The sequence below is a fragment of the Eleutherodactylus coqui genome, chromosome 1, assembly GCF_035609145.1.
Source record: "Eleutherodactylus coqui strain aEleCoq1 chromosome 1, aEleCoq1.hap1, whole genome shotgun sequence".
NCBI lineage: Eukaryota > Metazoa > Chordata > Amphibia > Anura > Eleutherodactylidae > Eleutherodactylus > Eleutherodactylus coqui.
The window spans coordinates 178794793-178866881 of record NC_089837.1 but is presented as its reverse complement, the minus strand read 5'-3'; positions in this window follow the sequence as shown (position 1 = coordinate 178866881).

The following is a 72089-nucleotide window of genomic DNA, read 5'->3' as shown; positions in this document are numbered from 1 at the left end:
CAGGTATGCTTTAAAATAAATAAAACAACATGCATGACTAAAGGCCCATTTACACCAGCGGCGATCATCGGCGATCGTTTTAGCGATCATCAGTGCATGTAAATGTGTGCCCATCGTCCCCTTTTTTCGGGCACTGTTAGCTGATCGCTAATTTCAGTCTAACCTAAAAATCGTCCTTCACTTTTATCAGTAGTTCAGAAGTTCTCCAGGAGGAGTGCTGATAGCATTGTTTGCCTGTGGAGAACAAAGGATCTGAGCTCAGATAATAGCCTCGGGTTTTTAACTGCCTTTCATTTGCATACCTAATTGGTATTTAAGTAGCTGAGTAGCTACTTAAATACCAATTAATTTTTATGCAAAATGATCGCTCAAAGCTGTCACTCAAACTACTGTTTGAGCGATCTTTGAGCGGTCATCTGCCCGTGTAAACCAGCCTTAAGATCATTTGTTTTACAATTCCATTTAAGAGTCCCTGCTTATAAACTTTTACTGATGCATTTTGATGCATTTTCTTTTTATGTTCAAAAGTCCCTAAAATGAAAACAGTATATTAACTCCTCAGTTACTAGACTCTTTTGCATTTTAATAGTGTTTTTTTGTCATCATGTTCCAAGAATCATAATACATTTTTTGCCAATATTTTTTGTGAAACAAGTTGTATTTTTCAAATGGCACTACTTCAGAGTACATTTAATGTACTGTGGCAGATCTGTAGGCCATTGTTAGGTCTCTGGCTTCCAGAGAAACTCATTTGCACCCCACAATCATATCACAGAGCGATAGTCCCCTCCTTCTGGAAACCCCTTATCTAAGTGGTTTACAGAAATAGGGGTCCAAGTTAAACAGAATTGGCAGTTTCTCTGAACTTGGCTGTTAGAATAGGAGCCTGTCTGTCATTAGACAGGCAAGTTTCCTCTATATCCATCACAGGACACCTTTAGTTGCTGCTATAGAAAGGTATATTGGCAGTCAGGGGTTAATAAATGTGCTTCTCTGTCCTTTCTTAGGTTAAGTTATACTGCAAGCTAAATAATTAGTTCCATATACATACTTTGGATGGATTTGGTTTGCTTTAGTATTCATATAAACTGAGTTATATTCATTGCAGTTGCCATTAATTTTTATTTCATTTGGATGTTTTGTAAGACATTTTCTCATCCAGGCCTACTCCATTTAGTCTCTAATTCTCTTTCTCCTATTCTCAGTTTTCTTAAAAGCTTATTCATATGGACATTTTTTTCTGTGCGCTGTCCATGTTTGAAAGTGACTGCAAAGGGACAGCACATTGACCAATTACAGACAGATGGTCCATATAAAATATATCACAACATCTTTTATCTTGGTCCAATTTTTTGAAAAACTGTCACAACATCAAGTCGGGTGCATGGAAAAAAGAAAATGCACATAAGTAATATCCATGTGCATTCTGTTTTTCACAGATCATTGCTAAGTACAAAAATTGGGGCGCCTGTTATTTTCTATTGTATATGAGAAAAAAAATGGGTGACACATGAAAGGAAAAAACAGACACACACAACGCATATAGATACAAAATTGACATACACATGGATCAAAAATCAGACAAAATAAAAAAGTTTATTTTTCATAGACCAAAAGCAGACATGCTCATCTGAATAAGCTCTTAGGGTATGTCCACATGAGGCAGATTTTCTGCAAATTTTTTGTACAAAATTTCTGTATGGAAAATTGTGCAGCACTTACACTTGTAATGAAGTGTATGAGATTTTCAAAATCTAGGCCACATGCTGTGGAAAAAATCTAGAACTGAGCCCTGAATCATTGGGATAAGCCGCATTGACTTCTCCCCTCATGCTGCATGCAGATTGACAACCCTCTCAACTGTTTTGTACAGGGAGATAGCTCTGAATCAATCTTCAAAGTTAAATTAAACTGAAACGCTGCAGCAATTCAGAATAAAACATATACAGGGGCAATAAGTTTCCCTGTCCTGGGTTCATGCTACATATGGTTTACTCAGCAGGAATCTGGTGACAGAATCCCTTTAATATCTTATATTATTTGAAAATCAAATAATGCAAGATTAAGGGCTTGGTCAGACGAGCATGGTTTACATGCTGCTGAGCAACATGTAACAGGCGTAGCTCCGCGGAGCAGCCCGTTAACACATCCGTGGTGTAGGCAGTGTGCTTCTACGGCTCCCATAGGAGCCAATCGAAAGCACCCTGGACAGCAAGCACTACGGAGCTGATAGGTGGGTCTGCATCTACTGTCCATTCTTTTTTAGAAGCGCAGACTCTGCACTTCTAAAAAGGATCCATGTGAGCGCTCCCGTAGCAACCTATTGGTTGTTATAGAAGCGTGGTTTACAAACTGCTGTAGCAGTGTATAAAACACACTCCCCTGACCGAGCCCTAAGAATGTAAATATCAAAATATTTATTTATTTAGAAATGCTGAAAAACTATTAGTAACTAGAGATGAGCGAACGTACTTGGATAAGCACTACTCGTCCGAGTAATGTGCCTTATCCGAGTACCGCTGTACTCGTGCTGAAAGATTCGGGACGCGCTGCGGAGCGGGGAGCTGCAGGGGAGAGCGGGGAGGAATGGAGGGGAGATCTTTCTCTCCTTCTCTCCCGCCCGCTCTGCCCCGCTCCCCGCTGCGACTCACCTGTCAGCAGCGGAGCGCCCCGAATCTTTCAGCACGAGTACAGCGGTACTCGGATAAGGCACATTACTCGGACGAGTAGTGCTTATCCGAGTACGTTCGCTCATCTCTATTAGTAACTGAGACCTTGAAATTGCAGTACACCTTAATGACTAAAAAAATTAACAATGACTCACCGTCAAGTTAAAAACATCTGCTGAAGACATTCAAATTTGACCTGTACCTTCCAATCTCCAAAGTTTACTTAACCCTAACTTAAAACATACTGTCATTTCTGGTGACTTTTTAGAATTAGCTGTCATGTGTGCACATGAGAAGTAGCATTAAAGGGCATTATATAACTTGCATATGGAATTTTTCACCAGTTCTCCTCTTTGCAAGTTCTATCTCTAATTGTCAGTTTTCTTTGAGTTAAGGTCTATTTACACAGGACAAACTGCTGGGCAAATGATGTCTGACAGCACACCCCAGTGATGCTTACTCCTGTGCTGTAATACAGGAGTGAGTATCTCTGGCATCGCTCACAGCGCTGCCAGAATGGAGGTGGAGCATTTTTTCCCCACCCCTCTCAATTTACAGTAAACAGACAGTTGTTCAGAAGTGAACTACTGTTTACATTGAACGGCACATCGTTCAGTCTTCCATATGCAGAAATTTGCTAAACAATTATCTGCATGCATTCACATGGAACAATAACACTGTGCAACACAATTTTTGTGACAGATAAGCAGATAGGTGGATTATAGAAACTTTAGTGTGCTGAATTAAAATTTGGTATCCGTTTTTTCTACCATTTAAGGTTTTCCAGTTAAGGGGAATAATGTAATTCAATTGCCATGGTACTTTACTTTCGGAAATATGCCTCTACAATTAATCTAGTAGGCTCGCCATTAACCTTGCTTAATAAAAAGAATAACAGAAAAGATTGGTATTTCTCAATCACACCGCGCTCTGACTGAACACTATAAGGGCATAGTCACATGGGCGCATCTGGGTGCCAATGCGCCCGACTTCCTGCATGAAGAAGACGGCCGCACTGCAGGTACGGACGACTCTGCGCAGCGCCGGAAGAAACAACACATGACCGGCAATGGAGCCGGTCATGTGTTCTTCCTCCACATCTACAGTGCGTCCGTCTTATCCTGCAGGAAGACGGGTGCATCAGCGTTTATGTAACATATAGGGTATGTTTCCACATGGCAGAAACGCTGCGGATCATCCAACAGTAAGTTATAATTAATGAACTGCGTTTTTACAGGTTATTGGTTAGACTGGGACTAGTTTTCATAATTTAATAACAATATAACTGAGCAGCATGGACAACCCAGACAATTTCTGCTATGGCTGCTGACAGTTCACAACGACACAGTGGAGGAAAATAACATGCTTGGTAAAGTGTGTCTGTCACAAATGTTTTAGAATAAAGCTTGGTGACCAAGATAAGAAGTGGCACGGCACATCATCTGTGTGTCATGTAACACTCATCTCACACAGTGGCTGAAAGGAAAGAGTAGAATTTCATTTGCCATTCTGATGGTATGGTGAGAACAAAGAGACGACCATACTGACCGCTATTTCTGCATGACAAATACCAAGGGTTTTCCCAGTAAACAGAAAAATAAAACTCTGTATCCAGATATACCTTCTGCAATAAAGCCGGTGACACCAGATTATCTATTCCTGATCCAATGGGAGGGTTGCTATTGGCCTCTGGCTGGGCAGCATCGCTGGGACTACTATGGGGGTCACCATTACTACTTGTGCCAATATAAGGGACACTGTTACTACTGAGGTCACTGTGGGGGTCACTATTACTAATGGGGCTACTATAGGGCTCAGTATTGGGGCTAATTTCCATGAATGTAAGTGCATTTCAGTCGTGCAAATGCGATATGTGTTTGCACAACCAAAAATCACTTCTGCCTGCGTTTTTCACCTGCTCTGGCATGTTTTTAAGTGTACAAACACACTGCATATTTGCGCATGCAAAAAAGAACCTAGACTGGCTCATTGAAATGGTGTGGAAATAAGTAGGTTTCCTGCGTACATACTGCATATTTGTGCCTGCCCATTCACTTCAATGGCGTACTGCAGTGTGTAATACGCCCTAACAAGGTCATGCTGCGTATTTTTTCATGTGATGGTACATCATGCGAAAAAATACGCTCATGTGAACGAACTCATTGAATAATGGGTTTTATTTAGAGATGAGCGAGCGCACTCGGATAAGTCAGTTACTCGAGCGAGTCTCGCTCTTCTCGAGTAACTGGATTCTTGTCTGAGCGTGCTCAGGGGGGTCGACGTGGGTCGGCGGGGGATAGCGGGGGGTAGCCACCACTACCAGCCTGACCACCACCAACATGCGCAGGCATATGATGGCCAAGCACCCCACAAGGTGGGTCGAAGGACATTCACCACCTCCGGGTCACACCACTCCCTCTTCCCCTGTGCCACAACCTGCCACACAGATCCAATCCCTCTCCCAGGACGCAGGCACGAGCACCTCCCAGCTGCACCCACACCTTCACCTCCACGGTCCTCCACTCCATCCAGCAATGTCTCTCAGTGCAGCGTTCAGCTGTTGCTAGCACAAGCGTTGGATCGAAAGCGGAAATACAATGCCACCCATCTGCATGCACAAGCTTTAAATGTGCACATTGCCAAATTAATCAACCTGGAGATGCTGCCGTACAGATTGGTGGAAACGGAGGCTTTCAAAAACATGATGGCGGCGGTGGTCCCGCGCTACACGGTCCCCTGTCGCCACTATTTTTCCCGCTGTGCCGTCCCAGCCCTACACCAGCATGTTTCAACATAAATTGTGCCTTCACCAATGCGGTTACTGGGAAAGTCCACTTAACCACGGACACGTGGACAAGTACTGGCAGACAGGACCACTATATCTCCCTGACAGCACATTGGGTGAACTTGGTGGAGGCTGGGACCGAGTCAGAGCCTGGGACCGCTCACGTCCTACGCACACCCAGAATAGCGGGTCCTGCTTCAGTGCTGGTATCTGCAGCGTTTTATGCCACCTCCTCCAAACCCTCCACCTCCTCCGCCACCTCTACCTCTGAAATAAGAAGTGTGAGCACGTCGCCAGCAGTCTGTAGCGCGCTGCACGGCAGCACAACAGTGGACAAGCGTCAGCAAGCCGTGCTGAAACTAATCAGCTTAGGTGACAAGAGGCACTCGGCCCCCGAGCTGTTGCAGGGTCTGACAGAGCAGACCGACCTCTGGCTTTTGCCGCTGAGCCTCCAACCGGGTATGGTCGTGTGTGACAACGGCCGTAACCTGGTGGCGGCTCTGCAGCTAGGCAGCCTCACACACGGGCTATGCCTGGCCCACGTCTTCAATCTGGTGGTTCAGCGGTTTCTGAAAAACTACCCCCACTTGTCTGATCTGCTCGGCAAGGTGCGCCACGTCTGTGCACATTTCCACAAGTCCACCATGGACGCTGCCACCCTGAGGACCCTGCAATGTTGGTTTCAGCTGCCAGTGCACTGACTGCTGTGCGACATGCCCACACGCTGGAATTCTACACTGCACATGTTGGCCAGGCTGTACGAGCAGAGTAGCGCAATAGTGGAATACCAGTTGCAATATGGGCGGCGGAGTGGTAGTCAGCCTCTGCAATTCTTTATTGAGGAGTGGGCATGAATGGCAGATATCTGCCAGGTCCTCGGAAGGTTTGAGGAGTCCACCCAGATGGTGAGCGGTGATGTGGCAATCATTAGCGTTACCATCCCGCTGCTTTGCCTGCTGAGAAGTTTGCTGCTAAGCATAAAGGCCGATGCTTTGCGGTTGGAACAGGAGACAGGGGATGACTGTATGTTGCTTAATAGACAGACCACCCTCATGTCTATATATCAGCGCGTTTTGGAGGAGGAGGAGAGGGAGGGGGAGGAAGAGATAGCTGGCCACACCGCAGAGGGTACCCATGCTGCTTGCCTCTCATCCGTTCAGAGTGTATGGGCTGTAAAGGAGGAGAAGGATCCTGAAAGTCATCCTCCTAGTGAGGAGAGCAATGTGTTGCATACTGGGAGCCTGGCACACATGGCTGACTTCATGTTAGGCTGCCTTTCCTGTGACCCTCGCGTTAGACGCATTCTGGCCAACACTGATTACTGGGTGTACACTCTTCTAGACCCACGGTATAAGGAGAACCTTTCCACTCTCATTCCCGAAGAGGTAAGGGGTACGAGAGTAATGCAATACCACAGGGCCCTGGTGGAAAAAGTGATACTAAAGTTCCCATCTGACAGAGCTAGTGGCATAAGACACAGTTCCGAGGGCCAAGTAGCAAGGGAGGCGCGGGGATCAGGCAGCATGTGCAGCGCAGGCAGGGGAACACTCTCCGAGGCCTTTGCCAGCTTTATGGCTCCCCAGCAAAACTGTGTCACCACTCCCCATTCAAGGCTAAGTGGGAGGGAGCACTGTAAAACGATAGTGAGGGAGTACGTAGCCGATTGTACCACCATCCTTCATGATGCCTCTGCTCCATACAACTATTGGGTGTCAAAGCTGGACACGTGGCACAAACTTGCGCTGTATGCCCTGCAGGTGCTGGCCTGCCCTGCCGCTAGCGTCTTGTCAGAGAAGGTGTTTAGTGCAGCTGGGGGTATCATCACGGATTAGCGTACCCGTCTGTCAACTGCCAGTGCCGACATGCTTGCACTCATAAAGATGAATAAAGGTTGGATTTCCCCAGACTTCTTTTCTCCACCGGTGGAAAGCAGCGGTACCTAATGATTTTTTTCGCTGCAACAGGAGAAACATTCATCCTCTATCACCACAAAAAAGGGGTGAATTAGCTTTGTCAATCACTCTCGGATATTATTACTCCTCCTCCTCCTACTCCTCCTCCTAAAACAGCATGTCATCACTCTGAACTGCCAATTTTTCTGTGGCCCAAAAGACTCTGTTTAAAAGTTTTTTAGAATTTTTTTAAGTTTTTTTCACAGGGCTGCCTCCAGGCTTTGTTACAAATTTATCAACAGCGAGCTGTATGTTTAAAAAATATTTATGGGTTTCACCTGCCCTCGCAGTTGAGCAATTTTTCAAGGGTGCACTTGTACTCTTGGTACACCAATTTTTCAGGCCCTTCCCTATACTGTTATCTAACAAATTTTTCCAGCCTTTGCCTACACTCTTGGTAACCACATTTTTTCAGGCGTTCGCCTATACTCTTGGTACACCAATGTTTCAGGGTTTCGCCTACACCCTTGCTACAGAAATGTTACAGGGGTCCACCTATACTCTTGCTACATAAATATTACTGGGGTCAACCTATACTCTTGCTACATAAATGTTATAGGGGTCCGCCTATACTCTTACTACATAAATGTTACTGGGATCCGCCTATACTCTTGCTACGGAAATGTTACTGGGGTCCGCCTATACTCTTGCAGCAGCAATGTTACAGGGGTCCGCCTATACTCATGCTACAGAAATGTTACAGGGGTTAACCTATACTCTTGCTACTGAAATGTTACTAGGGTCCGCCTATACACTTGCTAGTGAAAGGTTTGAGGGATTTGCCTATACTTTTACTACAGAAATGTTACTGGGGTCCGCCTATACTCTTGCTTTAGAAATGTTACTGGGGTCCGCCTTTACTCTTGCTACAGAAATGTTATTGGGGTCTGCCTATACAGTTGCTACTGAAAGGTTTGGGGGGTTCGCTTGTTAAGGACCGCTGCGCGGCCACATAACCTTTCAAGTCTTGAGGTCCAAATTAGTTCGTACCTGGATGCATCAAGGAGGCCAAAAACTATATAATTTATAGTTATCAGTTCCCACAGATACGTAGAGATGAGCCGCGGCAGATATACAGCCCACTCTGCTTAAGGCGCGTACACTGAAAGTTTATTCACTTTGGTATAGTTCTAATACAGGAAAGGAATACGTCATTAGTCACGGGGTTAATCTCATTGGGTTAGAAAAACATTAAGAATCATGCATTGTTCAGCAATCAGTGTAGTGAGAATATATTTGTTATGTTCTCAAGTGTCTGTTTCTCCCAGCGTTATCTTGGTCCTCCCTGGTCCTCCCTTGTATTCACTTTGTTATTCAGGTGGCTGTAGCACAGTCAGTTCCTTTGTCCAAGTCTCCGAATGAAGGTGTGGGAGGGCTTCTTCTGATAACAACTGTGTCCAGACTTGGTTCTCATGAAAAAGAACAGAGACACATCATTAGACATTGCACCGAATCTCATGCTCTAAAGCTATTTCTGCTTGAATTATTGTTTCACTACACACAAGCTTATTTACATCTTATAATGCTCCATTTTGTATCTAGCGGCCATTTTGAGACAGATTCTTCCATTTTATGAGCCTGTACTTTCTCAATTCGCCTATACTCTTGCTACTGAAATGTTACAGGGGTTCGCCTATACTCTTGCTACAGAAATGTAACTGGGGTTCACCTATACTTTTGCTACAGAAATGTTACTGGGGTCCGCCTATACTCTTGCTACAGAATTGTTACTGGGGTCAACCTATACTCTTGCTACATAAATGTTATAGGGGTCCGCCTATACTCTTACTACATAAATGTTACTGGGATCCGCCTATACTCTTGCTACGGAAATGTTACTGGGGTCCGCCTATACTCTTGCAGCAGCAATGTTACAGGGGTCCGCCTATACTCATGCTACAGAAATGTTACAGGGGTTAACCTATACTCTTGCTACTGAAATGTTACTAGGGTCCGCCTATACACTTGCTAGTGAAAGGTTTGAGGGATTTGCCTATACTTTTACTACAGAAATGTTACTGGGGTCCGCCTATACTCTTGCTTTAGAAATGTTACTGGGGTCCGCCTTTACTCTTGCTACAGAAATGTTATTGGGGTCTGCCTATACAGTTGCTACTGAAAGGTTTGGGGGGTTCGCTTGTTAAGGACCGCTGCGCGGCCACATAACCTTTCAAGTCTTGAGGTCCAAATTAGTTCGTACCTGGATGCATCAAGGAGGCCAAAAACTATATAATTTATAGTTATCAGTTCCCACAGATACGTAGAGATGAGCCGCGGCAGATATACAGCCCACTCTGCTTAAGGCGCGTACACTGAAAGTTTATTCACTTTGGTATAGTTCTAATACAGGAAAGGAATACGTCATTAGTCACGGGGTTAATCTCATTGGGTTAGAAAAACATTAAGAATCATGCATTGTTCAGCAATCAGTGTAGTGAGAATATATCTGTTATGTTCTCAAGTGTCTGTTTCTCCCAGCGTTATCTTGGTCCTCCCTGGTCCTCCCTTGTATTCACTTTGTTATTCAGGTGGCTGTAGCACAGTCAGTTCCTTTGTCCAAGTCTCCGAATGGAGGTGTGGGAGGGCTTCTTCTGATAACAACTGTGTCCAGACTTGGTTCTCATGAAAAAGAACAGAGACACATCATTAGACATTGCACCGAATCTAATGCTCTAAAGCTATTTCTGCTTGAATTATTGTTTCACTACACACAAGCTTATTTACATCTTATAATGCTCCATTTTGTATCTAGCGGCCATTTTGAGACAGATTCTTCCATTTTATGAGCCTGTACTTTCTCAATTCGCCTATACTCTTGCTAAAGAAATGTAACTGGGGTTCACCTATACTTTTGCTACAGAAATGTTACTGGGGTCCGCCTATACTCTTGCTACAGAATTGTTACTGGGGTCAACCTATACTCTTGCTACATAAATGTTATAGGGGTCCGCCTATACTCTTACTACATAAATGTTACTGGGATCCGCCTATACTCTTGCTACGGAAATGTTACTGGGGTCCGCCTATACTCTTGCAGCAGCAATGTTACAGGGGTCCGCCTATACTCATGCTACAGAAATGTTACAGGGGTTAACCTATACTCTTGCTACTGAAATGTTACTAGGGTCCGCCTATACACTTGCTAGTGAAAGGTTTGAGGGATTTGCCTATACTTTTACTACAGAAATGTTACTGGGGTCCGCCTATACTCTTGCTTTAGAAATGTTACTGGGGTCCGCCTTTACTCTTGCTACAGAAATGTTATTGGGGTCTGCCTATACAGTTGCTACTGAAAGGTTTGGGGGGTTCGCTTGTTAAGGACCGCTGCGCGGCCACATAACCTTTCAAGTCTTGAGGTCCAAATTAGTTCGTACCTGGATGCATCAAGGAGGCCAAAAACTATATAATTTATAGTTATCAGTTCCCACAGATACGTAGAGATGAGCCGCGGCAGATATACAGCCCACTCTGCTTAAGGCGCGTACACTGAAAGTTTATTCACTTTGGTATAGTTCTAATACAGGAAAGGAATACGTCATTAGTCACGGGGTTAATCTCATTGGGTTAGAAAAACATTAAGAATCATGCATTGTTCAGCAATCAGTGTAGTGAGAATATATCTGTTATGTTCTCAAGTGTCTGTTTCTCCCAGCGTTATCTTGGTCCTCCCTGGTCCTCCCTTGTATTCACTTTGTTATTCAGGTGGCTGTAGCACAGTCAGTTCCTTTGTCCAAGTCTCCGAATGGAGGTGTGGGAGGGCTTCTTCTGATAACAACTGTGTCCAGACTTGGTTCTCATGAAAAAGAACAGAGACACATCATTAGACATTGCACCGAATCTCATGCTCTAAAGCTATTTCTGCTTGAATTATTGTTTCACTACACACAAGCTTATTTACATCTTATAATGCTCCATTTTGTATCTAGCGGCCATTTTGAGACAGATTCTTCCATTTTATGAGCCTGTACTTTCTCAATTCGCCTATACTCTTGCTACTGAAATGTTACAGGGGTTCGCCTATACTCTTGCTACAGAAATGTAACTGGGGTTCACCTATACTTTTGCTACAGAAATGTTACTGGGGTCCGCCTATACTCTTGCTACAGAATTGTTACTGGGGTCCACCTATACTCTTGCTACAGAAAGGTTACAGGGGTTCGCCTATACTCTTGCTACTGAAATGTTACAGGGGTTTGCCTATACTTTTGCTACAGAAATATTACTGGGGTCCACCTATACTTTTGCTACAGAAATGTTACTGGGGTCCGCCTATACTTTTGCTACAGAAATGTTACTGGGGTCCACCTATACTCTTGCTACATAAATGTTACTGGAGTCCACCTATACTGTGGGTGCACAAAGGTTTCCCATTGCGGTGTTCAGCTGCCTGACACATACACAGAATGAAGTGGGTGGGGACACATGGATTTCCCATAGCTTTTTAACTTACGGCACCTTGGGTCACACAAGGGGGAGGCTGGGACCGAGCCTGACCCAGGTTCCACTCGTACTTCCCACACAGCGTGTCCTACCTCTGTCATGGTTTCTCGGCCTTATTATGCCACCTCCTCCTCCTGCTTGGGGTCTGGGGATCAGCGCTGGGCAACATGTATTTTCTTTCGTGTCACCATAGTTATCTGAGACAGTGGTTTGGGCCAAAAAAAGGAGCGCTACTGCATTAATGAGACATTCGCAGCTGCACTAGCATCCGAGTCTGCTTGAGGCCCATGATTACTGAGGGTGTGGGCACAGTCCAAGGTCCTGGGGGGGAAGAATCAACTGCACCAGATATGGGCTGTGGAACTTCTTTGTGGTTCATCCAGTCTTTGGAGCGATGAAAGCAACCGTTACTGATTTAAAGAGACATTCACAGCTGTACTAGCATCCGAGTCTGCTTTATGCCCATGATTACTGAGGGTGTGAGCCAAGGCCGAGTTCCTTGGTGGGGTGAAACTGTCTTGTTTAGGCACTCTGATTTCTTTATGTGTAATACCGTCATTGAGTTTCATGGGCTCGCCTATGCTGTGGGTGCACAAAGACTTCCAATTGCGATGTTTTACCTGTCTGTCAGAAATACACTGACTGATGTGGCTAGGGTGCAGACCGCTTTTCCATTGTGGTGTTTTACCTATGTGGCACAAATACACTGAATGACTAGGGCAGAAGTGTGGGCTGAGGTCCTGGACGGAGTGAAACTCTGCCATGTTTGGTCACTCTCTTTTCTTCATGTTTAATACTGTCTTTAGGTTTCATGGGCTCGCCTATGCTGTGGGTGCACAAAGGCTTTCCCATTGCATTGTTCAGCTATCTGACGCATACAAAGAATGAATTGGGCAGAAATGTGTGCCACGGCTGAGGTCCTGGGCGGGGTGAAACTCTGCCATGTTTGGGTGCTCTCTTTTCTTCCTGTTTAATTTTGTCCCAGGGTTCCAGGGGCTCGCCTATACTGTGAGTGCACAAAGGCATCCCCATTGCATTGTTAAACTATATGACCCATACAAAGAACGAATTGGGCAGAAATGTGGGCTGGAGTGAAACTCTGCCATGTTTGGGCACTCTTTTTCTTCATGTGTAATACTTTCCTTGGGTTCCAGGGGCTCGCCTATGCTGTGCGTGCACAAAGACTTCCCATTGTATTGTTTTACCTGTCTGTCAGAAATACACTGACTGATGTGGCTAGGGTGCAGACCGCTTTTCCATTGTGGTGTTTTACCTATGTGGCACAAATACACTGAATGACTAGGGCAGAAGTGTGGGCTGAGGTCCTGGGCGGAGTGAAACTCTGCCATGTTTGGTCACTCTCTTTTCTTCATGTTTAATACTGTCTTTAGGTTTCATGGGCTCGCCTATGCTATGGGTGCACAAAGGCTTTCCCATTGCATTGTTCAGCTATCTGACGCATACAAAGAATGAATTGGGCAGAAATGTGTGCCACGGCTGAGGTCCTGGGCGGGGTGAAACTCTGCCATGTTTGGGCGCTCTCTTTTCTTCCTGTTTAATTTTGTCCCAGGGTTCCAGGGGCTCGCCTATACTGTGAGTGCACAAAGGCATCCCCATTGCATTGTTAAACTATATGACCCATACAAAGAACGAATTGGGCAGAAATGTGGGCTGGAGTGAAACTCTGCCATGTTTGGACACTCTTTTTCTTCATGTGTAATACTTTCCTTGGGTTCCAGGGGCTCGCCTATGCTGTGCGTGCACAAAGACTTCCCATTGTATTGTTTTACCTGTCTGTCAGAAATACACTGACTGATGTGGCTAGGGTGCAGACCGCTTTTCCATTGTGGTGTTTTACCTATGTGGCACAAATACACTGAATGACTAGGGCAGAAGTGTGGGCTGAGGTCCTGGGCGGAGTGAAACTCTGCCATGTTTGGTCACTCTCTTTTCTTCATGTTTAATACTGTCTTTAGGTTTCATGGGCTCGCCTATGCTGTGGGTGCACAAAGGCTTTCCCATTGCATTGTTCAGCTATCTGACGCATACAAAGAATGAATTAGGCAGAAATGTGTGCCACGGCTGAGGTCCTGGGCGGGGTGAAACTCTGCCATGTTTGGGCGCTCTCTTTTCTTCCTGTTTAATTTTGTCCCAGGGTTCCAGGGGCTCGCCTATACTGTGAGTGCACAAAGGCATCCCCATTGCATTGTTAAACTATATGACCCATACAAAGAACGAATTGGGCAGAAATGTGGGCTGGAGTGAAACTCTGCCATGTTTGGGCACTCTTTTTCTTCATGTGTAATACTTTCCTTGGGTTCCAGGGGCTCGCCTATGCTGTGCGTGCACAAAGACTTCCCATTGTATTGTTTTACCTGTCTGTCAGAAATACACTGACTGATGTGGCTAGGGTGCAGACCGCTTTTCCATTGTGGTGTTTTACCTATGTGGCACAAATACACTGAATGACTAGGGCAGAAGTGTGGGCTGAGGTCCTGGGCGGAGTGAAACTCTGCCATGTTTGGTCACTCTCTTTTCTTCATGTTTAATACTGTCTTTAGGTTTCATGGGCTCGCCTATGCTGTGGGTGCACAAAGGCTTTCCCATTGCATTGTTCAGCTATCTGACGCATACAAAGAATGAATTGGGCAGAAATGTGTGCCACGGCTGAGGTCCTGGGCGGGGTGAAACTCTGCCATGTTTGGGCGCTCTCTTTTCTTCCTGTTTAATTTTGTCCCAGGGCTCCAGGGGCTCGCCTATACTGTGAGTGCACAAAGGCATCCCCATTGCATTGTTAAACTATATGACCCATACAAAAAACGAATTGGGCAGAAATGTGGGCTGGAGTGAAACTCTGCCATGTTTGGGCACTCTTTTTCTTCATGTGTAATACTTTCCTTGGGTTCCAGGGGTTCGCCTATGCTGTGCGTGCACAAAGACTTCCCATTGTATTGTTTTACCTGTCTGGCACAAATACACTGACTGACTAGAGTAGAAATGTGGGCCGAGGCCCTTGGCGGGGTGAATCTCTGCATTGTTTGGACACTCTGATTTCCTCATGTGTAATACCATGTTTGAGTTCCTTGGGCTCGCCTTTGCTGTGCGTGCATAAAGACTTCCCATTGCAGTGTTTTATCTGTCTGGCACAAATACACTAACTGACTAGGGCAGAAATGTGGGCCGAGGCCTTTGGCGGGGCGAAACTCTGCCATGTTTGGGCACTCTGTTTTCATCATGCGTAATACCATCTTTCAGTTCCTTGGCCTCGCCTATGCTGTGGGTGCACAAAGACTCCCCATCGCGGTGTTTTACCTGTCTGGCACGAATACACTGACTGACTACGGCAGAAATGTGGGCCGAGGCCGAGGTCCTTGGCAGAGTGAAACTCTGCCATGTTTGGGCACTCTGATTTCTTCCTGTGTAATACCATCTTTGTGCACCCACAGCATAGGCGAGCTCAAGGAACTCAAAGACTTCCCATTGTGGTGTTGAGCTATCTGACACCTACACAGAATGAATTGTGTGGGGACACATGGATTTCCCATTGCTATGTAACTCGCAACATGAGGGTGGTGTGGCTAAGAAGCGAGCGTGTGGCATGAGGGCAGCTGAACGCTGCGCAGGGAAACATTTGTGTGCTGTGGACGCAGGGTAGTGCAGAGAGTTGGACAGCAATGCCAGCATGTAACCCAGGAAAAGAGGAAGTTGTGTCACCCGTAGGCAGTGATTGTCCTTGGTTGCAGGTAGTGTGGTGCTTAGCTAAGATGTGCCAGTGCGTGTGCCTTGCTAATGAGGGTTTGTCCCAAGTAAATTGTAAGGGGGGGGGGGACCGCCAGGCTCTTGCCCCCATTTTGGCTTAATAGTGGGACCTGGGAGCCTCAGATGCAGCCATGCATGCTGCCCCTGCCTGTCTCTATCCGTTTCTGTGGTGTTTCCATGACTTTCTCATGTTTTCTGTTTTTTTAACCAGCCACAACCTATGCGGAGCCATAACCTATACAAAAATGCTGAAGTCCCCCATTGACTTCAATGGGGTTCGTTACTCAAAATGAGCTCTCGAGCATTACGAAAAGTTCGACTCGAGTACCAAGCGCCCGAGCATATTGATGCTCGCTCATCTCTATTAAAAACGCATTGCAAGTTGGTGCCTTGTCATTTTTGTGCGATGCGTTTTTAACATTAGAATGTCCCATTGACAATCACGTGAAAAAACACAGCGATATCGTGTGAAAAAAACGCGCAAGAAAAATGCAAGTGTGCAGGAAGCCTAAGTGTAGTTTCACAAACAGGTTTTTGTGGAATTTTGTTGCAGTTTTGAATGCCTTTTTTGAAGTGAATTCAAAAGATATGAAAAATATAAAAGGAAGGTTCCACTACAGCAAAATCCATATCAAAATCTGCTGGCTTGGGGATTTTGACATAGATTTGCATTGGGATTGTTGATTTGGTTTTTACAAAATTCACAACAATTTAAAACATATAAAACAAGTAATTCAGTGCGTATTTTGTCATGGTAGAATATTAAATTAATGAATGCACACTACGGCTAGTCTTACACACAGATTCTTGCAGGAGTTCTTAAGTAAGTATTTTGGCCTAAAGCCAGAAATGGATTCAGAAGATATAGGAAATCTAGAAAAAATGACTTCTACTTCTCTGCCTCCAATACTGGCTGTTTGTGGTGGATGTCAGCTGTTACAAACATCCATCACCCACTCAGGAGTCAAGCCTGCTACATACCCAATCCGTACCTCTGTGATATTCATGCACATCAAAGAGGGGGAAAGGAATAAAATATATTTTATTTTTTTTAAATCACACAAAAAATATATACAGCTTTGGTATCATTGTAACCTTACTGATGCACAAAATAAGGTTATCATGTGATTTTTGTCTCAGTGTGTGTTGTAAAAACAAAATACCCCCACCCAGAAAAAAAGAGTATTTGCAATTTTTTTATTTCACTCTACTTAGAAATTCTTAAAAGATTTTAAGTACATTATATGGCACTTTGAACAGTTCTATTAAATACACAATCAGCCTGGGACAGCTACATAGTCTAAAAATATTAAAAGTTATGATTTTTTGAATTTATATAATAGAAAACAAACATAAAATTAAAAAAAGCCATATTGCAAAGATGGGATACTTTCTTTTTTCACGTTGTCTAAAGAAAAGAATCTAAAACTTTTTATTTAAATAATATACTAAAACATTAATGGCATGTAAAAAATGTAGTATTACATATATGCGACATCTGAAAAATTCTAGGTTAATTTATTACATGCTGAGCAGTTCATCTCAAAGGATTTTCTGAAAGGCGTTTAATTTTGGTTACATTATATTTCTAGCAGAAAATAAAACAATACTGAAATTCAAGATGTGACAAGGCCAGGAAAAACTAAAATAACATGTTACATATGTCCTGTGATATAATGCAAAACCAGCAGGGTTTCACTGTCCAGTCAAAGCATGAAGGACATTTATTTCATGTATCCTGCATTAGTGTGATGTATGATTCTGTATATTACTGAAATAAATCATGTTCGTTTAAGATAAATGTAAATATAGTGACATACTGCAACATTACTTGATAATTTAATTCCCCTTCATGTCCTTGAAACTTCCCACAATGCTCTGTAATCTGTTAGAGTGACCTAGTGCATTAAACACATAAAGCGCTTAGGGATGCGGTAGAATAGTTTCTCAAAATTAGACAGATTATTTATGCTACAGTACATATTTTCATTAATATAGTATTATTCTAAAATATATATGTACACACACACACACACATTATATATATATATATATATATATATATATATATATATATATATATATATATATATATATATATATATATATACATATATATACACAGTACTGTGCAAAAGTTTTAGGCAGGTTTGGAAAAGATGCTGTAAAGTAAGGATGCTTTCAAAAATAGGAGAGTTGATAGTTTTTTGGTTAGACGACAAAATGCAAAGTAAATTATGAAAAGTAAACTAAAACATTTTAATTATCAATATTTGGTGGGACTTTGTAACATTTTCTGTGGCTGGCATTCAATCCCTCCATATTTTAGCATGATAAGAGTCAGCTGGATGACTTCCTAATTGCAATATCATTGTAGTATGATCAATGATTCATGAATACTGCAAGGAACTCCAAGAGTCTTGTAATTTTTACATTTTCATAGGTGTTTTATTTCACTTATATAATAAAGGCTATGCTTTACTTCGGTGGGTGTCATAGCAATCTGACTTTTGTTTGCCCTATGGCCGCTTTGTTTGTCTATTCGTTTAATAGCTTGGTGTGACTCTGGGCAATTCTTGAATTATTTTTTTCATAAACATAATATGATCTATAATTGAAAGAAAAAGTACACTAAGTGAACCCTTTAACCCCTTAAGGACATAGGGTTTTTTTGGTCATAAGGATGTAATGATTTTTTGGTGATTTTCATCTCCACTTTTCAAAAGCCATAACTTTTTATTTTTTCATCTACATGGTCATATGAGGGCTTGTTGTTGTGTGGCAAACTGTAGTTTTTATTGGTACCATTTTGGGTTCATATCTGCTGTTGTTTCATGGAGGAATAAAGGTTTTTCACTATATCTTTCTGGCACCCGTGTATGCTGCTGCAGGACTATCTTTGATTTTGGGTACATATAATGCATTGTAAAACTTGTATTAATTTTTTTGCATGGCAGGGAGTGAAAATACATCAGTTCTGCCATTTTTTTACAGCACGAGGGTGCATTCAGACAAGCATGGTTTACATACTGTTTCAGCAACGTGTAGACCCCGCTCCTATAGCAACCAATACGTTGCTATGGAAGCGCGCATACAAAGTTTTTTTACCAGCACAGAATCTGCGCTGGTAAAATGATAGGACAGAGAGTGCCGACCCACCTGTCAGCTCCATGCTTAGGCGCTGTCCATGGTGCTGAGCACAGGCACATATGGGAGCCGCGGCAGCATTCTGCTCGCAGCATGGACATGTGAGGGGCTGCCCTGTGGAGCACGGAGCAGCTCATTCACTGCAGAATTCCTGCATGTCAGTAGCGTTGTTTACACATCGCTGTAGCAGAGTGTAAACCACGCTGGTCTGAATGCACCTTTGGGCCTCGTTCAAGCAAAAAAATTAATAAAATCGCCACTCGCACATGTCTAAATCATGTGAATGGGCAACGTTTCATGCACAGAAGTTCCTAGCTTCATGCACAGGAAAATCACAGATTCACTGAAGCAGCTGCGTTTTCGTGCGATGCGATGCAACAGAGAGGAAGGCTCTATAGGAAAGCATGGGCTACATGGGCGAGTCGCGGGCATATCGAATTAAACACTCAAGGAAGCCTAGAGTGTTTAAATTTAATGGTTCACTTATTTTTTCTACCTGCACAGTGAACACTCAATGTACCCGAAAACCTTGAACGGTACAACTGTTTATATATTATCTTGTGAATATATGTGCCTTAGAAAACAATCAGACCACATTTTATTAATAGTTAATACAGAAATCCAGGTACTTCTGAAGGGTTCATTTTTTTTTTCTTTTAGCTATTTTTTTTACATAATGATTACAGATATTGCATTATAATGTACAAAATAACACAGCTGTAAATACTCAAATTGTCTGCAATATGTTGAGAGCTCAGTTGCTGTTAGAAAAGTGAATGCACAGAAAAATATACATTAAATGTTTCCATTTATTCCCATAAGGCCTCAGACAGACGAGCGTGCTTTTTGCGCACGCAAAATGAATGCTTCTAAAAGAACCAATGGGTTCCTATAGAAGCGTTCATATGCGTAGAATTAGGGGCTCAAAACACTGCGCAACTAAGAAAGATAGAACATGCACTATCTTTGGTGCACGACCTCAGGAATTTCCATGAACTCCTATGGAAGTAGAAGTTGATGTAAACTCCTGCGCACGGAATAGCTTCCCTGCTGCTTATTCACTGGCCAGAGGCCCCTTTTTAATATCCTGCTTTAAGCAGGATGACATAATAGTGCATAAGGGGCCTCAGGTAACTGAGGCACCTTGACATATTTTTTTTTAAATCAAGATGATTATCTGGACACTGCCACTGCACCCATGCAATTAATAGCGGGAAGACAACTGTAATACACAGCAGAACTCCTACCATAGCTGTCAGGATCTGAAAAAACACTACCCTGGACTAGCATCACTATGGAGACAGTCTGGAACCAGATAAAGAGCTGTACATTAACTATGATATATCACAATAGGTGTCTAAGTATATTTCTTTCCACAGGTATATTCTGTATAATCTGGTATACACATAAATATGTACACCTATTTTAGGTTAGTAGTTTTCTTGCCCCCCAAAATTAAATGAGAAAAGGTAAAAAAATAACAGATACCTACCCAAAATGGTATTTGCAGAAACTACAACTTGCCCTTGAAAATACAGGACCTTATTTTGTTCCATCCCTGCAAAAATCAAAATTTCTAATTTTGTAATGCATATAAGCAAAACCTTGGCATAAATGTGTTGTGACATTTACAATCAGTTCTGATCTGGGTCTTGTAGGAACAGCAGGTTTAAACCTCATAAAATCTCTGGACAGCATAGCGGAATTATTACTTCCCTATATTTGTATATACAGTATTGTAGTTGGGAATATTATAAGTCTGCAGTCTTCAGCAAAAAACAAAAAACAAAAAAAAAAAAACAGTTTTGTGTAATACTTTTGTCAGAATAAGTAGATGAAATAGAGTCCAGTGTTCATGAAGCCATGTTGCTAATTTTTTCGGTTGTTATGTGGCAATGCTATTTGGAAATATAATGATAATGACAAGCATTAATACATCTTTTTTTTTTTTTTTTAATTGTGCCTCACCCACTCCCTCCTCTCTCTTTCTCTACTTACTTTTTGTGTATTTATTCACATCTGTTAAGCGTGCCACTCCTATATAGGGTAACAAGAAAAAAGTTTAGTATCGTATTAAGGCTGCATAAACGATGAAAGATGAGCTGAACAATGATTCTTCAGTGTAAACAGTAGCCTTTCAATACTGAACGGCCGCTGTGTTAAGTGAATGGCGAGGGGTGGGGGGAGAGTGAGTAGTGATATCTCCTCCAGCTGCCCCGCCCCCCTGCTGGGCACTCTGTCAGAGAGCCAGCGATACTCGCTCCTGTGCAGCAGCATGGGAGCAAGTATGTGCAGGGATGAGTGTTGGGCATCGTTTGCACGACATCCATCCCGTGTAAATGGGGCTTTAGCCAGTAGAGCAAAATGTGATTGTTCTCAGCAAGAGAAACCAAGTAATACTCGTGATATGATATCTTTTAATGGCTAACAAAAAGAGATGATGTTATAACGAGCTTCCAAACCTTTTTAGGGTTAATGGACTAGATCCACAGAAGCCTATTTATACACATGCATATGAAAAGGAAATGCACAGAGTGATTAATTTGCACGTAAAACAATACCAGAACAGGATTAAAGGACTAAATACTTAATTAGTCCACTGATAAGGGATGTGAAAGTTTTATATTCTCTAAATTGGTGTTAGAGGTCCATCAGGGCTGTGTGTTATCTCTGCTATAGATTTCTTATAATCTCCAGTGATGCATGAATCCACTTCCAATGTTGATTCTGGTCTTGAGAGTGACAAAGATGGTTATAAACTTGTACTTCTAATTTTTTTCTATGACATTGAAATTTGAAGTTGCCTTTTAATATAGTAACTTTTATATGTTCTATTTTGTGTCCGTGACTAGAAAAATGCTCAGCCACTGGTAATTCTGTCTTTTGTTCTTTAATCGTGTGGCAATGAGACCTCATCCTTGCTTTCAGTTTTTTCTTCTATTTCCCCAACATAAAGATCCCCAACAGGACATTTACTGCATAGGATCAGGTACACAACATTGGACGTGGAACATGCGAATATTCCAGGTGTCTTATAGTCCTGCTGTGTGTTGTGGATTTGTATCTTCTCCATTGTCAGTACATGTGATGAGGTTTTGCAGCTCCTTACCTTATAGAGATAAGTTCCTTTTTGTGTGTCAGGGGCCAATACACTACTGATTATAAAATTTCTCAAATTTGGAGGTTGCCTGTAACTTCCTTCTTTATGGATTGGAGTAGTTGATTTCTGGTTATCCTAGTGGCTCTGGTGATTTGGTCATTAATTGAGGTGGCATGGTAGTCCTGATTCAAAACTATCCTTTTAAGATCTATGTTGGATTGGAGCAGATCTGATTGTATATGATGGCCTTGCTGTAGACGATAGATGTTTGATCAGAAATTGCACAGTGCCCCTAAAGACGTGAATGAAGTGAAAACTGTCAATGTTTTGAGAAATGTGTGTTTGCCAAACTTATTTAATGTCCTAATAAGGAAATAAGTAATGAGGAGTTTTCTGACAATATTTAATAGGCACTGCACTTAAAAAAAAAAAACATATGCTTATGCAATAGCCAATGTGATAACTAGCAAAAGTTCAAATCCCTATTTACCCAAGGTGATGCTCTTATTCTACACATGCTAGCCACTAGGGGTCTTCGTTCCTAATTTACTGTCCACTGCCTGTTCTCAAGTGAAGCCTGTCTTTAGTAATAGAAGCACTAAAAGTGGATTACAAGAAGTGGTAGGGAAGCTTCGCTTGGTGCTGTTTTATATTCCCCTTAGAAGTCTATGGACAAAGGAAAGGGAGGAATAAAGAGCTGCTAGAATGAGACAGAAGCAGAGAGACACAGATACAGGCTGCTGATGCTCTTTACTTTCTCAAAGCAACTGAAATCTACACTTCTCAGTACAGCTGTGTGCTACCAAGAGATAGAGAAGATATCCTGTTCTTCTATGTCTGCCAAGTATAGGAGCCATGCAGCTTGGGAAAAATCTTGAAGGCGGGAGTGAGAGGTTTGGATTAAAGAGGTTTTTTGTCTATAGTCATTAGCAGAGTGGAGAGCATAGGTAGAGTGGTAGACAGAGATGAGGTTAGAGATATAGGATGGTGCAGCACTGTGGAGAACCTTATGCAAGAGAGTGATTAGTTTAAATTGTATTCTATATTTGATGGGCAACCAGTGCAGTGACTGGCAAAGGGTGGAGGCATCAGTGTTGTGGCTTGACAAAAAAACCAAGCCTGGATGCTGTATTAGGATAGATTGTAGAGATTAGAGTTTAGTAAAGGGAAAACTGATCAGTAGTAAGTTGCAGCAATCAAGCAGAGAGTGGATAAAGGTAACAATAAAAGTTTTGGATGTTTCCACAGTGAGAAAAGGGTGGATTTGGATGTTGCTGAGATGTAGGTGTCATGAGCAAGCAAGTGACTGAATATGGGGAGTGAAGTAAAGGGTGAAACTAAATATAACCCCAAAATAGTAGGTGTGCATCTGAGAAGTTATGGTGATACCTCAGACTGAGATGGAGATATGCGTTTTAGGTTGGTTAGTGAATGGTGGAAACACAAGAAGAAGTTCAGTTTCTGAGAGATTCAGTTTTAGGTAGAGACAATATTGTGCTAGAAACAGTGGACAGATCAGTGGACCATCACTGGTGTTTTGTAGTAGTGAAGGTGTGATGTCACCGAAAGAAGTATTTAATTGGATGTCATCAGCATAAAGATGGTATTAAAACCCAAACCTACTGAGAGTTTGTCCAATAGAAGAAGATTTAGAGCTAGGAAATTATACCATGAATGAGTGGTCAGATATATAGGAGGAAAACCTGTAGAACGCAGTATCTTATAGGCCAATAGAGCAGAGAGAAAAAACAGACCATAGCAGGTCAAGAAGAGAGTTATTTGAGAGATCGCTTATTAAGCGAGAGGAGACCACACAATTCAGGAGTTTGGAGATAAAGAGAGATTTGCAATGGGTCGGTTATTTGCAGCACAAGATAAGTCAAAAGGGTGATGTCTTTAGTAATGATTGTTAGAATTTTTTAATGATTCTATTCCTTTAGACTATGATAGCAATCCCATACTGCATCACCACATCATCATATGATCATTTAAAGACAGTGCCATCTCTTCTGGGAGGACACTATAAATATAATTATAATCTTTATATTCACCTAAATAAGCTATAGACCATAAATATACAGTCAGGGGGGGATGAACTGTGATCTTTATTATAACAGTGTGATGGGAGCTGTATATTCATCAGCAGTAACTATGATAGTGAGAAGGTACAGGTCCATAAAATGGAAGAATCTGTCTCAAAATGGCCGCTAGATACAAAATGGAGCATTATAAGATGTAAATAAGCTTGTGTGTAGTGAAACAATAATTAAAGCAGAAATAACTTTAGAGCATGACATTCGGTGCAATGTCTAATGATTTTTTTTCTATTCATCCGAGAACATTTGCCTGGTACAGTCGCTATCAGAAGAGACTCCCCCACGTCCTGAGCTTTGGGAAAAGAGCAAATCGTGCTGATAAGACGCTGCGATCATCCAAACTCACAAGGGAGGAATAATCATTTGAAGGACATTTCACATAGATATTCTCACTACGCTGATTGTTGAACAATACACGATTCTTGATGTTTTTCTAACCCAATAAGATTAACCCCATGACTAATGACGTATTCCTTTCCTGTATTAGAACTATACTCAGTCAATAAACGCTCAGAGTACGTACGCCTTAAGCAGAGTGAGCTATATACTTGCCGGGGCTCTCTCTACGTATCTGAGGAGAACTAGAAACCGACTCTTTGTGTGGTTCTTGGCCTCCGTGGTGCACCGGATACGAATTGATTTGGAACCCAAGGCTTGAAAGGTTAATGTGACCTAGCGGTCCTTAACAATAGGATCTCCTGTCTTCCCAAGTGGAGATCCTGTATGGTACAGTCCATGCAGTTTTGTTATATATTCCCCAATATTTATATATATTCGGAAATAGTTACATAATAAATGAAAAAAATAAATAAATAAAGAGACCTTTAAGGGAGGCATCTGTCTGGTTTCAGAAACACTGGAAGGGTAGTGAAAGGACTAATGGTCATATCCTTGGTGGTCTTGGGCAGTGAAGGGCACATCCATGATGGTCTAATGCATGAAAAAGGTTAATAGGCAGATCTGTTTGTCTAGAGCAGAGAAATTGTAAGCATCTTACCGGCGCTGGATTGGAGCCCAGGTATAGTAGCCGAGACGGTCACTGAAGAGTAGTCAGAATAGCCAGGAGTCGTTATCAGGAAGTCACGGAATGCGGTGCAAATGGATGAGACAGAAGCATAGTCAATAGAAGACAAAGGTCAACAGCAGGAGGTATCAATATGCAGTACAAATGGGATGAGACGGAAGTGTAATCAATGGAAGCCAAAGGTCAACAGTAAGAGGTATCAATATGCAGTACAGGAGCAGGAGGAACAGGAGCTTGATCACAGTGGTGGAACACAATAATCACCCATTGAGGGAGTGACAAAGCCAGGTTTTTAAAGGAAGTGCAATCATGAACAGGTGCGGGGTTAGGACCAGGAGGAAGGAAGTAGGAAATTTGAGCAAAGTGCTGGCTTAGCCTAGCAGAGAGAGCTGCCGACTGGGACACAAGAAGTTGTGCATTCGAACTCTGACAGTAGCCCCCCTCTTTGAGGATAGCCTCCGGACATGTCAGGTGCTGGTGTCCCTGGGTATCTCCTGTAAAACTCCTTTGTTAGCCTCAGAGCATGCACATTTTTCTCTGGCTTCCAGGAGTTCTCCTCTGGCCTATCGCTTGCCATTTCACAAGATAGTGTATTTTATCTCTATGCAGTCTGGAGTCTAGAATCTTCTCCACCACAAATTCAGCCTGGCCCTGAACTTTCCCAGGAGGTGGAGGTGGTTGATGTCTTCCCACAAAAGTATTCTCATAAAATGTTTTTAGTAGTGAAACGTGAAAGACAGGGTTAATCATCAGGCTGCATGGGAGCTTCAGTTGGAATGCCACCTGGCTGACCCTTGCTGCAATTGGGAAAGGTCCTAAGAATCTTTGCCCAAGTTTGGGAGAGGGTACGTGTGCCTTCAGGTTCTTTGAGGCTAACCACACCTTTTATCCAACCTGGAAGGTAGAAGCTGCTTGGTGATGACAGTCAGACGTCTTCTTATAGGTATTCTGGGCTTCCTGCAAGGTTTCTTTTAGTTGCTTCTGCGTTTCTGCTAATGCAGTCAGTCTATGGTTAACCATTGAGACCGGAGTGTTGGTAGGGAGGCCAGGAATAAAGACAGAATGTGTACTGTAGTTGGAATAGAATAGGCTCTGAGCAGTTGAACTGTGTTGAGCATTGTTGTAGGTGAACTCTGCTGTTGACAAATAATCCACCCAGTCATCCTGTAGATGGGAGATAAAGCAAAGATATTGCTCCAGAGTCTGATTTGTTCTTTCTGTCTGGCCGTTAGACTGTGGGTGAAAGGCAAAGGTGTGATTGACTGTAATGCCCAGGGGTGTGCAGAAATGTCTCCAGAACTTTGAGGTGAATTGGACCTCTCTATCAGAGATCACATCATCTGGAAATCCATGTAATCAGAAAACTTCCTGGATCATCAACACAGTGGTGGCGAATCTTCTCTATGGGGATGAAGTGGGCCATCTTAGTAAGTTGATCCACGACCACAAGGACAGTAGTCATCCCTTTTGAGTCATGCAGATCCACTATAAAGTCCATGGATATAGATCCCCAGGATCTGCATGGAACTGGAAGGGACTGTAGTAACCCCAGAGGGCAAGCTAGTGGCATCTTGTTCCGAGCACATACCTCGCAAGAGGGGACATACTTCTTCACATCCCTCCTGCAGTCAGGCCACCAGAAGGAACGAAGTAGAAGTTCTGAAGTCTTTGTGACCCCTAGGTGACCAGCCAGCTTGGAATCATGGACTAATTTAAGGACTTTGAGTTGACCAGCCTTGGGAACATACAGTTGGTGTATTTGCCTCCAAAGCCCTTCTGTTAAGGAAAGCATCACATCCTTAGAAGAATGACTCAAGAATGGGTCTTTTTTGTATCCTCCCTTAGCTTTGTTAGGAGGTCTTCATAGTGTAAGATGCCCCAAAAAACTCATTGGGGACAGAATTGTTTTGTCTGTATTTGCCCTCTCTTCAGACTCTTCACATATCCTGGACAATGCAACTGCCTTGTCAATTCGAAACCGGGGTGGTAGGACACAATGAAATTAAACCTGGAGAAGAACAAAGCCCATCGTGCTTGTCTCACAGATAACCTCTTGGCAGTGTGAAGAAACTCTAAATTTTTATGGTCAGTAAGAATAGGCACTGGGTGATGGGCTCCTTCCAAGCAGTGTCTCCACTCGGTGAAAGCCACTTTGATGGCCAGAAGCTCCTTGTTCACAACATTGTAATTTTTCCCTGCGGGTGACATGTAGGATAGAAATATCTCCCATTCACTGTGACAGAATGGCTCCCTCCACGGAGTCGGAGGCGTCCACCTCCACAACAAAAGGCAACTCTGGGTTTGGGTGGATCAGTATTGGTTTCACAAAAGCAGTTTGTGCCTCTGGGGACCAGGAAAACGTGTGTGCCTTCTTTGTGAGGGAGGTGATGGGAGAGATGACTTTTGAGAAGTCCTTGATAAATTTTCTGTAGAAATTTGTGAAACTCACCAGGAGTTGTACTTCCTTCAAATTTTTTGGACTTGGCCAATCCAGGACAGCATTTGCTGGGATCCATACTTAAGCCCTCTGGGGAGATAATGTATCCCAGAAATTGTATTTGAGTTGTTCAAACTCACATTTGTATGTAGAGATTATTCCTTTGGAGTTACTCCAGGACCACCCAAACATGCTTGCAATGTTCCTCTAAGTTATCGGAAAAAATGAGAATGTCATCGAGATAGGCCACTACAAATTGATCCAACAGGTCTCAAAATACATCATCGATGAAGTGCTAGAAGGTAGCGGGAGCATTGCAGAGACCGAGTGGCATCACTAGAGATTCAAAGTGTCCATATTTAGTTCTAAAAGTCGTCTTCCATTCATCTCCGGGGCAGATCCATACCAGGTTATATGCTCCTCTGAGGGCTAGTTTGGTAAAGACCTTGGCTGTCCAAAGCCTCTCCAGCAATTCTGGAATTAACAGGACAGGATAGAGATTCTTAACAGTAATCTTGTTAAGCTCCCAGTAGTCAATGTACGGCTGAAGAGTAGAGTCCTTTTTAACAAAGAAAATGGGTGCTCCTGCTGTGGAGGAAGAGGGTCGAATGAAGCCTTTCTTTAGATTCTTATCCAAATGTTCTCGAAGGGACCCTAATTGTGGCCAACATTGAATCAATATGTAGTGGAAAGTAATATATCTACTATAGTATATTTATGAAGAGTAAGGAATAGATGAGCATTCTACACTTCTGTACACCAATAGCTATTTCAATTAGCAATATATTGTTAGGGCTCAGTTAGATGAGCAGAGATCCGTGCAGAAAAACGTCCGCACCATGTGCGGGCGAGAATCCGCATGACCACGTCCATTTTCACCCATATGTTCTTTCTTTGGTAGGTACGGATTTTCGCCTGCACATGCGGTGCGTTTTTTTTTCTGCACGGAAATACGCATGTATATCTGCTCCTCTGACTGAGCCCTTATCAATATACAATATATAGATTAATATCTGAATTGCAATAGGTTTTTAGTCATGAATTATGTAATTATAAATACTAGCGTTATATTTCACCATGATGTAGTTTTTATAGCAGCATCAATCAAAATGATCATAAAAAAAACATCTACTCTCATTTGTCATTATCAGTAAAACATATTTTTGCACCCTTTGCTCTGCTCACTGGGGCTAGCTGGTCTGCCGGGACCAGGTGAGTATATATTTTTTTTTTGTTTTTACACATTTCTGGATGAATTTCAGGGAAGGGCTTATATTTTTAAGCCCTTTCCGAAAATATATCGTGCGATCGCCGGCAGCCCATTGCTTTCAATGGAGCCAGCTGTATTGCCGGCTCCATTGAATTCAATGGGCAAACATCATTCTTCTCTGCCACAGCTGTTACAGCTGTGGCAGAGGAGAATGATTTGTCTACTATATGTTCTCAACGGGGTCGGCGCTGCTGCCGCCGGCCCCATTGAGCGCATATAGAGAAGAGAATAGGAATCGCAGATCGCAGATAGGTGCGATCTGCGATTTCTGTTCTATAATTTATCGGACGAGCGCATAAAAAGCGCTCATGTGTCCGATACCATTGCAAAGCAATGGTTTTATAAAATCGCCGGACGCATGCGCAAATCGCGCGAAAAAATGCCCGTCTGACCGAGGCCTCAATATGTCGAATAAAGGATATAGCAGTGACCTAATAAATTACCCCACTGTATAGAGCTGAAAACTGGGGCTAATTCACCTCACACAAAGACTTGTGGATACCAGAGGCTCTATGCTGTGACCGAAAAAATTAAACCGCTGATACCTAGAGGTAATTTACTGCTCACAGAGACTTGTAGATAAGAGAGGCTGTATGGAGTGGCAGAAAAAATTAATCCACTGTATAGGGCTAAGAACTGGGGCTAATTCACCGCACACAGCGATTGACAGATGTGAGATACTCTGCAGTGCCCCAGGCAAAATGAACATGCTGTTTAGCGTGGACAATTTAGGCTAGTTTACCACACACAGCGATTGGCGGATGTGAGAAACTCTGCAGTGCCCCAGGAAAAATTAACGGACTGTTTAGCATGGAGAATTTAACCTAGTTCACCACACACAGCAATTGGTGGATGTGAGATACTCTGCAAAAAGTATACAAAATACAAGTCCTTGTAAACTCATAAAGATGAAGTACTGCTGGAACTCATTTCAGGATATAAATTTTAGGTGACCAGCGGGTTGTCTTACAGACAGGTAGGAACTATTAGAGGTTGATCCAGGGATTAGTCTGACTGCCATTAGGGAGGCGGGAAGGAATTTTTTCCCTGAAGGGGCTAATTGGCTTCTGCCTCTTGGAGTTTTTTGCCTTCCTCTGGATCAACAAGGAGGTTGAAACAGGCTGAACTAGATGGACATTGTCTTCATTCAGCCTAACATATTATGTTACTATTAGAGATGGATAAACTCTAACATACTATGTTACTATTAGAGATGGATAAACTCTATAACATATACAACAATTAAAAAAAACAAAACAGCTGAACACAATTAAAACCGATCGCACAGATTAAAATCTGAGCATTTAATTGAATTAAGGGACTTTTACTATTGATGAGCTATCCTTAGGATAGGTCATAAGTAGTTGATTGGTTGGCGTTTGCCCCTCAGAATATACACTGATCAGTTGATTGCTGGGTCTGCTGTCAGTGCATAGAGCACTGGAAACAGATAGCAGATAGTAGTGGCTCGATTTAATACCACAAGCAAAGCTCCTATTGAATTCAATGGGTACTGTGCCTGTAGTACCAACTCAGACCAATGAAATATGGACAGCGCTACGCACATCCACCACTGCCCACGCTGACAGCAGGTCCAGCAATCACTCCAAGCCTTTTATTATACTTAAAAAGGAGATAAAATTACATGTGTATTGGCATGTGCATCAGAGCATCCAACTAGTGTGCCACCCAACTCAAGTTTTTCTCATCACAAGCTTCTTCCATAAGAATACAAACAGCTCCCTTTGGAGCTGATTGAAATCCCGCTATAAGTCAAGTGACTTATAGCGACAACCTTATTTTTAACCCTTTCTTGTCTTCTATTTTCCCTTCTTTTAAATAGAAGCAGCGGAGATTTTTTATAATTTTACTTTTTACAATGTTTACCATGCAGGATTATTATTTAATTTTATTGTATAGACTGTTACAGATGTGGTCATATCAATATAGTCTTGATAGAATTTTGGAAAGTGAATTAGGAAAATTATGGGGTTTTTACTTTGAGTTTTTTCTGCTTTTTTTGTAAGTATCAGTGGTGGCCTTGAACATGCAATCCTTTGAGCGCTCAAATACTTCTGTATTGCAGTATATTATTATAGTTACTATATAGTAGAGAAGCATGTCAGGCCTAGATGTCAGGTTTAGGCCTCTTTTTTTTCCTGAAAGCACATCTCATCTTTGTGATGCCGATAAGGTGACAGAAAGAGCCCTCCCTGTTATGTGCTTTGATGCTAGAGCAGCATTTACTGCAGCATCTAAGGTGTTAAATGGCTGGGATAGGAGTTATCTCCAATACTGCTCATTAGTGCAGGGTGTCAGATGCATAACACAGCTGTCACACACAAACAATGGAATAGGCAAAGCTTTTGTGACAATGCCATTACTCTGCCATAATAGTAACACAAGTTCACGTCTCAAGCAGCACAGCTCTTGCAAATCAAATCTATGGGTACACATTCTTCTAGGGCTGATCAATGCCTACACAACATAGTCCACAGAAGATACAAAGCAGAACAGTATACTCTACCAATAGAATGATGGGATCTTGGCAAGTTGGTTTTCAAGTTTCATTCTCTATATCTGTACCTTGACCAGGTCTTGTCTTTTCAGTAATTGAATCTTTATAAGCCTGGCAAAAGATGTATTTATCTGAAACACTGCATACAAAGAAAAACTTGTACACCAATAGTACTATTAATTTTTAGATATAACAAACATTTTCAAGCTTTCTATTGATGTGCTATTTTACTTTGTACACTACTTTCACAAAAGTATTGGGACACTCACCAATCCTGTGCTGTCTTGCCAAAGGGATTTGCAATCAGATGTGTGAGCATTAAGTATAAAGGAGAGTATCACATAGGCATATACAAGTACAGAAACCATCAGAATATCGTGAGGTGTTGCATTCGCAGACCTCCAAAGGGTATGATGGTGGAATGCCACCTGAGCAACCAATCAGTATGGAACATCGCAGCACTTTTGGGCCTTCTAAATTTATGTGTCACAGCCATAGCAGGGGATAGCGGGCAGCAGTCTTTTTGAGCAGATTTTCCGCCGTCATGCCTGCTTTGGTCATGCGAATTTTGGAACGCATAACTGATGCGTTCAAAAATTTGTGCGTCAAAACGCAGATGTGACTGAGCCCTTAAAAAATATAATGCACCTTAACTTAATCTCCCTAATAGACAAAATACAAGAAAATCGGAATAGCTTCAATAAAGTGCGGTTCTCCTGGCTAGGGAAAATTGTTATATACAAAATGATGATCCTCCCAAAAATGTGATATAGATTTTGCACACTTGCAATTAAATGCCCCATTAAATTAATCCAAGCTCTTCAGAAACAATTGATGTCATTTATCTGGGGGGGAAAAAGACCCAGAGTAGTTGCGTCTATAATGTACAGTCCTAGAAAACAGGGGGGAATGGGAGTCCCCAATTTAGAAGCGTACTTTAAAGCAAATATAATAAAACAGCTTAGGGTTTGGTGTGTGCCACATCAGGGGATTAGTTGGCCTACTATAGAACAGTGTGCTCTGGGGAAAAGGGCTCTTCGTAATCTTTTACTAGCTACTATTCTAGACCTCAACATAACTTTACCAAATCCCCCACGATTGAAATAGCAATAAAAACCTGGCAATACTTTTTCCAGGTGTCCATGGATCATTCCTCTAGAAGATGGATCTTCCTCCCAGTAGAAATACTTGAATTTTGGTCTGACTACTTATCTACACAATATTGGAAAAGTCGAGGAATTAATTTAATCTCAGATATGGCTGATGGTATAAAAATGAAATCCTTTGAATCCCTGCTGAGAAAACACAGCCTTCCGGATGAACAATTCTTCTTGTATTCTCAAATTAATAGTATCTGGGCCAACGTTTCTAGCCAAATACTTTATTTCCTTACCCTTATTTATATATAGATAGATAGATAGATAAATAGATAGATATAGATATCTATACAACCCTCCACCTTATAACCTGAAACTTAAAAGTTTATATGAAATATTCTGCGGTGCAGGAAATTCCAACCAAAATTTCTATAAGAAAGCCAACCAATTGAACTGGGAAAGAGAATTAGACCGATCTTTCACGCCTGCTCAGTGGAACAATGCACATTTGTGGGCCAATAAGGCCTCTTACTGTGCTACCCTAACTGAGGTCCACAGCAAAGTTATCACCAGGTGGTATAGATCCCCCGTGAGATTATTTAACTTCTTTCCTGATTCCTCTGACAGATGTTAGAGAGGCTGTGGAGGATGTGGCTCTTTACTCCATATTTTTGGGAGTGCCCACTAATCCAAAAAGTATGGTGAAAGTCTTTTCTCTTTTCAGAAAAATTGATAATAAAAGAAAAATAAAGAAGGAGATAAAAATCCCCTTCTTACCAGAACTAGCTGTTCTCCTTGTTGGGATTGATGGTATTAACCTCAAATTTAAAAAAATTGGTCACACACTGCCTCATATCCATTAAACTGCTCATAACAAGAAATTGAAAATCAAATAAGGTTCCCTCATTAATGGGCATAATCCAGATTCTCTCAGATCCCTGTGTGTGTGAAAAGTTAATTGCATATAAGAATGACAAAGTTAAGCAGTTTATGGAAACTTAGGGGCCATGGCAAGAGCATTTCCAATTAGAATTCCCTTGGTGTCTCTAAAGATCATTTCATTCTACAGGTTATTTAAAAATTATTCTGCATGCAAACATGTACAGGATCCTATAAATGTATTATTTTACTCTATCCCTGTTTCCCTTCCTCCCTCTCCCCTTCCTTACTTCCCCCCTCTTAATTGTTATAACTATTTTGCCATAAAAATATTCAACTAAAATTAAAAATAGAAATAAAAATGGCTAAATATGGATGAATATATGTATACTGTGAATATCAGAACACAGAAATGTACAATGTCTGACAAACTGAATATTCAATGTATGCTTGGCTTTTATTATAAGATGTCAATGGATCAGACTTTAATAAAAATGATTGAACATTAAAAATAGAAATTAAAATTTTATATATCTGCTGTGAACAAATGCAGATTTGCACTATACTTTGCATAATAGATTGTCTCTACTAGCAGTAAATATTTTGGGAACTTCCTGGTTTAACTCTCTCCTGGTTTGCCCAATTCTCCTTTTTCGTCATATTGCAAAGTGGCACAGGGCAAGGAAAGTCACAATATGTAGCACAAAATGGGCATGTACCAAACGTTGACTTTTTTCCATCACAACACTAGAGTATATCGAATTATACATTCACCTCTATGAACATAAGCATAATTGTTTTACAAATAAATAGATAGATTAGTACAAACTATTGCAATATGTTTCATGTAGACATTACCCAAACAAGTATTTATAGAAAAGTTTAACTCCATGCTAGTAAAACTAGGTAGAAAGCTCTAAATTTGGAGCTTTATTCTCTCCTTAAGTTTCAATTGGCACATCAGTGATACATCTATCAGTTCATTTTTTAATGGTTCCTTTGTTGAGATTATTTAAAATCTAAAGATATGGATTATAAACTCTATTCTGCTGGGCACTACACAAGAGCTTTCTTACAGCAGGGATAATGTGTCCAAAACACAGCAGTCTATAAATTGACACCAACTTTGCAAACTATTATGTGGCTTGGGAAACATGAATCCATGCTGCATGAACAAGTTATCTTCTTTTTTATGTTCTTTAGTACCAAGTGAGAAAGAAAGAAATATAGATATAATATAGATTGGTTAAGGATGACTTAATCAAAACGGAATGGCTACATATCCTAAATATTGCAAAATGAATAAAACTGTCATTTAACAAACGTTATAGGCTAATAACCATTTTACTTTCCAAGGATTTCTTTCATTATGGGTTTCAAAAATCATTCAATAAAAGACAATAAAAATGTTAAACTTCTTAAAAAAATTATTGTAATTAACATTCTCATATTTGTGTAATATGGTTTGTCTTATATTTCATTCATACAATGAGCTAGATATCACATAAGCTGATGAGAATGAAGAAATGGGTAATTGTTTTTTTCTTACTTCAGTAGTGATTGGAACATCATTATACTGTGCATAGATTCACAATTCAATAAATTTAGCATTATGCAGCTAAAATTTGCATAAACAGATTAATATGTTCACACTTCTATCATAGGAACTATTTGATGCGTCAGCAACCAATTCCATCAGATCTGACAGGAGAACTAGCCATACATCTGGTGCTATGCTTGCCATAAAACAATAGACACCATGGCCAATCTCTAACTGCATTGTGGCTTCTGTTATGAACAGAAGCCATGACACAGATGTACAATAAACAGAACTTAAATACCTTGCTTTAATCATGCTGATGTTTTATTATGTTATTAAAAGTAGTTCACAAACAGTGCTGAATTCACATTTCTGCTCAATTAAAGTTACCAAAGAGCAAATGTTATTGTGTTAGCTCAGATGGCAATTAAACTGAAGTCACACATGCAGTTTTTGTGGCAGGTTTTTGATGCAGTCTCTTGAGCCAAAATTGGACCAAACACAAGACTGGATACATAAGAGAGAAGTGTCAGTCTTTCCTTTATATGTTTCCTTCTTTTTGGATTTAGTCCTGGTTTTGGCGGAAAAAAAAAACCCAAAAACTTTGCATGTGCGATTCCAGCCTTACGCAGTTATAACTCAGCTTTTAGGTTACATAACTATCTGTGGATTGTAGATAAAAATTGTATAAATATTCCACCAGGATCAACAGACTTTTTGCGACGTATAAATCAAAAATAGTACAAGCTAAGGTGGAAAGTATTTAAAATATACCCACATTGTTATGTAGTTTTAAATAGAAAACAAACAGGCAAAATAGAGAAATTTTATTTTAATACTAGATTTGCCTTTACTAATAATTTAAACTGATCCCATTATCATCTCTTCATTGGCATGGATTCTCCTTAAAGATAGACAAACACATTATCATATCATAGATTAACTTAAAAACGTTGTCAAATAAAGATGATCCCTGCACATATGCCTTACATCACACAGTATTAATTTGAATGGTTGCCATCCAATCCTCCTTTTTTCCTACAATGCTCATATAGGACAAATGTTTCTGGGTAGGAGCAGCTTTCTCCTGGAGAAAATAACTGAATACTGGGAGTTAGAGAAGCCAGAGCTATGGCTTCCAGTAAAAGAGGGGTGAAGTCATCCCTTCAGGACACTGCATTATATTAAATCATATACAGAAAGTCCCCTATTTACAAACAGATCCCATTCTAGGAAGCTGCTTGTAAGTGCATTTGTTCGTAAGTCCGTTTGTATGAAGGGGGATCGCGGAATCCCGCTCTATGCAACATGGGTGCAGGCTGATTCTTACAGCCGACACCCACCCACAACAGCTCCGATAAGCCACGCCGCTCATCAGAGCTGTTTACCCTTTAAATGCTGCTGTAAGAATTTAAGGTGGCATTTAAAGAGTATGCAGCTTTGGTGAGCAGTGCGACTTATCAGAGCTGTTGTGGGTGGGTATTGGCTGTAAGAAAAAGCCTGCACCTGACATTCGGATAAGATTATGGGTTGTCATGCAGTTGCCACAGCAGCCAGGAGCCTTCTGAAAGGCCTCAGGGCTGCCTATGCAGAATGCCTATGACGCCATGCCATAGACACGGCTTGATAAAATGCCTATCCGAACGCTGTACATTATCATATAGTACTATGGCATTGCATCATACTTACAGACAGGTTTGTTCGTATGTAGCGAAGTTCGTAACTCGAGTAAGTGGGGGACTTACTGTAATGTTAAAAAATAGTAGATGCTAAAATTGAAAGAGAGGCCCTTAAGCTTTCGAAAATGAATTTCAGTATTATGTTTTTTTTACCATTCTGTTTTCTAGCCTCTGTATATTTAAATGTATTCATTGTGGTCAAATTTTAAATATACAAAAAATATGTAACTCCTAACTGAACGTACACTCTAACATTTTGAAGATAGTTCAAAAATGCTAGCCTTAAATCTCATAACAGCATTTTCTAACCTGACCCTAACCCTTTAATACTACCTTCTTACAAACAAAGCAGGACTCCAAACTACCAAGCTAAGAAGGTTACTAGAGATGAGCGAACGCGTTCGTCCGAGCTTGATATTCGTGCGAATATTAGGGTGTTCGGGATGTTCGTTATTCGTAACGAACACCATGCGGTGTTCTGGTTACTTTCACTTCCTTCCCTGAGACGTTAGCGCGCTTTTCTGGCCAATTGAAAGACAGGGAAGGCATTACAACTTCCCCCTGCAACGTTTAAGCCCTATACCACCCCCCTGCTGTGAGTGGCTGGCGAGATCAGGTGTTCGCCTAATATAAAAGTCGGCCCCTCCCGCGGCTCGCCTCAGATGCGGTGTGAGTTAGATGAGGGACAGTGCTGTTTATACCGGAGCTGCTGTAGGGAAAGAATTGGTAGTTAGTGTAGGCTTCAAGACCCCCCAAAGGTCCTTATTAGGGCCACTGATAGCTGTGTGTTGGCTGCTGTTAGCAGTGGCATTTTTTTTCTTCTCAAAATCGGCTCTGCAGAGCGTTGCACCTGGCATTAGGGACAGAAGTGCTGCATAGGCAGGGAGAGTGTTAGGAGTGAGTGTAGCCTTCAAGAACCTCAACGGTCCTTTCTAGGGCCATATTTATCCGTGTGCAGTACTGTCCAGGCTGCTTTTAGCTGTGCTGCATTTTTTTTGGGCTTCTCAAAATCGCCTCTGCAGAGCATTCCACCCTCCATTGATACTGCAGGGAAAGAATTGTATAGGCAGGGCCACAACACAGTTATTATTCATAGAATATACGCAGTGCTGCCTTTTGGTGGAAAAACAAGTGGAAACAAATCTATTTGTCCAGCCTCTGTCCGTCCTAACGCCTGTGGACACGTGTGAGCTGCGTGAAAAACATTGCTAAATCATACGCACCCAGCTACGCTTTACTGCTGGCTTCGCCATTTGCTTTCCTTAATTGGGAAAAAAAATACCTGCTCTGCCAGAGTTATAATAACTCTGCTACCCTCACGTTCTGTGACACATAAGCAGGGACACAGCACAGTTATTAAACTTCTCATGTTCATTGAATATACGCAGTGCTGCCTTTTGGTGGGAAAAAACTGAAAACAAATCTATTTGTCCAGCCTCTGTCCGTCCTAACGCCTGTGGACACGTGTGAGCTGCGTGAAAAACATTGCTAAATCATACGCACCCAGCTACGCTTTACTGCTGGCTTCGCCATTTGCTTTCCTTAATTGGGAAAAAAAATACCTGCTCTGCCAGAGTTATAATAACTCTGCTACCCTCACGTTCTGTGACACATAAGCAGGGACACAGCACAGTTATTAAACTTCTCATGTTCATTGAATATACGCAGTGCTGCCTTTTGGTGGGAAAAAACTGAAAACAAATCTATTTGTCCAGCCTCTGTCCGTCCTAACGCCTGTGGACACGTGTGAGCTGCGTGAAAAACATTGCTAAATCATACGCACCCAGCTACGCTTTACTGCTGGCTTCGCCATTTGCTTTCCTTAATTAGGAAAAAAAATACCTGCTCTGCCACAGTTAATAACTCTGCTACCCTCACGTTCTGTGACACATAAGCAGGGACACAGCACAGTTATTAAACTTCTCATGTTCATTGAATATACGCAGTGCTGCCTTTTGGTGGGAAAAAACTGAAAACAAATCTATTTGTCCAGCCTCTGTCCGTCCTAACGCCTGTGGACACGTGTGAGCTGCGTGAAAAACATTGCTAAATCATACGCACCCAGCTACGCTTTACTGCTGGCTTCGCCATTTGCTTTCCTTAATTGGGAAAAAAAATACCTGCTCTGCCAGAGTTATAATAACTCTGCTACCCTCACGTTCTGTGACACATAAGCAGGGACACAGCACAGTTATTAAACTTCTCATGTTCATTGAATATACGCAGTGCTGCCTTTTGGTGGGAAAAAACTGAAAACAAATCTATTTGTCCAGCCTCTGTCCGTCCTAACGCCTGTGGACACGTGTGAGCTGCGTGAAAAACATTGCTAAATCATACGCACCCAGCTACGCTTTACTGCTGGCTTCGCCATTTGCTTTCCTTAATTGGGAAAAAAAATACCTGCTCTGCCACAGTTAATAACTCTGCTACCCTCACGTTCTGTGACACATAAGCAGGGACACAGCACAGTTATTAAACTTCTCATGTTCATTAATTATACGCAGTGCTGCCTTTTGGTGGGAAAAAACTGAAAACAAATCTATTTGTCCAGCCTCTGTCCGTCCTAACGCCTGTGGACACGTGTGAGCTGCGTGAAAAACATTGCTAAATCATACGCACCCAGCTACGCTTTACTGCTGGCTTCGCCATTTGCTTTCCTTAATTGGGAAAAAAAAAACCTGCTCTGCCAGAGTTATAATAACTCTGCTACCCTCACGTTCTGTGACACATAAGCAGGGACACAGCACAGTTATTAAACTTCTCATGTTCATTGAATATACGCAGTGCTGCCTTTTGGTGGGAAAAAACTGAAAACAAATCTATTTGTCCAGCCTCTGTCCGTCCTAACGCCTGTGGACACGTGTGAGCTGCGTGAAAAACATTGCTAAATCATACGCACCCAGCTACGCTTTACTGCTGGCTTCGCCATTTGCTTTCCTTAATTGGGAAAAAAAATACCTGCTCTGCCAGAGTTATAATAACTCTGCTACCCTCACGTTCTGTGACACATAAGCAGGGACACAGCACAGTTATTAAACTTAGATTATTCATTCACTAGAGGCAGTGGGGCCTTTCGTTTTCCCAAAAGGGCAAAAATTATATTTGGCCTGCAGTCTTGCGCCAATTTATTTCCTGCCTGTTAAATCAAATCACTGGTAATACAGCATGCTGAGGGGTAGGGGTAGGCCTAGAGGACGTGGACGCGGCCGAGGACGCGGAGGGCCAAGTCAGGGTGTGGGCACAGGCCGAGCTCCTGATCCCGGTGTGTCGCAGCCGACTGCTGCGCGATTAGGAGAGAGGCACGTTTCTGGCGTCCCCACATTCATCGCCCAATTAATGGGTCCATGCGGGAAACGGTTATTAGAAAATGAGCAGTGTGAGCAGGTCCTGTCCTGGATGGCAGAAAGTGCTTCGAGCAACCTATCGTCAACACGCAGTTCTGCGCCGTCCACTGCTGCAAATCCGAATCCTCTGTCTGCTGCTCCTCCTTCCTCCCAGCCTCCTCACTCCACTACAATGACACCTGCTCAGGAGCGGGAACACTCCCAGGAACTGTTCTCGGGCCCCTGCTCAGATTGGGCAGCAGCGGTTCCTCTCCCACCAGAGGAGTTTATAGTCACTGATGCCCAACCATTCGAAAGTTCCCGGGGTCCGGGGGATGAGGCTGGGGACTTCCGCCAACTGTCTCAACAACTTTCTGTGGGTGAGGAGGACGATGACGATCATACACAGTTGTCTTGCAGTGAGGTAGTAGTAAGGGCAGTAAGTCCGAGGGAGCCGCGCACAGAGGATTCGGAGGAAGAGCAGCAGGACGATGAGGTGACTGACCCCACCTGGTGTGCAACGCTTACTCAGGAGGACAGGTCTTCAGAGGGGGAGTCAAGGGCATCAGCAGGGCAGGTTGCAAGAGGCAGTGCGGTGTCCAGGGCCAGGGGTAGAGGCAGGGCCAGACCGAATAATCCACCAAGTGTTTCCCAAAGCGCCCCCTCGCGCCATGCCACCCTGCAGAGGCCGAGGTGCTGTAAGGTCTGGCAGTGTTTCACAGAGACGCCTGACGACCGACGAACAGTGGTGTGCAACCTTTGTTGCGCAAAGCTCAGCCGGGGAGCCAACACCAACAGCCTCACCACCACCACCATGCGCAGGCATATGATGGCCAAGCACCCCACAAGGTGGGACGAAGGCCGTTCACCGCCTCCGGTTTGCACCCCTGCCTCTCCCCCTGTGCCCCAACCTGCCACTGAGATGCAACCCCCCTCTCAGGACACAGGCACGACCGTCTCATGGCCTGCACCCACACCCTCACCTCCGCTGTCCTCGGCCCCATCCACCAATGTCTCGCACCGCACAGTCCAGCCGTCGCTAGCGCAACTGTTGGAGCGCAAGTGCAAGTACGCCGCCACGCACCCGCACGCTCAAACGTTAACCGTCCGCATCGCAAAATTCATCAGCCTTGAGATGCTGCCGTATAGGGTTGTGGAAACGGAGTCCTTCAAAAGTATCATGGAGGCGGCGGCCCCGCGCTACTCAGTTCCCAGTCGCCACTACTTTTCCCGATGTGCCGTCCCAGCCCTGCACGACCACGTCTCCCGCAACATTGTACGCGCCCTCACCAACGCGGTTACTGCCACGGTCCACTTAACTACGGACACGTGGACAAGCACAGGCGGGCAGGGCCACTACATCTCCCTGACGGCACATTGGGTGAATTTAGTGGAGGCTGGGACAGAGTCAGAGCCTGGGACCGCTCACGTCCTACCCACCCCCAGAATTGCGGGCCCCAGCTCGGTGCTGGTATCTGCGGAGGTGTATGCTTCCTCCACTAAAGCACCCTCCTCCTCCTCCTCCTCTGTCTCGCAATCAAGATGTGTTAGCAGCAGCATGTCGCCAGCAGTCGGTGTCGCGCGGTGTGGCAGCACAGCGGTGGGCAAGCGTCAGCAGGCCGTGCTGAAACTACTCAGCTTAGGCGATAAGAGGCACACGGCCCACGAACTGCTGCAGGGTCTGACACAGCAGACCGACCGCTGGCTTGCGCCGCTGAGCCTCCAACCGGGCATGGTCGTGTGTGACAACGGCCGTAACCTGGTGGCGGCTCTGCAGCTCGGCAGCCTCACGCACGTGCCATGCCTGGCCCACGTCTTTAATTTGGTGGTTCAGCGCTTTCTGAAAAGCTACCCACGCTTGTCAGACCTGCTCGTAAAGGCGCGCCGGCTCTGCGCACATTTCCGCAAGTCCCACACGGACGCTGCCACCCTGCGCACCCTGCAACATCACTTTAAGCTGCCAGTGCACCGACTGCTGTGCGACGTGCCCACACGGTGGAACTCTACGCTCCACATGTTGGCCAGGCTCTATGAACAACGTAGAGCTATAGTCGAATACCAACTCCAACATGGGCGGCGCAGTGGGAGTCAGCCTCCTCAATTCCTTTCAGAAGAGTGGGCCTGGTTGGCAGACATCTGCCATGTCCTTGGTAATTTTGAGGAGTCTACCCAGGTGGTGAGCGGCGATGCTACAATCATTAGCGTCACCATTCCTCTGCTATGCATCTTGAGAAATTCCCTGCAAACCATAAAGGCAGCTGCTTTGCGCTCGGAAACGGGGGCGGGGGAAGACAGTATGCCGCTGGATAGTCAGGGCACCCTCATGTCTATTTCTCAGCGCGTACAGGAGGAGGAGGAGGAGCATGAGGAGGATGAGGAGGAGGGGGAAGAGACAGCTTGGGCCGCTGCTGACGGTACACCGGCTGATTGCCTGTCATCCTTTCAGCGTGTATGGCCTGAGGAGGAGGAGGAGGAGGAGGATCCTGAAAGTGATCTTCCTAGTGAGGACAGCCATGTGTTGCGTACTGGTACCCTGGCACACATGGCTGACTTCATGTTAGGATGCCTTTCTCGTGACCCTCGCGTTGCACGCATTCTGGCCACGACGGATTACTGGGTGTACACACTGCTCGATCCACGGTATAAGGAGAACCTGCCCACTCTGATTCCCGAAGAGGAAAGGGGTTCGAGAGTGTTGCTATACCACAGGACCCTTGCGGACAAGCTGATGGTAAAATTCCCAGCCGACAGCGCTAGTGGCAGAAGGCGCAGTTCCGAGGGCCATGTTGCAGGGGATGTGCGTAGATCGAGCAGCATGTACATCCCAGGCAGTGCAACAGTCTTTAAGGGCCTGGCCAGCTTTATGGCTCCCCACCAAGACTGTGTCACCGCTCCCCAGTCACGGCTGAGTCGGCGGGAGCACTGTAAAAGGATGGTGAGGGAGTACGTAGCGGATCGCACGACCATCCTTGGTGACGCCTCTGCCCCCTACAACTACTGGGTGTCGAAGCTGGACACGTGGCCTGAACTAGCCCTGTATGCCCTTGAGGTGCTTGCTTGTCCTGCGGCTAGCGTCTTGTCAGAAAGGGTGTTTAGTGCGGCTGGGGGAATCATCACAGATAAGCGTAGCCGCTTGTCAACCGACAGTGCCGACAGGCTAACACTCATCAAGATGAACAAAGGCTGGATTTCCCCAGACTTCTGTTCTCCACCAGCGGACAGCAGCGATACCTAAGCAATACGTAGGCTGCACCCGCGGATGGAAGCTACGTTCTCTCTCACCATCCAAAACGGGGACATTTCTGCTTCATCAATCTGTGTCTAATATTCCTCCTCCTCCTCCTTCTGCTCCTCCTCCTGAAACCTCACGTAATCACGCTGAACGGGCAATTTTTCTTAGGGCCACAAGGCTCACTCAAATAATTTTTCAGAACAATTTTTATAAGTTTCAATTAGCTTAAAAGCGTTGGAACTTTAACTTGAACCAATTTTTCGTTACACTGGGCTGCCTCCAGGCCTAGTTACCACTTAAGCCACATTAACCAAAGCGATTCACCTGCCATCTTGGTTGGGCATGGCCAATTTTCACTGAGGTACATTAGTACTGTTGGTACACCAATTTTTTGGGGCCCTCACCTACAGTGTAATCATAGTAATTTCTATGTTCTTCGCCTGCACTCATGGTACAGAAAGGTGTGTGGGGTTGGCCTACACTTTAGCTACATAAATGTCACTTGTGCCTTGGCTATACTAAGGCTACTGAAATGGAACTAAGACTGCGCTCCCGCTATACTGCTGCTTCAGAATTGTTACTGGGGCCTGTCTTGAGTGCTACTATTGCTTACATGGAACGAAGACTGCGCTCCCGCTATACTGCTGCTTCAGAATTGTTACTGGGGCCTGTCTTGAGTGCTACTATTGCTTACATGGAACGAAGACTGCGCTCCCGCTATACTGCTGCTTCAGAATTGTTACTGGGGCCTGTCTTGAGTGCTACTATTGCTTACATGGAACGAAGACTGCGCTCCCGCTATACTGCTGCTTCAGAATTGTTACTGGGGCCTGTCTTGAGTGCTACTATTGCTTACATGGAACGAAGACTGCGCTCCCACTATACTGCTGCTTCAGAATTGTTACTGGGGCCTGTCTTGAGTGCTACTATTGCTTACATGGAACGAAGACTGCGCTCCCGCTATACTGCTGCTTCAGAATTGTTACTGGGGCCTGTCTTGAGTGCTACTATTGCTTACATGGAACGAAGACTGCGCTCCCGCTATACTGCTGCTTCAGAATTGTTAATGGGGCCTGTCTTGAGTGCTACTATTGCTTACATGGAACGAAGACTGCGCTCCCGCTATACTGCTGCTTCAGAATTGTTACTGGGGCCTGTCTTGAGTGCTACTATTGCTTACATGGAACGGACACGTGGAGAGGACACGTAGTGCCTCAAAAACATCCCCCTCCTCCTCCAACAGGGAAAACATTGTTGGCAAATGCCTTTGCATTGGTTCGTCTGGTGGCAGTCAAGAATTTCACCTTTACCGACACTACAAGAGAGCCCCCCCACCATCCCCCCGCCACGGCCCACTTAATCCTGGCCACATTCCGAAAACCAACAAAATACAACCGTGGTACTAGGTCCGCAGTCACCACCACATTACCACCAACGCGGTTACTGTTAAGGTGCATATAACCACTGACACGTGGAGAGGACACGTAGTGCCTCAAAAACATCCCCCTCCTCCTCCAACAGGGAAAACATTGTTGGCAAATGCCTTTGCATTGGTTCGTCTGGTGGCAGTCCAAGAATTTCACCTTTACCGACACTACAAGAGAGCCCCCCCACCATCCCCCCGCCACGGCCCACTTAATCCTGGCCACATTCCGAAAACCAACAAAATACAACCGTGGTACTAGGTCCGCAGTCACCACCACATTACCACCAACGCGGTTACTGTTAAGGTGCATATAACCACTGACACGTGGAGAGGACACGTAGTGCCTCAAAAACATCCCCCTCCTCCTCCAACAGGGAAAACATTGTTGGCAAATGCCTTTGCATTGGTTCGTCTGGTGGCAGTCCAAGAATTTCACCTTTACCGACACTACAAGAGAGCCCCCCCACCATCCCCCCGCCACGGCCCACTTAATCCTGGCCACATTCCGAAAACCAACAAAATACAACCGTGGTACTAGGTCCGCAGTCACCACCACATTACCACCAACGCGGTTACTGTTAAGGTGCATATTACCAGTCTGACTGGGGCATGCAGACACCTTGACAGAATGAATAGTGTGTGGCACATAGGTTCCCCATTGCTATGCCCACGTGTGCAGCTCCTGATGGCGGTGGCACAGGATTATATTTCTCATTGCTTCTGTACAGCATTGTGGGCTATCGCCCCGCCCCTTTTAAAGAGGGTCGCTGCCTAGCCATGCCAACCCTGTGCAGTGTGTGCCTGCGGTCCCTCGTCGTGGCAGACGCACTTCTAAATAGACATGAGGGTGGTGTGGCATGAGGGCAGCTGAAGGCTGCGCAGGGACAGTTTGGTGTGCGCTGTGGGGGGGAGGGGGTGCGGTTGGGCAGCATGTAACACAGGAGAAGTGGCAGTGGAGTGTCATGCAGGCGGTGATTGTGCTTTGTTGGAGGTAGTGTGGTGCTTAGCAAAGGTATGCCATGCTAATGAGGGCTTTTCAGAAGTAAAAGTTGTTGGGGGGGGGGGCACTCTTGCCGCTATTGTGGCTTAATAGTGGGACCTGTGAACTTGAGATGCAGCCCAACATGTAGCCCCTCGCCTGCCCTATCCGTCACTGTGTCATTCCCATCACTTTCCTGAATTGCCCAGATTTTCACACATGAAAACCTTAGCGAGCATCGGCGAAATACAAAAATGTTCTGGTCGCCCATTGACTTCAATGGGGTTCGTTGTTCGAAACGAACCCTCGAGCATCACGGGAAGTTCGTTCCGAATAACGAACATCCGAACATTTTGGTGTTCGCTCATCTCTAAAGGTTACACATTCACGTAAAACCACTCTGGTAGAATTAGCAACAATTCTACCTTATCTGAAAAAAAAAACAGCACTCAAATATGCAAACTACATATTACTTGTGAAGATTGTAATACTCCAGGCTTAGAGAAAATACATTACAGTAATGTTTCAGATTTACTCTTCTTTCTCAGATTTTACTGTAGGAAAAAAGTAAACAAAATTATCATGTGGAGCGCTAGGCACCATCTTCATGTTATATTTTTACGTTCTGTCTGTATCATAACTAGTACAGTCTGTTATATAGAATACCTTTTAATCACCACAGCCATTACGTCTGTTATACTTATGGACACTGGGTCCAGAATGGATTTGGGTAACTGATAACTAGAGAAAGAAAATTAGAAATGTGGATTTTACAATAAATATGCTGATATATCTAGTAATGATTAATCTAGTATAGATCTCTAAATTCATGTTTCTAGAGTGATCAGCAGCTATATGGATCATTGTAATAGTATTAATGTAATACTATTATAATATTATTATATACACTAGAAAATCCAGTCTTATGTAAGCTTTGAAAGGGTTAGTTCCTTGTCAAGAATCACAATGTCTGATGACATCTTTTATGTCCATGATGTAATGTACAGATGTGTCCATTCTTACCTTTCCTAAATGTTCAGAGCTGTCTTTTAGAAATAAAAATATGATTTTATGATACTCTCTCACAAGATATCTATCCTACATGTGTCACCATTAGAGATGAGCGAGCATACTCGTTCGAGCTTGATGCTCATTCGAGTATTAGGGTGCTCGAGATGCTCTTTACTCGAGACAAGCACCACACGGTACTCGTCTCGATTAAACGAGCACTGACCATTGAATTCAATGGAGCCGGCAATACAGCTGGCTCCATTGAAAGCAATGGGCTGCCGGTGATCTCAGGATGAATTTTCGGGAAGGGCTTTAAAATATAAGCCCTTATCTGAAAATCATCCTAAAATGTGTAAAAAAAAAAAAAATGTCAGCATAAAGATCCTTCTCCTCCGCCATAGCTGTAACAGCTGTGGCAGAGAAGAACGATGTTAGCCCATTGAATTCAATGGAGCCGGCAATACAGCTGGCTCCATTGAAAGCAATGGGCTGCCGGAGAGCGCGGGAGTGAGACCCCCCCCCCTCGCACTGCGTGCTTGTTGTCAATGGAGCCGCGGCTGCTGCCAGCGGCTCCATTGAAAACAATGCTCTGCCGGTCCCCTGCATTCTTTTCCAGGGAAGGGCTTTACATATAAGCCCTTCCCTGAAAAAGAAACATTTTAGTGCAAAACAAAAAAAGAATTAAAAAAAACTTACCTCTCCGCCGCTTCTGTGACCCCCGCGGGCATGAAGAACACATCTGCCACATGCGGCAGATGTATCCTTCACCCCCGCTAGTTAAAAGAATTCATGAATTCATGAATGGGTGTGAGTGAGAGCTGCCTCTGATTGGTGAGGCTGTGACCAATCAGAGGCAGCTCATTCAGCAGGCGGGGATTTTAAATCCCCGGCTGCTGAATACTACAGAGAGCAGTTCAGGAGGACTGCCGCGGCTGAACTCCGTCTGTCGGGACCAGGTGAGTATATATATTTTTTTTATTTTTACACATTTCTGGATGAATTGCAGGGAAGGGCTTATATATTTAAGCCCTTCCCGAAAATTCATTCCGTGATCGCCCGCAGTGCATTGCTTTCAATGGAGCCGGCTGTTCAGGAGAACTGCCGGCCAGCCGCGGCTGAACTCTGTCTGCCGGGACCAGGTGAGTATATTTTTTTTTTTATTTTTACACATTTTAGGATGATTTTCAGGTAAGGGCTTATATTTTTAAGCCCTTCCCGAAAATTCATCCCATGCTCGCCGGCAGCCCATTGCTTTCAATGGAGCCAGCTGTATTGCCGGCTCCATTGAATTCAATGGGCTAACATCGTTCTTCTCTGAGAACGCTCTTTATGCTGACAGTGCGGGGGGTGGGGCACTCTTGCCGCTATTGTGGCTTAATAGTGGGACCTGGGAACTTGAGATGCAGCCCAACATGTAGCCCCTCGCCTGCCCTATCCGTTTCTGTGTCGTTCCCATCACTTTCGTGAATTTCCCAGATTTTCACAAATGAAAAGCTTAGCGAGCATCGGTGATATACAAAAATGCTCGAGTCGCCCATTGACTTTAAAGGGGTTGTCTCGCGAAATCAAGTGGGGTTATACACTTCTGTATGGCCATATTAATGCACTTTGTAATATACATCGTGCATTAAATATGAGCCATACAGAAGTTATTCACTTACCTGCTCCGTTGCTAGCGTCCCCGTCGCCATGGTTCCGTCTAATTTCGGTGTCTTCTTGCTTTTTTAGACGTGCTTGCGCAGATGGGTCTTCTCCCTTCGGCTCGGCTCGACAGCATCAGCGTTTTGGCTCCGCCCCCTTGTACGCGTCATCGCGTGGCTCCGCCCCCGTCACGTGCCGATTCCAGCCAATCAGGAGGCTGGAACCAGCACACGTCATGGGCTCTCAGCTGAATGTCAGCACTCACCCATTCATGAATTCATGAATGGGTGTGAGTGAGAGCTGCCTCTGATTGGTGAGACTGTGACCAATCAGAGGCAGCTCATTCAGCGGGCGGGGATTTTAAATCCCCGGCTGCTGAATACTACTCAGAGCAGTTCAGGAGAACTGCCGGCCAGACGCGGCTGAACTCCGGCTGCAGCGGAAAGGTGAGTATACCTTTTTATTTTATTTTTACACATTTTACGATGATTTTCAGGTAAGGGCTTATATTTTTAAGCCGTTCCCGAAAATTCATCCCGCGCTCGCCGGCATCCCATTGCTTTCAATGGAGCCGGCTGTATTGCCAGCTCCATTGAATTCAATGGTCAGTGCTCGTTTAATCGAGACGAGTACCGCGTGGTGCTCGTCTCGAGTAACGAGCATCTCGAGCACCCTAATACTCGAACGAGCATCAAGCTCGGACGAGTATGCTCGCTCATCTCTAATTATGATGCATTTTATATTCTGTGTTTAAATTTATTTTCTTTTTTTGCAGTATTTCATTTCGATGGAGGCATGCTTTCTGTTTATATGTACCCATCTAGTTCTTCAATTTGACTTTTCTGCATCCTTTACTTGCTTTATGTAGATTTCTAGAAGCACTTACACTACACTTTACTGGGCATGTGTGTTCACCTTTGCACTTTCTTTATTCACTTAGTATTTGTATATATGTTTATATGATATCACTATTCTAATATATTGATCGTATTTTATCTTAATTATATTTTAACGCAGATCCTTGATTCATCCAGGACCTTTTGGTGCAATTTAATTTTTTTCCGATAGTTTTGTCACTTACTACGTCTCTGTATACATAATTATTCTTACAATAACAGTGCTATACAAGATGGGAATACACTTTTAAGGTCATGAATCCATTAATATTAAGGATAGAAATATGTGTAATTCAGATTATGTAATATACATATACATTTTAGTCTGATATGATACGGTTTGTTATCAAAACAACTGTGCCCTCTTGTGTATGCATTATCAAAATACTATCGACCACTTGTCCATGAGTGACGGAGGGATTGAGTGAGTTACATGCTCTGCCCCTGATCACATGGCAGTGATGTCATCATAGGTCCTTCATCCCAGCCACGATTTCATCTCAGCAAGCAGCTGAATCACTGAAGCTCTGAGCTCCACTCCTGATCACATGATGGTGATGTCATTAAAGGTCCTTCAATATTTTGATCATCTCCAACAGTCATCACAGGTCCTTCAGTGAGTTACATGTAATGATGTCATTCACTATATCATATTATAAGTGCCTCATTGCGCTACACTGGTACTATAAATAATACTAATAACTAGTATACCACTACATGCTAGTGGTATACTAGTTTTTACACTCCCTCATCATCATCATAACATATACAACGGACTTCACATCATCTACATCCACACAAGCGGCATGAAACAACAATGGTTTCAGGAAGTGGCTTAATCTTGGTTCACAAAATTTCAAACTTTAGTCCTGTGAAATCATGGTACGCCTTTGAATATATAATAGCAAACAGGAGTGCTGAGCTGTACAAATGGAGAGAACAAAACAATGAAGGGTCCTCTAAATTGGTTTGTCATGAGTAATTTGTGTATTCAAAACAGCTGATGCATTTCCATCATAACTATTATTCCTAAATCCACTGAATATTTTTTTTCAGTATCTCTCTCATGGACATACATAAACAGTAGTAGAAAACCAATTGGGACATTGACACATTGACTGCAATCTCTCTCTCTCTCTCTCTCTCTCTCTCTCTCTCTCTCTCTCTCTCTCTCTTCTCTCTCTCTCTCTCTCTCTCTCTCTCTCTCTCTCTCTCTCTCTCTATATATATATATATATATATATATATATATACAGAGAGAGAGAGAGAGAGAGAGAGAGAGAGAGATTGCAGTCAATGTCCCAATTGGTTTTCTACTAGTGTTTATGTATGTCCATGTACGCTTCAATTGTATTGAGGATTCCAGGAAATTGATAGTATCACAACTTTGATACATTTGGGTTAGAAGGTCAAAATGTTGAAAAAGAATATATTCTAAAGCACTATTATACCTCATGGGTTTAATATGGACTGTAATTTACTACCTGTCATTTAAATGTTATACTATTTCTCACGGAATAAGATTTATGAGTGTAAAATCCTGGCAGGTACTCCATCATTCTCCTCTTCATAAGTAGCTTATATTTTAACTGTACACCATATCATTTTCTTCAAATATCTATGTTGTGTGGTTGTGTGACTTTGGTCCAAAATATCCAGCACGTTACTTTCATACTGAACCCTTGAATAGTGGGTTATATGTATCCCCAATTGTATTTAGTTATCTTCCTTACCCCTATGGGTGGCATTTCACTTCCTCAACTTTAGGTCCTCTTCCAGAGGCCTGGTAGTTTGAGGGTTCTACACAGCAACTTAGCTGTCCCTAGCGTATGTCCCTCATATATCCTCTACAGTCTTACATTTATAGTCTATTAGGCGTGCATGTCATTGGTATTCATCCTAATTCTCATATTTGCAAACTCAGCTCTATTGTACACTGTATCCGCTTACCTGATAAAGTAGTGCCATACTGTAATACTACTATGCTGATAATGTTTAAGTCACTTTGATATTTCACATGTTAAAAGAAATTTTAGGCCAGTGACTGTTAAGGGCCTATTGGTCAGGGAGTACATTAATCTAAGCCACTTTAATTTAATGTCATTCATCAGTTACCAAGAGTAAAGCCTAATTATCCATGTGGTTCAATTTAGTAATGATGTATAATTTGATTATACATATTTATGTTCCTGCATTCATCTAATAAATTAAAAAATAATATGACATTTTTATTGTATTTAGATGTGTTAGGGCATGAGACATTCAAACCATTTTACCTCCAGTAATGATATCATGCTCATCTAGAATTTCTCATTGTATATCTACTGGATATTATAGGAGTTAAAGGTGTTTTCTGAACTTTCACAATTGATGACCGATCCTCAGGATTCGTCATCAAAAGTTGATCAGCTGAAGGCTACTGCTCAAGATCCCTGATAATTAGTGGATCGACCAATCTGTTGTCAGTGCCTAATGTAGAGCTAGAAGTGTAATAGGTGACTTGACTCCCATTTATATAAACGTTTACTATGTTACTGCTCTGACCCCAATGATGACGTCTGACTCTACTGCACTGACATGAATCCAAACCAGTGTATATACTTACTGATCAACTATTGATAATCTATACAGAGAATAGATTATATCAATAGTAAAAACCTGGAAAACCCCTTTAAAATTTCAGCCAAGTAATGTTCCCTTTTATGCATATGCTTGTAGATAATTAACATATTAAGCATCGTACTAATTACCCAGATCTCCGTTCATTCAAAAGGAAAAGGACATTACAGTTTTGAATGAGCATGTTGTCATAATTGTAATGACCCGTAAAAATGCTATAGTTTTGGAATGTAACAGCATGAAAAAATCATTTTGATAAAAAAAGTGATAACATTATGCAAAAGTAGTAAAACATAATAAAACGTTATGTTGTCATAATTGCAATGACCCGTAGAATAAAATAAACATGATATTTATACCTCGGTACGGTGGGTGCCGTAAAAATAAATCCCAAAAGACACTGGTGAAATTGTTTTTCTTTTCCATCGCTCTCAGCAAAGAAATTGTAAAAATTATAATATGTACCTGAAATAGGTTCCTATAAAAGCTAGAACTCATCCTGCAAAATACAAGGTGGCCTACAGCTATATTGACCAAAAAATTACGACTGTGCAGGTTTCATGTCTGAGACCCTCACTTATTAAGAGATTCACTGATTCATACCCGTTACAAGTGTATATCTTTCATTCAATGCATGAGATTTTCCAGAGGCAGGACCCCTATCAGTAAAATTGGTAATACTATAAATAAAATATATTTTTTTTTTTCAGAGCTGAACTATAGTTATAGCTATTATTTGTAGGTTGATGAGTTTTGTTTGCAGCATAATAAAAAAAAAATAAAGTACTTTACCTTGCCAGGGCTTACAGGACAGTGAAAAATGTAGATTGCCAATTCCATTGACTACACTGTATGACAGAAACACTTCAATGCTAAATGAAAAGAACTTATCCCTACCATTCCATTTCTCAAAAGGGTGTGTCTTTACACACCCATACTGTGTCAGCTCTGATTGGACAGTAATGTGTTGGGACATGCCCTATTGACAAATTCAATGGCAATATCCAGACGGGAGAAATATTTTTCTTACTCCTCTATTGAAAGTTTTCTTCAGCTATGTAATGCTTAAGCATTTTTTTTTTGCATGTACAGCCCATTTCAATTCTTTAGGGCTCAGTCACATGGGCGCATCTGGGCGCCAATGCGCCCGACTTACTGCATGAAAAAGACGGTCGCACTGCAGGTGCGGACGACTCTCCACATCGCCGGAAGAAAGCACACGTGACCGACAATGGAGCAGATCATGTGTTCTTTCTCCGAACCTATAGTGCGGCCGTCTTATTGTGCAGTAAGACGGGCGCATCGGCGCCCGGATGCGCCCGTGTGACTGAGCCCCTACATAGCATTTCAGGGAGTTAAACTCTAAGGCTTTGGCCTTGTCCAACAGAAACCTTGCATTTCTTTTTTTCAACCTAGGGAATTGGCTGTTATGTTTATGGTAATTGTTATGTTTATCTGAAATTCAATCTTGTAAGATAGTCTCAAATTATCTTTAAGTACCCCCAGTACAATAAAGAACTCATAGTGAATTCTGCTATGGTGACCTACAAAGCAGCAACAAAGTATAGCTTTTACATCAAGAGAAGCCTGGATGCCTTTCTTAAGTAATATAATATTATATGTTATAATCACTTTCATTTCAGAAGGGTTGATGATCCAGGTATTATTTGGATTGCCAGACTGGAGTCAGGAAATAATTTTTTCCTTAAATGAGGAAATTGGCTTCTATGTCATTGGGTTTTTTTGCCTTCCTCTGGATCAACATTGGGGGTGGGGTAATGGGCTGAACTGTATGAACATATGTCTGTTTTCAGCCTTATATATTATGTTACTACTGTGCTTTGCAGTTTATATCAGGTTCATATAGTTTACATGCTCTCTTTGGCTTTCTAGTAGTATAGACAAATAACTCTGTATTTGTGTTGTCTCTCCAGAGCACATTGTTCTAGACGTTACAGTGTTTACCTAGATATTCACTGGCTAACTTTAATTTTGCCAGATAAGGCCCATTGCAGACAAGCATATTGTGCTCATATATAAAACTTAACAATCAAATCCAGCAGCACCACCACTTCAGCAGTAGGGTAAAAAACCTTCTGTACATCCCCAATAGGCACACAAATTTAATATATATATATATATATATATATATATATATATTTTTTTTTTTTTTTTAAAGGTTTGCAAAAGGATAACCTGCTGATCAGTGTGCGTCTCAGTACTGATGCCATAACTAATCTCGGATTCAGGGGTCCTGTTTTCCCCGTCCTCTTCACTGTGGGGTTATTGCACCTCTCGCAGTGAGGAAGAGACTGAATAGAGTGCTTGTCACTTTCAATACGGCTGCAGAGATACCCGAGTGGCACCCATTCTGTCAGCCCCTTTGAAATGAATGGAACACTGACCACTATGCTTGGCCAGCGCTCTCTTCATGCTACCATCACTGTGGGGGTAGAATTGACCCCTGCAGTGACAGACAGAATAGGAGTCCCTTTCTGAAGATCGGGGGTGGTCTTGACAGACCGCCCTAGAAATAGGGGATATCTTGCAACCTTGGTACAATCCCTTTAATACATTTATAGCCATAAACTTTGAAATCACAACTTTCACTAATAAATGTATTACTTTACTGATATAAATGCACGCCTTTACACTCAACTTGATTAAATGTGTATGCATTAACATTTTAATGAAAAATCTTGTGAATTTCTTTAGCACTAATATTTATTAGCAGAGTAGTCTTTTTTTTCTTCCTTTAATCTATAGAGTTATTCAAAATGTATGAACTTTATAACATCATGATGTATTATTCTTCATGCAGATATTTGTGTGCATAATTTTTCAGCTCACAATAGATACCAAAGTAAGGTTATAAGGTGTGGTTTTAGCCAAAAATATTTACTGTATATCGTTGACTTAGAGAAATAAGAAAATCTGCCTTTCAACAGTAGTAAAGCTTTAATCATTACACTAAATTACATAATCCAGGAAATCTACATAAATAAGGAATGTGATCAAATTTGGAAGTAATTTATTAATAATTATATATTAGCATTATTCGATCTAGGCACTAGATGGCAGGAGAGTATGATAAATTCAACTGAAAATCTCATGAGAGGCTAGCAAAATAGCAAAATAAATAAAAGGTAAACTAAAGTAACTAATAGAATTGTAATAAATAATAATATATTAAAATCAGAAATGTCTGAAAAAGGAATAATACCGAACCGAAATAGTTGAAGAGAACTTAAAAGAACACTAACCCTGCTTGTTATATACAAATCGGAGCAGCAAACGTTATTAAATTAGCTGTACTTTCTCACACTTAAAAACAAGAGGTACTAAATATTAAATAATGCAGTTGTTATAAAACTGACGTATAAATGCTGAGGTTATGCATTAACTATCCAGTCCAAAGTTTATACACAGTGCTTTGAAAAAGTAATTACTTCATTGCATATATCTCTTAGCATTGTATTGTCTAACTGAATGTTTTATGTGACAAAGAACAAAGGGACCTTTGGTTCTTGGGGTGTGAGAATTGAGAATTTGAAATGAGAGCAGCAGCAAAATCCTTAGCAAGGAAATTATATATTAGGGTTTATTCACATGGCTGAGCCAGTGTGCTGTCTGAGAAATCAGACACAGAAGGCATCGGACAACACACGAACCCCATCTGTTTGCTGTCTGCTGTCCATGGAGCTCTACACATTGCATTCCTGACACTTGTCCATGAAAATGGATGTAAATTAGGCAGGCAGCAATGTTTTCACATAAACCGATGGTTGGTGTAAAACATTACCCTTTTGCGTAAAATCATTGGTTGTTATGGGTCCATGTAATGCCCATGGACAGGACAAGGATGAGCTCTCGCTCATGACCTGAAGGTTGCTAGTTCAATCCCCGCATGGTTCAGATAGCTGGCTCAAGGTTGACTCAGCCTTCCATCCTTCTGAGGTTGGTAAACTGAGTACCCAGCTTGGTGTGAAGGGTGGTGGTGGTGGGGTGTTAGTTGTACTGAGATCCTCAGTCTAATCTAAAAGGTGGCTGAAAATCATCACAAAATCACATACATGTACATTGGGGAACAAGTATCTGACAGTGATTGCACGGGCCCAGAAGCAAAGTCTGTGCACTCACCATGAAAGCCCAGCTGTAACTGATACCCAAGGTCCTGCTGTCAGGATCAGAGCAAGTCAGTTAGATGCCATGGCTAGTGACAACTGTGATAGACATGATGATTATTTTGTATAAAATGTCTATCGATTTGTATAACGTAAATGTATTTTGCTATTGTAATGACTTTTAGCTCTGAGGAGTTTAAAGGACACACACACAATCTAATCATGGTATTTGCTAGACAATGGATGTGTGATGTAATGTTAGTTAAGTACATAGAAGTTACACAAGAAGCCTCTAAGAGTTAAGGGTCATAGTGTTACATGTATATTTGTGCCCAACACTGAGTGTTGAACTAGCACTTCTTCACCCCTCCCATCCTGAAACTTCTACAACAAAGGAATTGCTTCAGCCTGAGCACATGTTGATAAGACTTGCTTATACACAGACATGACTGGAGCTAGGACAAAAGTCCATGCTACATCAGCACTTGGAAGAGGGTGGGCAGAGAGGTGGGAGATTCTATATGATCCGACAAATGAGAATCTTATATGTTACTGATGTAATCTGTTGCACGCCCATTGAAGGGCGGTTGTCATGTGTTATAATAAAAGGCTTGAGCCTCTATACATTGTAGAGACTCTCCCAGTTTTAGACCAGCATTTGTGTCTGATCTGGTTCGATGATGTGTGCACACGATACAATTCGGAAGCGGCAAAATACCCCGAAACCTGCTGGAGAAAATCATAATCCAGAACACAACTACTCTATATAAAAGGTCCTGAGAGGAATAGGGTTCTCTCTTTCATCCCATCGGCCTCCCTATGATAAAATTACAGGGTAACAATGGCTGCTATGGCAGTCAGAGGCCAAATATTAGCCTCTGGGTCTGCCATTCAGAAAAGCCTATTAGACTCTGCCAGAAGCTGCCAGAGTCCGAGTCTAATAGGAATATCATTCAGTATATAAAAAAATACAGTTACCATAATGCACTGCAGCATATAAGTAGTGAAGTGTATTATGTTAGCAATACATTGCACCTTCAAGTCCATTTGTGGAACTAATGAATGCTGTAAGAAAAATTATTTCCAAGTATAAAACAATTCTATAAAGAATACAGAAAAATCACCATTTTACCAATAAAATGTTTATTATTTGAAACCCCTCTCCTGCCGAAAAGCCTACGGAATTGGTATTGCTGTATTCACAATAACCCTAACTATAGGTTTATCATGCTATTTAGCCAGCATGGAGAACCTGATAAGAAAAAAAGACAAAAATTGCAGTTTTTTTCCTTCTATAAAAAAATATTTTCTTATGCTAAAGCTCTTAAACTATATGAATTTGGTATCATTGTAATCATACTGACTACCAAAATATGACCTACCCTGATAATAAGATCTACTCTGGGTTTTTTTTTTTTTTGGGGGGGGGGGGTGGAGAATATAAGGAATCCCTTGAAAATAGGACCTAGCTAACCTGCATTAAAAAAAAATCTATACTCACCTGGTCCGCAGCGTCATGATGCCTTCCGATGGCGCTGCAGTAAACTGCGACCTCCCAGTCTGAGCTTCATCCATGACGGGGCTTTGAATACCCCGCCTCCAGCAAAGTGAGCACTGTGATTGGCTAATTGAGCCCCAGCTAGCCAATCACAGCCAGCACTCGATGAGCCAATCACAGCTACTCAGTGATGTCTCCGCAGCGCCGCCGGAGACCATTGGGAAGCATCGGGACGCCGTGGACCGGGTGAGAATAGATTTTAAAAAAAATGTAAGTTAGCTAGGTCCTATTTTTAAATCCCCGTCTGCTGAAAGCACTTCAGAGCAGTGCAGGAGAAGACCCGTCTGTATGCGCCTGAGCCCCGGCAGCTGCAGAGAGGTGAGTATATATATTTTTTACACATTTTAGAGATGATTTTTAGGGAAGGGCTTATATTTAAAGCCCTTCCCTGAAAATCACCGTGGGGCTTGCTGGCAGCCCATTGCTTTCAATGGAGCTGGCTGTAGCGCTGGCTCCATTGAATTCAATGGGAGAACATCGCTCTCCTCTGCCACAGCTGTCACAGCTGTGCCAGAGGATCGCGATCTTCACTATATGTTCTCAGTGGGTTCGGCGCTGCTGTCGCCAGCCCTGTCGAGTACAAGGTGAAACCCCTGCATGCGACAGCATAACAGTGGTTTCACATCCAAAAAAGATGGATGCCGCAGTTACCTGCGTTTTAAAATCCACTGCCCTATATTTACCGCTGCGCATTTGTATGCACAGGTAAATATTGGGCATCTGCCATTGAAAAGCATTGATTCTATATCAATGCAGATCGCAAATGCAGGTAACATATGACCATAAAAATGCCCGTGTGACTGAGCCCTTATTCAGCATAGGAAAAAAACTGAAAGAATAGCATATTGCATTTTTTTTGTTTATTTAAATTCCCAAAACACAAAATAAAAAGTAATCAAAAAGTCTTTTATACCCATGGTAACAGTGAACACAGAAGCTCATATTGTGAAAAACAAGCCCCCGCAGAAATACATTGATTGAAAAATAAAAAAGTTATGACTCCCAGAACATGGCAACATAAAATTTAAAAAAAAAGAAGGTGTTTGTTTTTTCTATGCTAAGTTAAAAAACATACTAAAATATAAAAATTAAGTATTAACATAAATGTAAGGGCTTAGTCACACGGGCGTTTTTTTGTCCGATTTGCAGATGCGCTTGCGACCCACATCTATATATACCCAGTGCTTGACAATGGGAGTGGTCACATGTCCGTTTTTTATGCAGATGTGCCGAAAATTATATGACACAATGATTCTCAGAATGCATGTAACTGCGTTCTGCGCAAATCGGTGTTCTTGTATGTGCGCTATTGAATGACAGTGCTCAGCCAATCAGAGGCAGCACTCACTCACCCATTCATGAATCCATGACGTTTCTCCATCTCATTGGATTACACCCCAAAGGTTCCATTACATGCTTGCTTGGACAGCGGGTGCCGGTGGGAATCCTTGATAGGGTTTACCCACCATGCACCGGGTGAGTTGCTATTCACTCTTCACTTTTTATATACATCTCACAAGGCGCAATTCTAATTTACATTATTTATTTTTATTGTGTAAAGGTAGTAAAACAGACAAAAAACTTTAATTTGGGATAAATATGATGCTGCTCACCTGTAGAATAAAGTTAACATTTCAGTTATATAACATGTTGAGACGAAATCAATACAAAAATGACAGAACTGCTGTTTTTTTGCCTCCCTGTTATAAGTAAAATTATTATGCCATGATGTACTCCACACAGCTTACATGTGTCCTTATATTATAAATTGACATCCAAGTAAAATCCAAACAACTACTATTTCTTATACCCCTAGATAAACACTCTAATAAATATACTTTGCAATATAAATTACTTTCGGGGAGTGTTCCACGATACTGATATTTCAGGGAATCTGCAATTGTAACATGACGTCCAAAAAGCCATAGCCCTACCAAACATCCAAACAGTAGTTTACATCCACATATCGTCATTTTGGTGCTCAGGAGAAACTGGGTAGGAAAATGTGTGGTGCTTTTTTCTTATTGGCCCTTGTGAACATGAAAAAAAAGTGACAAAACCTTTGTGTTATTTGAAGACTTGTAATTTTTCACTTTCACAGCGCAATGCTAACAACAGTGCCGAATACCTGTTTGGTCAAAAAACTCACTAGACCCCTAGATAAATTCCTTGAAGGTATTAGTTTCTAAAATGGGGTCTCTTGAGGGGTGTTTCTTTTGTATCAAGGCTTCTGCAATCCTAAAAGGGTGTCTAGGAAAATTCCTAATAAAAGGGAGGCCCCAAAGTCCATGAAATGCTCCTTCATTTCTGAGGCCTGTTTTTGAGTTATGTTGAACACTAGGCTCACATGTAGAATAATTCTAACAACTGCAGAATTAAGGTAATACATATTGGGTTTTGTTTCTCTGTTAATTCCTGCTGTGTTGAAGAAAAATGGTTTAAATATTGAACATCTGAATAAAATGAATTATGAGAACCAGCAGACTGCAGCCACAACTTACTATGCATTGAGGCTTGAATCTTTACATGTAAACCAGCTGCATTAATTCATAAGTGACTAATGAGAATATATGAAGTGTACTAAAAAGGTGAGTAATAAATATACTGTGCCTCAATTTATTACATCTACAGAATAAATGTGATACTCGATGTAGTAAGTTTACTTCAAAGAAATAAAGACCTGACCCTCACAAATTCATTTTTCACTCTAATTAAGAAGGCAATAATTTTGCATCATATTAACAATTGTGTGGTATTGCTGGTTATAATATTATTTTTTGGGAAACCCAGCCCATTGATCCTAGAAGGTTATCTCTTGACACACAGATCTAGAGATATCCAGCCAAGAGAAAAGGTAAAAAAGGACACCTATTGGAGTAGTAGATTTCTGGGTATCCTGGTGACTACCAAACACAGGAGAAACTAGGGGCCAAGAAGTCTGATTGGACACCCCCTCCTGGCCACCATACATATTTCAAACAACTTAATGCAGACATCCCTATGCCGAAAACTGATTGATTGGCCCACATACCTCAGATGGGACAGTTTCTGTCATTTTCTACAGTCAGGCCATCAGATACAACTGGATCTGCTCCAACCCAACAGACAGAGAGGAAAATCTACACCATCTTAAAAGGACTTTTTTAAAATCAGGGCTACAATCCCACCTCAATTGATGACCAAATACCAGAGCCACCAGGATACCCAGAAATCTACTACTCCAATGCACAGAGAGGGAAGAAAACGGTCGTGTACCTCTACAAAACACAGCTAGAGGTACTAAGGAAAACCGCAAAGAAACTCCATATCATACCCTACACAAAGATAACTGTCTGAAAACCACATTCCCGGACCCTCCCCTCCTATGTTACAGGCAGCCTCCAAATTTGAGGAACTTTATAATTAGGAGTGCATTTCCCTCCGACACACAAAAGTGAACTTATCCCTACAAGCAGTGGTGTAACTGTAGGTGATGCAGAGGATGTGGATGCATCCAGGCCCAGGAGCCATAGGTGGCCCATAAAGCCTCTCTTCTCTATATAGGGAGCCCAGTACTATGAATAAAGCATTATAGTTGGAGGCCCTGTTACAGGTTTTGCATTGGGGTCCAGGAGCTTCAAGTTACACCTTTGTCTGCAAGGTAAGGAGCTGTAAGACCTGCTTACATGTACTGACAACAGACAGGATATAAATCCCCAACACACAGTAGGACTATAATATCTCTGGGACATTCACATGTTCCACGTCCGATGTTATGTACCTGATCCTGTGCAGTAAATCTTGTTGGGGGGCTTTATGTTGGGGAAAACAGGACAAAAAGTGAAAGCAAGGATGAGATCTCACCATCACACAATTAAAGAAAGAAAGACATAATTATCTGTGGCTGAACACTTTTCTAGTCACGGACACAACATAGAACACATGAATGTCACAATATTAAGGCAATTTCAAGTCTCAAAGCCATAGAAGAATTTGGGAGTGCAAACTTATAACAACTTTTGACACTTTAAACAGAGGCCTAAATTCTTCAAATGGATTCATGCGTGACTGGGAAGTATAAGAAATCTATAGCACAGATAACACTCTGGTCTGCTGATCCCCATAACATTAATTTAAAGACCATAAAACTTTCACATCTTTATCAGTGGACTACTTAAGTATTCACTTATTTGTCTACTCATCTTTTTCTGGTAAAAAAATAAAAATAAGTGCAAATTAATCACATCCATGTCTCTGCCTTGTCATATGTATGTGTGTATATATGTGCATGCCTCTTCTGATCTATTTCATTATGCCTGAGGAAGGACTCTGAGAGGTTCAAAAGCTCGCTATAACATCATGTATCTTTGTTAGCCATTAAAAGATATCATATCTACAAGATTACTTGGTTATTCTTGCTGAAAATAATAACATTATGGAGAAAAGAAGAAATTGTTTAAGACTACCCTTGGTTAAGCTCCAGGCATAGTTCAATTGCTGTGGTAACCCCTCGTAAACTATGGAGAAGGTAGAGCAAGAGGAAGGTTCTCTTAAGCAAGCCTGTGTTTCTCAAAATTAACAGCTTAAAGGCATATCCCTAGAAGTTTTTTTGTGAATTAACAAGAGACTGCATTCTTATGTAGTTTACCTGCTTTAGGGCTCTTGCCCACTTGCGTTTTTTTTTTTATGTTGCAATATCGCTGCATTTTTTTTAACGCGATTGTCAGTGGGACTTTCTAATGTTAAAAGCGCATCGCACAAAAATCGCAAAGCACAAACTTGTGATGCGTTCTTAACATTAGAAAGTGTCATTGACAATCACGTTAAAAAAAACGCAAGTGGGTAGGAGCCCTTAAATGTAAGTGTCTGTATTTCTTTGGAAGTAGTGCTTGCCATTTCTAGAGTCTGCAAACCCTTTTTGGCTTTATTCAATGTCAGGACCATGCATTGGAATTCCGATCCTGTCCATGTTCCCTGTTCGGTGTATGCGCAGTATCGCCTCCATTAGGAGAACTTATGCATGCTCAGTTTAACCCTGTGCCTGCACAGTGAAATAAATGTTGTAAGAAGGAGATGGTGGGGATGGTGCCACACATAACAGCAGGGCACATTGGATGCTGTAAGCAGCACAGAATTACAGTAGCCATTATGGTGAAGAGAGGTGTGTCTAGCGATCACCATCCAGTCGGCAAATCATTAGTTTCACATTAATCACATCTTTTTCTAGCTGTCACTGCACAGTGACAGGCAGCTGGGGATGAGGCTGGTGAATGTGTACACACTGATCAGAATTAGTGGGTGGCCTGCTCGCACTCTAGGGAGATTAGGACAAAATAAAACTTTATTCCCCAGAGTACTCAGCATACTAATAACATCAAGAGATCTGGGTAAGGATAACAAAATGCTCAACTCCTTTTCTCCTTCTCATAGTGCTGTAGAGAGACTGGAGGAAGGAGGGTTTAAGGAAGATGCCATGCATCTAGTATACATATTGTAGAAAAGATAGGTTGGATGTGTGGATCTTGCTCTCTCTCTCCACCTGAGCGATTATTTTCTCTCTCTGTCCCGCAATTGCCACTTGAGCAAATCATTCTCTCTCCTTTCATCCTGCAATTGCCACTTGTGTTATTATTTTCTCTCTTTATCTCCATCCACCCTACAATAGTCACTTGTGTGACTCTATTATCTTTCTCTCTCTTTTTCAATTGCCTCTTGAGCAATTATTTTCACTTCACCCTGCAATTGCCACTCATCTGACTCATTTCTCTCTCTCATTCTTCTCTCTTTTTGTCATGAATGTTAATGAATTCAAGTCTCAAGGTCCACATGAATTACATCCTAGGATACTAAAGGAGACAGCATGGGTAATTGCTGAATCACTTGCCATAATCTTTGAAAATTCCTGGAGAACAGAAGTCCAGAAGATTGGAAAAGGGCAAATGTTGTCCCTATCTTCAAGAAAGGGAAGAAGGGGGATCCAGGAAACTACAGGCCTGTGAGCCTGACTTCTATATTGGAAAAGATCTTTGAACAAATTATTAAACAGCATGTTTGCAAGTACTTGGATAAAAATGGAGTAATTAACCAGAGCCAGCATGGGTTTGTAACAAACAAGTCTTGCCATACGAATCTAATTTCCTTCTATTACAGAATCACCAACTGGGTTGATCAGGAAAATGCGGTGGATAAAGTATATCTTGACTTTAGTAAGGCATTTCACAAAGTATCTCATACCATACTTATTGAAAAAATGACCAAATATGGGTACTCAAAGAGTGGTCCTAAATGACTGCACATCCAATTGAAAGAATGTATCAAGAGAGGTACCACAAGGCTCTGTCCTGAGCTGTTGTTCACCCTTTTTTTTATAAATGATCTGAAGGAGGGAATTGATGGGAAACTGATCAAATTTGACAATGACAAAAAGCTAGGAGGGATAGCTAACACTAGAGAAGAGACAGAAAGTATTCAAAAAGACCTAGAAAAGCTTGAACAGTGGTCAGAGACTAACAGAATGGTATTTAACAAGGAGAAATGCAAAGTTCTACATCTGGGCAAGAAAAAGGAAAAAAGCACACACAGAATGGGAGGAATTGGGCTAAACAGCAGCACATGTGAAAAAGACTTGGGTATACTAATAGATCATAGACTGAACATGAGTCAACAATGTGATGCAGCAGCCAAAAAGGCAAATATAATACTGTGATGTATTAAGAGAAGCATAGAGTCTAGAACACGTGAGATAGTTGTCCCCGTCTACTCTTCCTCAGTCAGACCTCATCAGAAATACTGTGTCTAGTTCTGGGCAGCCCACTTTAAAAGAGACATAGACAAACTTGAGCAAGTTCAGAGAAGAGTTACCAAGATGGCGAATGGTCAGCAAATCATGTCCTCTGAGGAATGGTTAAAGGATCTGGGAATGTTTAGCTTGCAAAAAAAGAAGGCTGAGAGGAGACTTTAATGGCTGTTTACAAATATCTGAAGGGCTGTTACAGTGCAGAAGGATCAGCCCTATTCTCATTTGTACAAGGAAAAACAATCAATGGGATGAAACTGAAAGGGAGGAGACACAAATTAGATATTAGAAAAACCTTTCTGACAGTAAGGGTGATCAATGAGTGGAACAGGTTTCCATGGGAGGTGTTGAGTTCTCCTTCAATGAAAGTGTTCAAGCAAAGGTTGGACAAATATGTGTCTGGGATTATTTAGTGAATCCTGCACTTAGCAGGGGGTTGGACCATATGACTCTAGAGGTCCCTTCCAACTCTACCATTCTATGATCAGCTCTTCAATTTCCACTTGAGTGACTCTTTTCTCTCTCTCCATATCCACCCCAAGCTGCAACTTGATTTAATTTTTTTCGACAGCCACCCAGCAATTGCCACTTGAGCAATTCTTTTCTCTCTCTCCATCCACCCTGCATTTGCCACTTGAATGATTCTTTTGTCTCTTCATCCACTCCACAATTGCTACCTGAGAGATTCTTTCTTTTCTCTTACTATCAGCTCTGTAATTGCCACTGGAGCGACTCTTTTCTCTCTTGTGCTTCTCATTTACTCTGCAATTGCAACTTGAGTGACTCTTTTCTATCTCTCCATCCACATAAATGCAACTTGAGTGACCTTTTGCTCTCTCTCATAATTGCCACTGCAGTGATTATTATCTCTCTCTGCATCCGCTCCACCATTGTCACTTGAGTGACTCTTTTCTTTCTCTCTTTCCCCCCTCATCTGCCCTGTAATTGCCACTTGAGCAACTTTTCTCTCTCACTCTTCCCATCTGCCTTGCAATTACCAGTTATGTGACTTTGCTTTTACTTTCATCATAAATCTTTTTTTCTCCTGTCTGTGCCCTGTCCCCATCCAAAATTCAAGCGCTGCGGAATATGTTGGCGCTATATAAATAAAGATTATTATTATTATTTTTCATGCCTATGCAAATGACTGAATAAAATTACAACTGTCAATCTCCCCATTCTAGTGTTGATGGGTCATTAGTTCCTGTCACCATCCAATTAGCATGGATACTGTCAGAGCAGCTTCAGCAGCATGATCTTGCGAATCACCATTTCCCAAGCTCATGCTGCCTTTGGACACCAGCTAAGACCAAGAAGATCCAGAAGTTGAAGCACATACAATATCGTAGTAGCAGGGGAATCATAGGAAATGCATAATATAGCTTCATCTTTACCTTTAGTATCCCGATTCCCTGCTGAAGCTATAAGTTATTAGTTATAGGGTTATTCTAGCTAAATTAATGTCTATTAGGGTTGTTTTTTTTTTTTTTTTGATAAATCATTTCAAAAGGACAAATCAATTAAAAAATCATCCTAGTGTAGGGATTCACATGACAATGAGGACCCTTGACATGGGTTGTGAGCTTCCGTATTTTGGCCAAAATATTAACCAATACCTCATCTTCATTGACATTTATTGTTACTTTTGCAGGGAACAGACAGACTTTAAAAATATGAGGGAGCCCTGGATGTCAGTACTAATATAATTCACTTTTGAAATGTCAGACAGCCTGCTGAATATATTAGTATGGGTGTCCGAACTGTTGTACTCTACCGAGGAATGGGCATCCTTCTAAAATCACTCCAAAAACACAACAGGCAATCTTGAATGAGGTGAAAAAAAACCAGCGGTAATAGCAAAAGACTTAAAATAGAGTCTCTACAAACTGTAAAAATCTTTTGTTCGAGTGTCTATTGCAGTTTATTGAGTCACATTGCAGCCTATCTCAAGTCTGCCCGAGACCACTTGGAAGTTCCACAGTTCTTCTGAGAAAATATTTTATGGACAGAAGAGACAAAAGTGGAACCTTTAAGCACAAAATTACAGCGCTATGTTTAGAGGAAAAAGAATACTGCATTCCAACATCAAAACTGCATTACAACTGTGAAGCATGGTGGAGGGAACATCATGGTTTGGGATTGCTTTCTTACTTCAGGGCATATGTGTCTTGTGATCATTAAGGCAACAATTAATTCTAAGGTATATCAAAACAGAGAATATAAGGGCAGCAGTTTATGATCACAAGCTGAAGAGACATTGGATGATGCAACAAGACAGTTAGCTAAACACAATTAAATCAACTAAAGAATATTCGGAAAAGAAGATTTGTGGTTTACAATGGCCGAGTCCTGAGCAATGTTGCATGTAAAAATCTTGTAGAGTACCTCACAGGTAGGCCTGAAAAGGCATCTTTTTGTGACCAGTGGAGGTATGGGAAATCACCCAACTTGTAGAGTATGTATTGGGTAAAGTGCTGCCCTGTCATGGTTACTGTCATTTCAAAAGCATGGGCAATAATACAAAAATACAAGTGAGATAAAACAGCAAATAAAAGGAATCAGGCTCAACTTTACTACTTGAAATAAAAGCTAGAATCCATGGATTAAAAGTTTTTTCATTTTTGAGTCAGCAGGTAGAACAGTAGTAGAACATCCGAGCGAGTTTTTGTTTACCTGCACAAACGGTTTTTTTTCGGTATACAATGTAATCTGTGGAGTGCTGGGCTCTTTTCTTTTTCTTAAAGATCTACAGGATCTGTCCATTTTCAATATATATTTAGACAAAAATAAATTTTTCCTCATTTCTTTATACTTTGATTTAAGGTAGTTTGTCAATGATTAACATTTCTCTAAACATTAATCTCTTAGTATTAATTGTGTGATATATGACTTATTTTGGTTCTGAGAATAAAAAACATGTTTTAGTTTTAAATCTATCTCCCTCCCATAACTTTGGATGTAACCTTTATAAATAGATGATAACCACCCAAGTATATAATTTTTTTTTAGAGAAGAAGCAGATAAAACAAGTATAGAACAGACTAATATGTATGTTTGGTGTAATATACATTTTGTGTGACAGGACCGTATTAATGCATAAGCACTAGAGATGAGTGAGCACCAAAATGCTCGGGTGCTCGTTACTCGACTCGAACTTCCCGCGATGCTCGAGGGTTCGTTTCAAGTAACGAACCCCATTGAAGTCAATAGGCGACTCGAGCATTTTTGTATATCGCCGATGCTCGCTAAGGCTTTCATTTGTGAAAATCTGCAAAACCCAAGAAAGTGCTGGAAACGACACAGAAATGGATAGGGCAGGCGAGGGGCAACATGTTGGGCTGCATCTCAAGTTCCCAGGTCCCACTATTAAGCCACAATAGCGGCAAGAGTGGGCCCCCCCCCAACAATTTTTACTTCTGAAAAACCCTCATTAGCAAGGCATACCTTAGCTAAGCACCACACTACCTCCAACAAAGCACAATTACTGCCTGCATGACACTCCGCTGCCACTTCTCCTGGGTTACATGCTGCCCAACCCCCCCGCAGCTACCCTCATGCCACACGCTGGACTCATAGCCACACCACCCTCATGGCTATTTATAAGTGCGTCTGCCATGAGGAGGAACTGGAGGCATACACTGCAGAGGGTTGGCAGGGCCAGACAGCAACCCTCTTTAAAGGGGGGGGGGGGGCAATAGCCCACAATGCTGTACAGAAGCAATGAGAACTCCAATCCTGTGCCACCTCCGTCAGGAGCTGCAAACGTGGGCATAGCAATGGGGAATCCATGTGCCACACAGTATTCATTCTGTCAAGGTGTCGCATAGCTCAATCCACACTGCAAGGGGAAAGCCGTCAGCGCTCAGCCCCCTACCCAAGTCAGTCAGTGCCTTTGTGCCAGACAGGTCAAACACCGCAATGGGAACTAAGTTTGCACCAACAGCATAGGTGGGTCCTAGGAAACCCAAGACATGAACAAAAAATTGATCTGAGCGGCCAAACATGGCAGACTTGCACCGCGCCCACGGCATAGGCCTCGGCCCACAGATTCAGCAATCCTAGGCGGACGCGGACTTTCACTGCACCCAGGACATAGGCCTCTGCACAAAACCTCAGCAATCGCGTGCCTACAGCGGACTCCAATGCTAGCGTAGCTGTGCACGTCTCATTAGCGCTGTATTGCTGCTGTAGTTTGTGCCAATGCAGTGCCCCGGATAGTAGAGCTAACGTCAGATTAAATACAGGTGGGCTTCGGCCCACACTGCATGCCCCAGTCAGACTGGGGTTCTTTAGAAGTAGACACAGGCAGGTACAACTCCGTGTGGACCGACAGCATGGGTGGGTCCCAGGAAGCCACCGGCGTTACATAAATAAATCCCATTGCATTGCCCAGCACGGCTGAGGTAACGTCAGATTAAACGCAGGTGGGCTTCGGCCCACACTGCATGCCCCAGTCAGACTGTTTTTTTTTTATAAGTAGACACAGGCAGGTACAACTCCCTAATGTGAAGTCCGTGTGGACCCAAAGCATGGGTGGCTCCCTGGAACCCACCGGCGGTACATAAACAAATCCCATCGCAGTGCCCAGCACAGCTGAGGTAACGTCAGATTAAATGCAGGTGGGCTTCGGCCCACACTGCATGCCCCAGTCTGACCGGGGTTTTTAATACATAGACACTGGCAGGTACAAATCCGTAATGTGAAGTCCCTGTGGACCCACAGCATGGGTGGGTACCAGGAAGCCACCTGCGTTACATAAATAAATCCCATTGCATTGCACAGCATGGCTGAGGTAACGTCGGATTAAACGCAGGTGGGCTTCGGCCCACACTGCATGCCCCAGTCAGACTGTGTTTTTTTAATAAAAAGACACAGGCAGGTACAACTCCCTAATGTGAAGTCCGTGTGGACCCAAAGCATGGGTGGCTCCCTGGAACCCACCGGCGGTACATAAACAAATCCCATCGCAGTGCCCAGCACAGCTGAGGTACCGTCAGATTAAATGCAGGTGGGCTTCGGCCCACACTGCATGCCCCAGTCTGACCGGGGTTTTTTTTATAAAAAGACACAGGCAGGTAGAACTCCCTAATGTGAAGTCCGTGTGGACCCAAAGCATGGGTGGCTCCCTGGAACACACCAGCGGTACATAAACAAATCCCATCGCAGTGCCCAGCACAGCTGAGGTAACGTCAGATTAAATGCAGGTGGGCTTCGGCCCACACTGCATGCCCCAGTCAGACTGGGGTTCTTTAGCAGTGGCACATGCAGTTACAACTCCGTGTGGACCCACAGCATGGGTGGGTCCCAGGAAGCCATTGGCAGTACATAAATGTATCCCATTGCAGTGCCCTGCTCAGCAGAGCTAACGACAGATACAATACAGGTGGGCTTCAGCCCACAGTGCATGCCCCAGTCAGACTGGTAATATGTACCTTAACAGTAACCGCGTTGGTGGTAATGTGGTCGCGACTGAGGACCTAGTAGCGCGGTTTTATTTAGTTGGTTTTCAGAATGTGGCCAGGATTAAGTGGGCCGTGGCGGGAGGATGGTGGGGGGGCTCTCTTGTTGTGTCGTTAAAGGTGAAATTCTTGGACTGCCACCAGATGGACCAATGCAAAGGTATTTGCCAAGAATGTTTTCATTGTTGGAGGAGGAGGGGGATGTTTTTGAGGCACTACGTGTCCGTGGTTATATGCACCTTAACAGTAACCGCGTTGGTGGGAAATGGCCTCCCCGCCATCATGTCTTTGGGAAGCCTCCATTTCCACACCCCAGTGACATACCATTAGCAGTGGTATAGGCAGAGCCCAGAATTAGTAACATTTCAGCAGTAGCATTAGGGACAGGCCCCAGTAACATATCACTAGCAGCATTATAGGGGGAGCACAGTATTAGTTCCATTTCAGTAGTAGTAGCAGTAAAGACAGGCCACAGTAACATTCCCGTTGCAGCAGTTTAGGGAGATAACAGTCTCTTTCACATTTCAGTAGTTGCAGTATAGACAAGGCCCCAGTTACATTTATGTAGCAAAAGTGTAGGCCAACCCCACACACCTTGCTGTACCAGTAGTAGTAGCAGTCTGGACAGGCCCCAGTAACATATCACTAGCAGCAGTATAGGGGGAGCACAGTATTAGTTCCATTTCAGTAGTAGTAGCAGTCTGGACAGGCCCTAGTAACATATCACTAGCAGAAGTATAGGGGGAGCACAGTATTAGTTCCATTTCAGTAGTAGTAACAGTCAAAACAGGCCACAGTAACATTCCCGTTGCAGCAGTTTAGGGAGATAATAGTCTCTTTCACATTTCAGTAGTTGCAGTATAGACAAGGCCCCAGTTACATTTATGTAGCAAAAGTGTAGGCCAACCTCACACACCTTGCTGTACCATGAGTGCAGGCGAAGCCCATAAAATTACTAGGATTACACTGTAGGCGAGGGCCCAAAAAAATTGGTGTACCAACAGTACTAATGTACCTCAGGAAAATTGCCCATGCCCAACCAAGAGGGCAGGTGAAACCCATTAATCGCTTTGGTTAATGTGGCCTTATTTGTAACTAGGCCTGGAGGCAGCCCAGTTAAAATAAAAATTGGTTCAGGTGCAAGTTTCAACGCTTTAATGAGCATTGAAACGTAAAAACATTGTTTACAAAAGTAATATGACTGAGCCTTGTGGGCCTAAGAAAAATTGCCCGTTCGGCGTGATTACGTGAGGTTTCAGGAGGAGGAGCAGGAGGAGGAGGAGGAATATAATATACAGATTGATGAAGCCAAAAGGTCCCCGTTTTTTTATGGTGATAGAGAACGATGCTTCCATCCGCGGGTGCAGCCTACGTATTGTTTAGGTACCGCTGCTGTCCGCTGGTAGAGAAGAGAAGTCTGGGGAAATCCAGGCTTTGTTCATCTTGATGAGTGTTAGCCTGTCGGCACTGTCGGTTGACAGGCGGGTACGCTTATCTGTGATGATTCCCCCAGCCGCACTAAACACCCTTTCCGACAAGACGCTAGCCGCAGGACAAGCAAGCACCTCCAGGGCATACAGCGCTAGTTCAGGCCACGTGTCCAGCTTCGACACCCAGTAGTTGTAGGGGGCAGAGGCGTCACCGAGGACGGTCGTGCGATCGGCTACGTACTCCCTCACCATCCTTTTACAGTGCTCCCGCCGACTCAGCCTTGACTGGGGAGCGGTGACACAGTCTTGCTGGGGAGCCATAAAGCTGGCCAGGCCCTTAAAGACTGTTGCACTGCCTGGGCTGTACATGCTGCTCGAACTACGCACCTCCCCTGCTACCTGGCCATCGGAACTGCGCCTTCTGCCACTACCGCTATCGGATGGGAATTTTACCATCAGCTTGTCCGCCAGGGTCCTGTGGTATAGCAACACTCTCGAACCCCTTTCCTCTTCGGGAATGAGAGTGGGAAGGTTCTCCTTATAGCGTGGGTCGAGCAGTGTGTACACCCAGTAATCCGTAGTGGCCAGAATGCGTTGAATGCGAGGGTCACGAGAAAGGCATCCTAACATGAAGTCCGCCATGTGTGCCAGGGTACCTGTACGCAACACATGGCTGTCTTCACTAGGAAGATCACTTTCAGGATCCTCCTCCTCCTCCTCCTCCTCCTCAGGCCATACACGCTGAAATGATGACAGGCAAGCAGCATGGGTACCGTCAGCAGTGGGCCAAGCTGTCTCTTCCCCCTCCTCCTCATCCTCCTCATGCTCCTCCTCCTCCAAACCGAGAGATATTGACATAGATATGACTATCCAGCGACATACTGTCTTCCCCCGCCTCCGTTTCTGAGCGCAAAGCGTCTGCCTTTATGCTTTGCAGGGAACTTCTCAAGAGGCATAGCAGAGGAATGGTGACGCTAATGATTGCAGCATCGCCGCTCACCATCTGGGTAGACTGCTCAAAGTTTTGAAGGACCTGGCAGATGTCTGCCAACCAGGCCCACTCTTCTGAAAAGAATTGAGGAGGCTGACTCCCACTGCGCCGCCCATGTTGGAGTTGGTATTCCACTATAGCTCTACGCTGCTCATAGAGCCTAGCCAACATGTGGAGCGTAGAGTTCCACCGTGTGGGCACGTCGCACAGCAGTCGGTGCACTGGCAGATTAA